This window comes from Elephas maximus, chromosome X, assembly GCF_024166365.1.
Source record: "Elephas maximus indicus isolate mEleMax1 chromosome X, mEleMax1 primary haplotype, whole genome shotgun sequence".
NCBI lineage: Eukaryota > Metazoa > Chordata > Mammalia > Proboscidea > Elephantidae > Elephas > Elephas maximus.
Genome location: NC_064846.1, coordinates 2,760,773 through 2,830,713, shown reverse-complemented (window position 1 = coordinate 2,830,713; position 69,941 = coordinate 2,760,773). Strand labels below are relative to the sequence as shown.

Here is a 69,941-nt window from a genome sequence, read left to right as displayed (position 1 = left end):
TGGGCGTCGTGGTTTTCACGTCCTGATGTGAGAGTGACCTGCCCGCCTCTGCAGGCCTTAGCCCCTCCCAGCACCCTCTGGGCCCACGCTACAGGAGTCGTTAACGCCTTGTCTGGGCTCTTCGGGGAATGCTCTGTCAGAAACTGTTTTTAGGACCCACATAGGCTTGGTCTGTGGGATTTGGACCACCTCCAGGCCCTTGGAGCCTTTTAGTGCTTCCGTTGTCGCCGACTGGGTTTAGAAGGTTATGCTGGGCAGAGACTAGGAGCCTTTCAGGTGCCCTCCCTAGCTGCATCTCCCCGAGGTGACCTCCGTGGGGGCCGTTGGTGTGCTTGGCAGCGGTCTTCCACCACAGTCAGCCGGGAACAAGGCACAGAGCGCTCTGGTGAGCACTTCCTGTGTGTGGGTCAGTCTGAAGGCGCTGTCTGCATTCCACCTAACACCATTACCACCCCTCCCCCGAATGAATGCATAAGGCCAGAGTCCTTTCTGAGGGCTCAAGCGGCCTGTGCTCCGGGAGGCAAGCAGGTTTGCAAGGTCTGTGCTCTGGGAATCTGTGACAGGCCAAGAGGCCTCCAGGACCCAGTGTGCTAAGGGGACCTGACCAGTGTCCTCCTACCTGCATCTGCCTTGGTTGGCGTGCCTCCAGTTCCGGAAGGATGCCGGTCTTCATCAGCTCTTTCTCACCTTGGGTTGGCCCTGTGGGTGACTCAGCTGGGCATCCTGACCCTGGCAACTTGTGTCAGCTCTAACCTCCAGCCAAGCCAGGCTCCTGCCAGGAAGAAAAGGACACCTGCTTCACCAGGGATTGGAGACCCCGGGTGGGTGTCATGGGGCACTGGGCGTGCTCAGCCCAAGGTGGCCCACCATCTCTGGCCTGCCTGTGGGGCTTGACCCACCAGACCCTTTTCCAGGGGTCCCCTTCCCTGATAGTTCCTCTGCCCTTGATCTTGACCCCAAAGATCCCCCACCCCAGCCTTTCCTTCCAAGGACTGAGGGCTATTTCCAGAAACTAGCTCATCTCCTGTCAGAGCCCACGATTGGGTCCTCGGAGCCTGTTCCCAGGAGGACGAAGCTCAGGCTTGGGTGTGTCCCGGCGATCTGGTCTCTTCATCTGCACTGGAGCAAGGGAGAAAGTCCGGCCCGTGGGCCGCAGTGTCCTGCGGCCTCCAGCTGTCTGTAATTTCCTTAATTACCTGTTTAGGCCTTGACTGCTTCCGATGCTTGGGGCTGGCTCAGGGATTAGAAGCTGGCAGGGCGGGCTGCGCGGTACCATGGACAGAGCTGATGAGGCTGGGAAAGCTGGGTCCCCATCTCAGCTCTCCCCCATCCCATGATGGAGGGATAGTTGGAGCCACTAGCCTGGCCTCTGAAAATGAGATGGTGCCTGAGATGTCTCTTTAGGTCTGCGGCAGCTCTAATTCCATCCAGGGCCTCCTGAACCTCAGCCCCAACTTCTCCTTTCAGGCTGGAGCCATGTTCCAGGGGCCGGCCACAGGTCCCCGGGCTCCCCTGCCGCACCTGAGAACACAGGCCCGGCCCCACTCTGTGCCGTGGCCTGAGCCTCACTGCCAGCCACCTCCTCTCTGGGACCTGGCACAGCTGCTTCAGTTGCCAGAATAAAGCATGAGGGAGTGCGGGGCCAGTGCAATACTGTGTGCCCAGGTGCGTGCACGCACATGTGTGTGGGCATGCATGTGTGGGCACGTGCATGTGTGCAAGTGTTTGTGTGCATGTGTACCTGCATGTGCACGAACATGTGTGCACACTTGTGTGTTCAGGAGTGTGCGCATGCCTATATGGGCGGGAGGGCGTGGGACACTCTGGCTCCCTGCTGCAATGCAGCGCTCCCCACAGCAGCTCGGCTGTAATTGGATAATTAGTGTCATTACGCTTCCTGCCGGCCGCTCCTTGCTCTCCTGCTCTCTCTTGCACGCTCCTTCTCCAGCTCGCGCCTTCTCTGGCAGCAAACAAATTGCTGTTCTCCATTTCTGAGTGTGGAGTCATGGCCCCAACGACACCTCAAGACCCCTTCCAGAAACAGGTTTCTCTGGGACCCAAGGTCACCAGGGCTGTGAGGGCCACCTGTGTGGGACAGTCGACTTCTCTCCAGAAACATCCCGTGGAGGGGCTGACCACAGGGCTGGGAGTGGTGTTGGGCCGGGCAGGCATGAAGAGAGGCTTTGGAGGGAGCTCAGGCCTATGCCACCCAAGTTCAAGGTGCCCAGCAGAGGCCGGGAGAGAGCCATGCTACCTCTGGGAGGGGAGGGGCAGGAGCCTGATCTTGGCGGAGAGGCTGCCCAGTGGACATGTGGCCTCCACTCCTTCTTGCTGCTGTCCTGCCTGTCCTGAGTTGGAGACAGAGGGCAGGATGGGTCCTCAGGCCCTGGAATGGACAGCATGACAGGTGCAGCCAGTGACAGAAGGACGTGGGGCTGGCTGGGTGGAGAGAACGAGGGGAGCCTTCTCCTGGGAGTCCTGGCGCAACCCTGAGGTTGGCATGGGAGGCATTACCTGGATGGGGTGGTCAGGATGGACCGAGCCTCCTCCCTCATGCTCCTGGAAGACACCTGCAGGCAGACACGCACCCTGCACATAGGTGGGGCCTTGTCCTCAGAGCTCACACTGTCTCGTGTAACCGTCACACCCACCCAACAGGGAGGAATGGGGACCCATTTCACAGATTAAATAAGAGAGATGCAGAGAGTGGCTCGTAGAGTTCGCTCGTGGTGATGGTGTCAGGATCCCCAGGCAGGCTGCTCTGACTCCCACACCTGCACTCCCAGGCTGTACAGGCACAAATTTCCCATCTCGTCGCTTTGCTGAACTCTTTCCATTGGTTCTAATCACATGTCCATTGCTGTTTTCAGCTTTTTCTGGACAGTTACTTGTATCCTTGGCAGAAGGGCAATGCAGAATGCTCTGGAGCCGGACCACCTGAGTTCACTTCTGCCTCTTTTCCTTGCTTGCTGTGTGACCTTGAGTAAGCTTCTTAACCTCTCTGTGCCTCATCTGCTTCTGCTATAATGGGATTATCAGCCAGTATCTCCTTCTCATGGTTATGTCTTCTCCTTTCTGCCTTGGCTAGAACTTCTAGGACAATGTCAAACGATACAGGTGAGAGGGAGCCCAGCTTCGGATCATCGCTTGCCCCAGAGAGCACACGAGAATGGGAATTTGGTAGATCATGGAAACTTATGGAAGGCCTCCTGACTCTTCCAAAACCAGGGCTGGATTTTGACACAGAGTGAAGCCTGAGGCATCATACCTGCTTTCTGAGGCTCATGTTCCTTTCTGTGTACATGTGACTTACTTAGGATATGGATTTGGCCACCTTAATAGAGGCCCAACGTAATAGTGGCTTAAACAAGACGGAAATTAACTTCTGTCTCACGTAAGTCTGGTATAATGATCATCAGGACCCAGGCTCCTTTGATTGTGTTGCTCTGTCATCCTCGACACAGGGATTCCACGTGCAAGACGGCACAAGAAAGCTGCTCCAGCTCCTGCCTTCACATCTGCATTCCAGACAGCAGAAAGGAGGAGAGGGACAGGGGAGAACATATGCCTTTCCTTTAAGGACACAACCAGAATTTGTCCATATCACTTTTGCTGTCACGCCATTGGCCAGAACTTTATCACATGGTCATACCTAGCTGCAAGGGAGTCAGAGGAAAGTCATCATTAGCTGGATGACGAGACAGCTAGTTGAAAATTAAAGTATGACATAGGAAGGGGAGAACGGAGATTAGGGAAGGTCTAGCAACAGTCGCCACAGCCCCCAATGGAGGAAGGACATGGATGCTGTGAGGGTGGGGTAGGGCACATAGGGAAGGGTCCACTGAGATTGCTGGTTCAAGTGCTGGTGTTTCCGGAAAGTGAAATCAATGTGGATGGAATTTTTTGGTTGATCCAGCAGGTGAAGGCAGTGAGACTCCTATGGTCACACTTGGGCCCAGTGTCGACCACCCTGCCCCAGAGCGCAATCACTGGCCGGGCTTGTTTGAACTGGAGGAATCTGCATGCTCCCCTGGAGACCCCAATGACAGGCAAATGTGCCCAACAAGCGTGAGGTTTCCAAAGCTGACTGGGATCAGATGCCCTGGTGGGGACTCGGTGGAGTCCTGAGCCCGCCCACCTCTCCTGAATCCGAAGCACCGTGCTTGCCCCAGGGCTCCAAAATTTTAAAGTGCCTGGTGGGTCAGGAGTGTGGGTCCGCAGGCCCACCCAGGTATCTATACTGCTGTCTTTCTCCGGATTCCAGAATCCTCCTGGGCTGGACTCTCTTTAGCATGGACTTTAAATGCCTAGAGTCTGGGCACCTCTGGCCTTCCTCTAGAGGTGGCTCTGTGCCCTTGTCATGGTCACAACGGGCCCCACCTAGGGGCTGCCCTGCAGTGACCAGGGACAGAGGGGGCTGGTGGCCTTGCATACGTTGGGGAAGGACGCAGGGCGGCGCGGCTACCCTTTTCTGTTGTCATTGTTTGTGCCAAAAGCTGTTCCCTGTGCGCTGTGCACCGGGTGTACCGGAAGGGGGGAGGGAGGATCGAGCAGTCTGGGTGGCCGGGGGACGCCTGTCTCTTTAAATCTGTTTCCTCGGGTTTTATTTCCTTCTTTTTTCCCATCCTCCTCCCTCCACTAGCACAAGTGGTAGAGCTGCTAAGGCCCAAGAGCTGCAGTGATGGTGCCTCTGAAATATTAATGAGGCTGCTCTCCGCCTCAGCTCCTTCGCCCCGGGCTCCCTTCTGCCCTCCCTGGCTGAATGCAGGCCTACTCCCTGGAGCCCTACTTCCCCCCTTGGGTGGTCGCCAAGGTGTGTCAGACGGGGGAGGGGGCGGGCCAGGGCCTGGCACTGGGGCGGGCAGGGACACAGTGGGGCAATAAACGGTTAATAGGTCTCCAAGGTGGACACCTACCGGCCACCAGCCACGGGCTTCTACCTGCCCTGGAACCAAAGCAGACCCAGAAGAGTGCAGGGCGGCTGTGGCCAGGAACCCCTGCCTCCCCCTGCCTCCCTCCACCTGCTCCCAACTGGACCCACTGCCTGGTCCCAGAACAGCCAGCCAGACCATGTCCCACCTTGTCGTCTGCAGGTGTCTGCTGGGCCCCACGGACCTGATACCTGGCACCAGGGGTTCAGCCTCTTTTTCTCCCTCTTGCTCCATCGTGTGATGCGGCCTGGCCTGTGTTTGAGTTGCCTGGGGGTGGAGAGAGGAAGGGGTTACTGGTATTTCAAGGAATCCCCATGTGAGTCATATTGCTGAGCCATGGGTCCTTTTGGAAAGTGAGCCTTTGCTTGATGGGTCTGTTGGGGAGATGCCAGTGGGTGGTTTGCCTCCAGGAGGGCTTCAGTGGAAGGCATGTGCTCAGGTGGGCCCCTCAAGTAGCTATCGCCTTGTCTCTGACCTGCCAGCAGATAGGAAATTGGCCGCGCTCTTGTTCTGCCTCCTTTGTGCCTTAGGCCCAGCGCTCTGGGCCCGGCTCTCGGGGCAGCCAGATCAAGGAAGACCCATGGCCACATGACCTGTACCCACTTTACAGAGAGGCCAGCTGAGGGCCCAGTGACGAGAACGACAGCAGGGCCACGACTTTGTGGCTTCTGCCTGGTGCTATGGGCTAGGCTTCGTCCACCCAAGGGGGCAGAGACCTGTGGGAACAATGTGCCCACACAGAGCCCAGCGCTGCAGCCTGCTAGTGGGTGGTGGCCATAGTTGGGCTCTGTTTCCAGAATGAACAGTGGGGCTGATACTCATGAGTCAGGAGGCAGCTGTGGGAAATCGTTTCCCCACCCATTGTCTCCTCCGTAAAGGCAAGGCAGGGCTGCCCCACGTAGAGCAGGGGCCAGAGAGGTCTCAGCCCCGGGCCTGCTAGGAGAGGGGAAGGGCTGTCTTTCCAGGCAGCCCAGGGCTGAGCTTCCCCCAGGTGGCTGGGACTCACCCCAGGATGGCAAAGGCAGGGACCTGGAATCATTGAACCTTCCTGAGCCCAAGCCTCAGTTTCCGCCTCTTTAAAATGGGGAGAAGGCGCCTCCTTGCCCTCAGAAGGGGTTTGTGATGACTTCTGAGAGAATCACGTCAAGCACATTCCTGTGGGGGTCCCAGCTCAAACCCAAGACATCCTGAGTGCAGTCCTGAGAGAGAGGGTGCCTGGGGATGGAGGTGACTTGCCTCCCTCAGGAAGCTCCTTGCTTCTTGTCAGGAGAGGCTGGAGGGGGTGGAGGGCCCAGTGTGTGGGGTTAATGCCAGGTGCTAGGAGAACCCTCCAATTAGAGGTGGCCGGAGGGGATGGTACTGGGGGAGCAGGCGCAGTGGGACGGAGAGATGCGTTCTATTTGGGCCTTGTGGGCCCAGGGTCTCCAGGACTCACTAGAGTGCAGGGTCGGAGGGGCAGTGTCCCTTAGCGCTTGCAGCAACCCCTGAGCGATCACAGCTTTTCTGTGGGGATCCCAGAGCTGACATGGGCACCGTGACTTGTTGAAAGTCATGCAGGAAGGGTGAGGTGGGGCAGGGAGTGCAACCCAGGTCTCTGCTCTTTCAACTCCACCATGCTGGCCAATTTGGCCAGAAGGTCCAAGCCGCCTCTGTGGAGGTTTTCAATTCAATTAAGCCAATTAAGGTCTGAAAGATGAAAGAGCACAGAAGTGGTACATTCCCTGTCCCTTTGGTGCTCACAGGCCGTTCTAGGCAGCCAGCCCAGGCCGGAAAACCCTGTCAGGCCTGCAGAACGGATAGACCCAGCCACTTCTGCTCTTGGCCATTTCAGTGATGGCTGCTGTCCTCATGCAGACTGGGAGTGAACATTGACATTGTGAGTGGTGGCTGCTGTCCTGATGCAGACCGAGGGTGAACATCAAACAGGCTTACAGAGAACTCAGGGAAACTCTATAGGGCAGCCAACGTTCATCCATAATGGACCTTGATTTAACTGATGGCTCCTGGCGGCCCTGTGGTCCATTGAGTGAATGGAGATAAAGCAGGTTAGCGAGAGCAGTCGTGACTTGATGCACCTCAGAGAAGTGGGCTGTGAGCATTCTTCCCCTGCACTCCCCAAAGCCCCATCCTCATGCTCTCTAGGACACCCTCCTGAGACTGAGCGTGCTTCCTGCGGGGGCCAGGACCCTGTTCTTCCATTCCTCCAGGCCCCCGGCCCCTCCAGGGCCGACCACCCAGTGAATTTCCTTTCCTGCTGACTTGGTAAGCACATGTGTCAAAGAGCTTAAGATCCAGTTCAGGGGAGAGTTCACATCCACAAAGCAGCGTGCAGTAGGGACGTATGGCAGAATTGTAGAGTTAGTTCCTTCTGGCGGGGGAATGGGCCAAGACTTTTAGAAAAGGTTTTACTTGAATTAGGACTGAAAGGATTCGTGGGAGGTCCACAGGTGGAGATGGGATGGAGGAGTGCTGGAGGAGGCACTGGGTATTTGGTCTGTTGGCAGGCCCAAGGCCACCTGTAGCCATCCTGCCCTGCCTCCCTTCAGCAGGCATTGCCTAAGCTGGCACCTACATGGACAAACCGGACCACATCCCTCCCTGCTAGCAGCCAGTGGTCTGGTGGAGTGGCAGGGGAGACAGCCTAAACCAGACAGCTACCCCCACGTGCTCCGTGCTCCATCCTGGGGGGGAGAGGCACATAGTGCCGTGGAGCTGGGGGTCAGTGAGTAGGCGAAAAAGTGCGCTGGCATAAGCAGAGGTCCCGGCGGGGGAAGGCCCCTGGGTGGGATGACGGTACAGGGTTGGGGAGACAAGGCTGTCTGGAGAGGCTGCTGTTCTTTCAACCTTTGCCACCTCACCTGTCTGAGCCTTGGTTTCCCTTGCTGTAAGGTAGGATTTACATGGCACTCCCAGAAGGAGCCCTGCCCTGTCTCACACCCTGAGCCCTTCACATCCACCAGGCCTCCCAATCCCAGCATCATCTCCAGGTCACCTGCCCTCACCAGGTCAAGCAGAGCGACTGCAGCTGCCGCTCGCTTATCTCCCGGCTTCTGCCCATGCCTCTCTACATGGGGAGGTTGTACCTGCCTCTGCCTGGAAGCTTTGCGCTGGTCCGTGGCACTCATGGCCCCACGGGGTCTGCAGCCCCCCAACCCCTGACCTCCTCTCCCGTCTCCTCCTTCACCTCGTTCCCGTCCTTTCTCCAGTGTAACTCTTCCTTGAGGCCTTCCCCGATGCCACCCGCCCCCCAATCTCAGCCAACACCTCCATCATTCTTTCATCTTTCACCACCGGGAATGGTCTGCTTGCTCGTTACCTGCCTCCCCAGCCAGACAGAGGCAGGGATGACAACGTAGGGTCAATGTTATGAGGTACCAAGACTTCCACCCAGCTCAGAGCCCCTCTCAGGGCTGTAAGCATGTGTTGGGAATGGCCCCAAAGCTCGGTCCCTGGAGTTGTTACTGTTGTTGCTCACAGTGGGACAAATCAGAGAAGTGGTTTGGTCAGCAATGGATGCTGGTAGAGCCCAGCCCATCGGCCCTGAGTGAAAGACAGGGGCTGTCCTAAGAGTAAAGGACATGGACTTGGGGACATCCATTTTAGCTGCCAGGAGGCCTTTTTGCCTTCCTTAGAACTCTGCATTATGATGCATTCAGAGAGGGTTCTAGATCAGAAATCTCCATCAGTGGCTAAGTTCTAGTCCCAGGAGGATCCCTGAGAGGCAAGTTACCAGGAGGGCTCTTTGCTGGTGTGAAGGCCAAGGCCACATGCCCTGAGACTACTTCAGTTCCAGGATGTCAGGGCTGGGCACACGGCCTTAGGGCTGGCTCCTACTTGTGAGCAGGCGAGGAAGGAGATGTGGTAGATGGGGCAGGAGAAGCTAGGAAGCACTGTGTACTGGAGGCTAAGGGAGGGGCGGGTCCTGCAGGCCCCAGTGACCAGCAACACCAAATACGGGGGAGGCCGCAGGAAGGGCAGCCTGGGTGTGAGCACTGCCCTGAGCGTGCTGCGGAAACAGTGAGTGGGGATGGAAACTTCCTGATGCAGAGGCGAGAAGGTGATGCAGCCTGGGAGTGGGCAAAGGAAACCCGAGCTCCTTATGCGTCGTCCTAGGCAGGGCAGAGGGTGTGGGCCAAGGTGCTGGGGGAGTCCCCAGTGACCTGTGGCTACTTCTGGCTTTCTCTTGTGCCCTCTCCTCGTCACCTCCCCTTCCATTCCCCTTCACCCCTCCCTCCCACCCTCTCTCCCTTCCTCTGGCCCTCCTCTCTTCCTTCTCTCCTTGCCCCCGGTCCACCCCAGGTCCCTTCAGGACAGTGGAGACACCCTGCGTGCTAAGCCGTGACCTGGAACCCAGCTGGCCCTGTCCATGGCTTGGCCTATTCCCCGGACCCCTGCGCAACCCTGGGCCTGAAACTGTTAGCCACTCAGGCCGTGCCAGAAGACTACCAGGCTCTGTAGCATGCTCACAGCAGCACAGACCAAATCATTATCAGGCAAGAGTGGGACAGCAAAGTGCTCGTGGTAGGCCATGGGAGGGGACAGATCATGGCCCAGATGGTCCACTCACAGCATGCTGGCTTCAGTGGATGTTCCCAGGTGGACTTTGCTGGCACTTAGAGCCTCCCACTTAGGCTGCTGCTGGCGGCAGCAGGGTCCCCACCAGAAGGTAGGGACCCTGGGGCAGCCTGGCCACATCCTTTTCCCCTCCTGGGTAGGCCCTCCCAGCCCTGGGGGCTCAGCGAGTAAGGACTTGGCTGAGCTTCAGTTTGCAGTTTTATCTCAACTGTACCCCTGGCTCCTTCTGGCCTCCTTCTCCCCAGGTGTCTGAGCTCGGGCCACTTCCCCGCTGGCCTTGGAAGGGTGCTGGGATTTGGGGGCTGCTTGTCCCTTGCCACAGCGAAGCCGAAGCTGTGCCTGCAAGAAGGCCTGACCTCCTTTCATCGCAGCCCGGACAAGCAGGATGGGCGACATGGCCAACAGCTCCATCGAGTTCTACCCCAAACCCCAGCAGCAGCGGGAGGCCCCCCATGCAGGTGGCTTTGGGTGCACGCTGGCCGAGCTGCGCTCCCTCATGGAGCTTCGAGGGGCCGAGGCCCTGCAGAAGGTCCAGGAAGCCTATGGGGACGTCAGTGGGCTCTGCAGAAGGCTGAAGACCTCCCCCACGGAGGGTAAGTCTGTTGGCAGACCCCCAGTTCAGGGGTAAGGGGCTCGGTGTGTCAGGGCCTGACCCATTGTCCGGCCTTCAGCGGAGCGACCTGGAAACATGCTTTAGCCCAAGGACAGGCCATGGTCAAGGGCTTGGCAGTGCTCCTGTGTGATCTAGAGGGTTCTTTGGAGAGCAGGCCCATGGGGACCCTGGCTGTCCCCACCTTGGCCACGAGGCCTGGTGCGCTCCTCCCAGCCTCTGACCGTGTCCCCTTGAGCTGGACTTTCTGCTCATCGGTGAGGAAGTTGTCCTTTGGGTAACCTGGGTCGTGCAAGAGGGCTCTAGGTGGCCTCTCTTCTCTTGGCCGTCATCTTGTGGAGCCTGGCCATGCCCCAAGTTCCCCATCCCCGAGGAGGGATTGGCTGCGAGGCCGGGACCACGCAGGAGCCAGGCCCAGCTGCAGGTCCAGGAGCTAGCGTCTTCTGGAAGCTCTGGTGGCTGCTGGGGCAAACCCAGCCCAGGGCCAGGCAGAGCCCCAGGCGGCGCCGATTGATCTCCTCTGCTCCCGCCTCAGTGCGGCACCTCTGTCCACTGGTGCTGTGTAAGTCTTGGCCGTCGTCCTTGCGTCCTCCGCTCCCTGGCACCCTTGTCCCATCCATCACCAAGACCTGCCCATTCTGGTTTATAAATAAATCTCTTGGATGCACTCCCGCCTGTCCATCTCCCACTGCCACCGGCGCAGCCTCTCCCCAGCCTCCCCACCCCCTCCTCGGCCCCCACTCAGATCCTTGAAAACACAAATGGGATCCTGTTACTCTCCTCAGCCCCAGCTGGATTCCAGAAAGCCCCCTCTGTCTGTGGGGTGGGGAGAGTGGAGAGGGCTGACCGGGGAGGAGGTGGGCTGTGGCCAAATAAGAGGTGAGGGGCCAGGTGACGGTGGCTGGCCGGGCCCAGAGTGCCGTGGTAGAGCAGCTTGGCTGGGGCACCCTGGTCTCCCCTGTTTCACACTGGAGCGAACCCACCGTGGCCCTGGGCCTCGCCTCGCCACGCGCGCCAGCTTGGGCAGTGGGGTGTCGGGCAGATGGCTTGGCACCGTGCCGCAGGATCTCTTCCTCCCTCCTCCTTCCTCTCCCCATCAGGATTTGGGGCCTCGGAGGAGGATGGGGTGGAGGGCCCTCTAGCACCAAGGGCTCTGACCTCTCCCAGATCAAAGGAGGCAGATGGCTTACACTGGCAGCTCTTTCCTCTGCCCGTCAGGCCTTGTTAAATACTGAAAATGTCAAGGCCCCCGGGAACCTGCCCGATTCCACCACATTGGCCCGGGCATGAGCCCACTGCCTGGGGAGGAGGCTGGCATGGAGAAGGGCAGGGGCCCAGGTGGGTGGCCTGGCCCCAACCGGCGGGTCACCTGGGTCTCCCTTGCCCCAGTGAAGGGAGCCAGGAGGCCTGCATCTGCATCCCAGAGAGCAGGCGGCACAAGGTCCACCCCCTTTCCATCCTCAGCTCAGGTGGTGACTCTCCCCATTCCCCTCAGGAAGGCATGGGGTCTTGCTGACTTGGCCCCCAGAGCTCTTACCCACTGGGACGCAGTGGCCTGAGCTGGTGGGAGGGGCCAGGTTAGCTGTGCCCCAGGCACACACCACCCCCTGGTAAGGTCAGCAATTGCAGGGTGCCCAGGAGGGAGGCCAGGCACAGGCCCATGTGGCAGGTGGGGAGGCTGGCACGAGTGCCTGGGGTATTGGGAGAGGGGGCTTGTCATCACCTGGCATTAAGCAGGGCAATTGACTGCCCTGTCGGCCTTTGGACAGGTCCAAAAGGACTCCGGAAGCCATCCTGAAAAAAGGCCCTCCCAGGTCAGAGAACTGGGCTTTAAGGCCAGCTCAGAGGCAGGCCCACTTGGGGACCTTGCCGGGCAGTCAGTGAAGGGAGGGGTGCATTAGCTGAGAGCTGACATGATGTGGCCCTAATCCAATTCCAATGGCATCTGGCCTCTGCTCTGGGCAAGCCGCCCATCTGTATCCATGCCAACCAGCCAGCCCCTGCCCCAGCACCCTGGAACCGGGCTGCCCTCAGGAGCCTGCTGGGCTGAGGAGAGCTGGAAATCAGAGGGTCTGTAGCTGCCTTCTGCTCCCATCAGTGAATGCTGCTTCAGGGGCTGTCGGGACCCCCGACCTGGCAGGAAGGCCAAGGCCACAGCCATAGCTCCGTCTAGGGCAAGGGAGGGGGAAGCGTTGCTGCTGCATCAAGGGCAAATCAAGGCTGAGGGAAAGGCTGATGGAGGCAGGGAAGGGCCGTGAGGGGCAGGGAGGGAGGCCTGGGCGAGGGACCAGAGACTTCTGGCAGCAAGCCCAACATGTGGGGTAGAGCAGGCAGAATGCCGGCTTAAGTAGAGCCGGGTACCTGCGGGCTCCAGATGCTGAGAGTGGGCCTGGATCCCAGGGAGGGTTAACCACCACAGGTCCTATCTCCTGCAGCCCTGTAATCCCATGCAGCAAGGTCCCAGTGCAGAGGGGTGCAGCCCTCACTGGGTCCCCGCCCTGCCAGGCCCCCGATCTGTGCCCTACTGTCCCCTGCCCCTGCCCCCACCTTCAGAAAGAGGCCTGCGGCCCCAGCAGAAACCCGAGCCGGCTGGCACCCAGCTTTCCTCACCGCTGCCGTCGGGAGAAGGGCAGGGACAGCTGCCGCCCTTCTGGGCAGGGAGGACATTGGGTGGATGTGCCAAGTCTGGGCCAGCCGTGGGCTTTTGGTCTCTTCATCCTGCAGAAGCTGCAGGCCTCCCGGCTCCCCCTGCCCAAACCCCGAAGCCCCCTGTCCCGCCCCGGCACATACCGCTGCCTCCTTCCTCCAGCTCCTTTTGGCAGCACTGTTGGCATATCTTTGTGTGCAGAGTCTTGTGTGCCTTCCCCAGCAGAGTGGGGCCACTCCGTGGGCAGGGACTTGTCCATTCTGCTGGTTCCTCTACTCTCCATGGGAGGCGTCAGGAGTGGGCACAGTATGCGGGTGGAAGCGGCCAGCCGTCGTCCGCCCACTAGGGGTCAGTGTGGGGCTGCACACTCAGGACCTGAAACCAGACAGATGAAGGAGGCCTGGTCGCAGCAGCACAGCACAGGGCCCAGACGGCCTGGGCTTGGAAAGAAGCCTGGGGAGGGGGAGACTAAGGGCGGGGCCAGGAGACGGTGGTCGTCCAGGCCTCTGCAGGTTGAGAATGAGGATTAGACCACTCAGACTTGGGAGGCCAAAGGCCTGGATGCTATTCCCAGCTGTGGAGCCTTAGGCAAGCTTTGGAAACTTCTGGGCCTTCATTGCCTCAGCCCGGAAATGGAGCTGTTCATGGTGCCTGCCCCATGGGGGCATGGGATTAAATGAGATACTGGGATGTGTGATCACCTCCCCAAGGGAGGCCAAGTAGCACCAGCTACTCTGGGAGAGGGCAGGGGCCAGTGTAGGAAGTGGGCTGGCCCAAGGATGAGAAGGGAGTGCCGGCTGCAGACTGCTGAGCCCTGGTGCACTGGTTCTGAACCGCTCTGTGGACCATGCCTTCAAAGGACCCTCACTAGCTCCCATCCAGGGCCCTTTTGGCGCAGCGGGAGAGGGGAGTGGCAGGGAGCAGGCCACTCCCTCCCAGCCCACAGCAGCTTGTCCAGGATGTGAAGGGCCTCCCACGTTCTAGAGCTGTCAGTCAGGCCCTGCATTGAGGGGCTTCTTCTCAAGCCGGCCTCCCTACCCTTCACCCTTCTTGTCCTCTGCCGGGACTGGGCCCCCCCACCTCTCATCCTCAGAGATGGCATGATGGGGGACATGATTGGATCAGGACAGGTGACTGATAGCCCTGAGGCAGGGGCCAAGTACAGGGGGTCAGGGGGTGTTCTTCCTAAGTTTGGCAGAGTGGCTTTGGGTGTCATTCGAGTTGCCATATAGATGTGGACCTACAAGACTGTGAGAGGCCACAGGGCCTGTGGGCGGGACAAGGACTCATGGCCACCTGCAGCTTTATTCCACCTCTGGAGATTCAGTGTCCCTTGGCTCTGGCCATGCCAGGCGCTCCTGCCCACCACCCCCCCCCCGCCCCTCCTTCCTGCCGGTGGAGCTAAGGCCCATGTTCAAAGGCTGTAGGTGACCCAGCCAGTTGGTGCAATCAGGAAGAGGGTCCAGCTGGCAATGGGAGTAGAGATGCGGCCAGGCAAAGGGGGCTGTGCCCTGAATCCAGATTTCGCCCTGCAGACCCGGGTTAGGCTGCAGTGACTAGGGTGGGCCCTCAGAAGAAGCCAGAGAATCCAAACATTCACAGCTAGAGAGATCCTTCTGGAACATGTGGCATGGCAGACAGAGAGGCTCATTCTAAGTGGGCCCTGGTTGGCGGCTTCTGCATCGGTTGAAGTCATGCTGATGTCACCCCTCCACACCCACAGCCCTGGCCTGGTGGCCACTTCACTCTGGTCTAAAGCCTCCTGGCCCCACACTCGTCCCCCCGCCAGTCTCCTATCCCTGGCCTGCCCCTAGGGGAGTGGTGGGCTGTCCTCTTGTGTTCCAAACCTCACTGGGTCATGTCTCCCCCAGGTTAGACATTGTCTCTGTCCTTCAAGCCCCCCTTTGGAGGTGGCCCTGGGTGGCCCAGGGGTTACCCAAGTAGATGCAGGAGGTGCAGACTGGGTTCCTGTCCCACAGCTGGGACCTGCCCTAGTCACCAGGTCCCCATGAATGCCATTTTCCCATCTGCACATCAGGACAGAGTGCTGTCCACTCCTCCCAGGACCAAGTCCACGGGGCATGCCTTTTGATGGTACCTGCTCTGTCCCAGGCAGCCAAGGTGCGTGCCACCCATGCCAGGCGTATGTGGTGCCACCTTCTCAAAGCTTGAAGTCCAGTGGTAGAGACAGGCAGTGACGGGGGTGGGGGACTCTGGGGGCCCAACACGTGCAGAGAGAGGGTGAGGGGAGCAGCTGGAGCCTGTGCCCATCCTCCCCTCCCTGGCCCACACAGGCCTGGCGGACAACACCACCGACCTTGAGAAGCGCAGGCAGATCTACGGGCAGAACTTCATCCCCCCCAAGCAGCCCAAGACCTTCCTGCAGCTGGTGTGGGAGGCCCTTCAGGACGTGACTCTCATCATCCTGGAGGTGGCCGCCATTGTCTCCCTGGGCCTCTCGTTCTACGCACCACCGGGAGAGGAGAGCGAGGGTGAGGAGCAGGGCTAGAGAGGTGACAAGGGGGACCTGGGCAGGAAGGGGCCGTGGACGGAGGGCAGGGCTTGAGGGGGTCCTATCTGTCCCTTGCTGCCCCTCTGCCCCATGCACAGCCTGCGGGAACGTCGTGGCCGGGGCCGAAGATGAGGGCGAGGCCGAGGCCGGCTGGATCGAGGGCGCCGCCATTCTGCTGTCGGTCATCTGCGTGGTGCTGGTCACGGCCTTCAATGACTGGAGCAAGGAGAAGCAGTTCCGAGGCCTGCAGAGCCGCATTGAGCAGGAGCAGAAATTCACAGTCATCCGGAATGGGCAGCTCCTGCAGGTGCCAGTGGCCGCGCTGGTGGTGGGAGACATCGCTCAAGTCAAGTACGGTGAGTGCGCCCATTGTCGCCTGCCCAGTGAGGATGCCTGGAGCACAGGAAGAGGGGCTGGGACCAGGCCGTGTGGGCTGAGGCTGAGCTAAGAGGGCATTTCAGATGCTCCCAGCTCCGGGAGGCCAGCTGTCCCCCGCCTTGGTCGAGGACTTCTCCAGGTACTGCAGGACGCTACTGCTGTCCCCACCCCCTGGGAGCTGGACAAAGCAGTTAGGTGGAGGTGGGTCCCCCGGGGAAGGAGGAGACAGAAGGAAGAGGGCCCCAGGTCCCATCCCTCGATCCATGACTGGGCTGGCCCCTGCCCTGGGGAGGCGGCAGAGGCAGGGTTCTGGAGGCAGTGGCTTCACGGGCCCATCACCCCTGCCTGGCCTCTAGGAGACCTGCTGCCTGCTGACGGCGTGCTCATCCAGGGCAACGACCTCAAGATTGATGAGAGCTCACTGACTGGAGAGTCTGACCACGTGCGCAAGTCGGCAGACAAAGACCCAATGCTGCTCTCAGGTGCGAAGGGCAGAGCATGGGCCATGACCCAGGGTGTGTCCTGCCTCCTGAGGCAACCCTCCCCAGGCCAGAGCAGGGGCATTGGAAGCAGGGTGCTGGGAAATGCAGCCTGAAACGGGACAGAAAGGCAGAGGCCTCAGGTGGGCTCTGGGAATAGCTTGCCTGGTGCCTTTGGGCAAGAATTTGCTCCTCTGGGGACCTCTGGGCCCTCTCCTGGCTGAGGGTGGCCAGCCTAGGCTTAGGCTTGACCCAGCCTCTGGGAGACTCCAGACACTGAGTACCCCCTTCTGAGATGTCGGGGGAAGAAACTGAGAGGCCCAGCAGCCCTCCTGCCAGCCAGCATGCCTCCTGCCATTGGGTGCAGATCACTGTCTCAGTTACTCTCTGCTGCTATACCAGGCACTCATGTCATGGAAGGTTCCGGAAGGATGGTGGTGACAGCTGTGGGGGTGAATTCCCAGACAGGCATCATCTTTACCTTGCTTGGAGCTGGCGGGGAGGAGGAGGAGAAGAAGGATAAGAAAGGTAAGCAGAAATTTACCCCATTTTCCTGTGCCCATGACTCTCCTGCCACATGCCCCCCCTTTCTCCTTCATCCGCCCACTGCTGGCCACCTTGGGGTTTGGGAGGCCACTCCCTCTTTTCTGGTTCCTCTTGGGTACCCCCTCTCCTGGGGTCTTTGCCCCAGAGCCAGCAGGGCCCCCTTAGGTTGCTCTTCCTCACCTCTTGTGGAGCTTCCCAGCTGAGGAAGGTGTTGGCCGGACTGGGGTGGGATCAGAGGGACCAGGGCCAGCCACCCCAGCTTGGGAGGATGCTGCTGGGGGCCTTGTACCCACCCTCAGGAGTGTTCAATTCCTATGACCTGAGGAGGCCGGCTCTGGGTAAAGTACTGAAGGTCCCATGCCCACAACAGCCAGGGAAATGGGGTCAATAAGCCAAGCCTTACCCAGAGATGGGGAGCTCCCAAGCAAGACCTGGCAGGCAGGGTCAAAGTGACAGGGCTCCCCAAAGGACAGCAGCAGCCTCCTCTGGGGCCAGAGGAAGCTGGGACAGGCAGGGCAGGGCATGTTGCTATGGTTGCGGACAGATGTCTTCTGAGAGCCCAGTTCCACAGCGGCCCCAGCCTTCCTGGCACTCGGCCACCCTGCCTCCTCCAGCCTCTGGTCTGAGCCCCAGGCATGACCTGTGTCCCCTCCAGTCCTCAGGACAGGGGCTTGAACGGAGAGGGATGAGACGGGAACATGGCCTGCTTTCCTGGGGCCTTTCTGGAACAAGAGCTTCTGTCATGGGAGGTCATGTCAGGGTGTGGATGGAGCAGGACCCAGTTCCTCTACCCCCAGCAGCCTGCTTTTTCCCGCCCACACTTCTGGGGGTGGGTGTGTAGGCAACGGTTCACAACACGGGCAGCATAAGTAGTCTTTGCAGGCGAGATTACAGTATCAGAGAGGAGAGCACTGGCTGGCATATAGAGAGCCAGTTGGCCTGCAGTGACTGGCCGCTGCAGCGCCTTCCCTGCGAGATCTCTCCAGGCAGGCCAGCCTGGATGGGGCAGGGGGTGGGAAAGACGGAGGGGAGAGGAGCCCAGAGGAAGTAGGGCGACTTGTCCTCTCCACCTTCACACAACACTGCCTTCCTCCCGGTGGTGGGCACATACTGATACTGGATTCGGCCTCCTGGGCATCTTTGAAGGAGTGTGACACTGTTATGTGTAGGCACACAGAAAGGAAGTGCGACCTCATGGAAAAGTCATAGGGGTGAGAAGCAAGAACAAACAAGCTTCGGGCTGCCCTCGGCCACCCCACCCACCCAGGGCCCAGCCCTGCCCTCGGAGCCTGTGTCCTTTCTGTGGCTCAGGCCTCCTTGCCCCACAGCTTGAGTGCGGGTATGTGCATCACCACAACGAGTGGGGGCTGGTGCTTTCTAGGTGCATGGCTACCCCCTGAGAGAAGCCACCTGGGCCCCCTAGAAGGACAAAGCAACTGCACATTTGGGGGGTGATCTGCTTCCTTCTGGAAGCCTGCAGCCAGGGGCCCTGGAGACAGCGAGACTCAGGGTGTGAGCTGTCGCCACCTCAGGCAGTCCTGACTGCTGGGGCGAGAGTACAGGCGTAATTGGCCTGCCCTCCTCTCCTCCCAGCAGCCCAGGGACAGGGAGACACACTTAGATCAGTGTAAGGAAGGACACAGTGTCCCCAGCCCTGGGCTGCCTCGCCCAGTAGGGAGCTCCATGCTGCTGGAGGAGGTGAGGGAGAAGCTGCATGAGCTGCTGTGCTCTAGAAGCTTCCTTGGGCACTGTCCTGGGGTAGCCTGGGTATGGACACCTCCCCTGCTCCCGGCAGGCCAGGCCTACTTCCCACAGGGAGCACCCTGGGGGTCCATGGGGCAGCAAGGGGAGTAGGCCCTGGTCCTTCTCTGGGCTGGCCTGGAGTCCCCACGCCTCTCCCTGGAAAAGGCCAGCTGGCCTTGCCTGAGACCCTCCACTGGCAACCAGATGGCTCCTTATCTAGCCCAGCTGGCAGCGGTCTCTGAGCAAGGATGGCTACCAGGGATCAGAACCCATCTGGGTAAACCCCTTTCTGTGGCTCTTGGGGATGCAGATGTCCCAGTTGGCTGAGGCCCTGCTCAAGGCCACCTAGCTGGCACAGATAGCTGATAGCTCTAGCTCCCAGTGGTGGCAGGCCTTCTGGAAACCTCCTGCTGCTGGCCACATGTACCCCACCAAACCCAGGGTCCACTCAGAGCCAGTTGGAGGGATTCACTGGAGGGCTCCAGGGAGCCCAGAGTGGGAGTGGGCACCCTGCCCTTGGAGGTGGTACAGGGCATTGGGAAGGCCCTGCCATAGGCAGTAGTCAAGGCCACCAGTGGTCAGGATCCCCAATTCTGGTTTTTTTTCCCCCCATCAGGCCACCCGGCCCTTGTGGTGACATTCAGGCCCTTCTCCTCCTCTTTCTCCCCACCCCTTTTCCATGTGGTCACTGGCTCCACCCTCTGTCCTCTGTGTGTGTGTGTGTGTGTGTGTGTGTGTGTGTGTGTGTGTGTATGCCAGGGTCATGTCGATGTTCTCAAGTCTCCGTGTCTGTCATTCCTCTTCCGTTGTAGGCAAGCAGCAGGATGGGGCGATGGAGAGTAGCCAAACTAAAGGTAATGCAGACCCGCCCTGCTGCTCAGGGTCGCAGAGGCCCAGCTGGAGCCGGGGGCGGGGGGGTGATTGGGGGCATGGGGGCGGAGTCACAGGGTGGGGAAAGGACAAAAATGTGAGGGCAGGTCCCATCATGGTGCGCTGTGCATCCCCAAGCCAGCAGAGGAGAGGGCACATCCATCTACAGACGCTGCCGGAAGCTCAGACTGGCCACCCATGCCATCGGCTTAGTGTGCACTTTCTCACTCCTGGTCCCAGCAAGGGTTGAAAGATGGCCCGTGAGTAGGCATTCTGGGCCTGGTTGGACCAGGTGGGGAAACTGAGGCTCAGAGAGGGCAACTCGCCCAAGGTCACACAGCTTATAATTAACCAGGGCCTCAGTCTGTCGTTTTCCAAGTCAGCTTTTTAACACTGAGCCTTTGAGCTGGAGTGGCCATCTGAGGGGCAGAGCCCCCACCCTTCTCTCAGGCCATTTCTGAGCACTGGGAAGGTCAGGGCCAGAGAGGGACAGTTGCAGGGACCCAGGGACCATGGCAGGCCTAAGTGGTCAGGCAAGTAAGCTGGCCTATGGAGGGTAGCGGGTGGGGAGGCCATTTCAGGCAGGGGCAGCCCTGTGGCGGGAGCCCTGGGTTGGGAGAGGGCTGGAGCACAAGCTAGACGGCTGTGGCCCAGCAGGCCACGGCCCTGACTGCGAGCTGAGGATGGTGGGAAGGAGCCAATGGTGTAGGGAAGGAGCAGTTTAGAGTCTGTCCGTTGGCTCCGACGCAGATTCCCAGGCCTTTAGGAGACCAGTGTGGTAGGGAGGACAGACGCAGAGATGAGACCAGGAACACCAAGAGCCAGCCGGATGGGGTCGATGAGTGGTGAGGAGTAGGAAGAGTCCCAGGGACCCCCCTGGGGCACTCCTGGCTTGGGTACCCCTCCTGGAGGAGGGAAAGAGGAAGCAGGTGGGGGTGGAAATGAATAATTCCGTCAGGACACATGGGGTTGAGGGGCCTGGGGTCCACGCAGAGACCACAGTAGGCTGGGGAGTGTGTGAGGCTGGAGCTCGACAGGCCTGAGCTGGGACGGAGACATGGAGGTGACGAGGCAGAGAGGAGGTGCTGGATGGACAGAAGGAGGAGGAGAAGAAGGTGGAGTCCACTGTGAGGCTGGCCCAACAGCAGCCCATTCTCCTGGCAGCAGCCACCTGTAGTAGGAAGGGGGTTCAGGAGACCATCCCCTGGTGAGCTGGAGCCTGATGGGTGGGGTGCCCAGGCGGGAGGAGAGTGCACCCAGGCTCCTGCCTCCCTGAGGGGCACAGTTGGGGGGATGCATCAGTTCAAGGTTCTGCGGCGCATGGGGGGTAGAGAATGCTCCCTGGGCCACAGGCCCCAGCTCTCAGGACTGGCTGGCCACCCTGTGCTGTATGCCCAAGTGACTTGTGCTGTGTTTGTCCTTTCATCCCCTGTGGCACCTGGGACAGTGCTGGAGCCTGCCCGCCCCTCTGGGGTTCAGGGCTGACCAGGACAGAGAAGGGAGGCAGAGAATCGGCCTGTGAACCCCATTGCGGTGCCGTCTGTCTCTCCCTGTGAAAGCCCTTTGTAGCCCCTTTGCCGTCTGCCGCAGTCTTAATCTGGGCTGCGGGCTTCCTCTGTGCGCAGCCAAGAAGCAGGACGGGGCCGTTGCCATGGAGATGCAGCCCCTAAAGAGTGCAGAGGGTGGGGAGATGGAGGAGCGGGAGAAGAAGAAAGCCAATGTGCCCAAGAAGGAGAAGTCGGTCCTCCAGGGGAAGCTCACAAAGCTGGCCGTGCAGATCGGGAAAGCGGGTAAGGGTGGCCTGGTGGCTAATGGAGGTGGGTGGGCAGGATGATGTGAGGGGCCCGGTGGAGGTGCGCTGGGCGGGGGGGTCGTTGAGGGCAGGCTGTGTGGGACAGACAGTACCTCGTCTAAGGTCACATACAGACCTGTCACCCGCCAGGGTCCCCACCTGAGCCTCCTGCCTGGGCTTCGGTGGCGCTGGTTCCGGCATCATTCTCCTCGCCTTCTCTCCTCCCCTCCTCCTCTCTCCCTTCCTTGCAGGGCTGGTGATGTCTGCCATCACTGTGATCATCCTGGTCCTCTACTTTGTCATCGAAACCTTTGTAGTCGACGGCCGGGTGTGGCTGGCTGAGTGCACGCCGGTCTACGTGCAGTACTTCGTGAAGTTCTTCATCATCGGGGTCACTGTGCTGGTCGTGGCCGTCCCAGAGGGCCTGCCTCTTGCTGTCACCATCTCCTTAGCTTACTCCGTCAAGGTAATAAAGGCACTAACCACAATAGCCGTTAAGAATCCCTTGAGGTGATGGAACAATCTGGAACCAGATAGTGGTGATGGCAGCCCAACATGGTGAATGTCATTCATGTTGCTGAATTGTGATGTAAAAAATGTTGAAATGGCAAACCTTTTTGTTGTATATGTATTTATCTAACCACAATAAAAAAGAACCAGTAGCCAAAATTTTCCTAAATAAAGACAAATGTACACATTTAAGAAGTAACACGAACATCAAGCAGGGTTAGTATAAAGAAAGCCACGCTTCGGTAGATCAGAGTTAGAATGCTAACCAACAAAGGAAAAAGAGAATCTTTAAAGTCGCTGAGAGTAACACAGCGTAGCCAAGGGAGTAACGATTTGAATGGCAGCTGTGTTCTCGTCAGAAGCCACAGAGGCCGGAAAACACAGAACGACATCTTTATAGTGCTGGAAGAAAAACAGCAACAAAGATCCAGCACAAATGTTTTGAAAGAACGAAAGCAAAGTCAAGACCTTCTCAGATAGAACTGTTTTGAATTTGAATGCCTGGCCTTTAAGTGAGCTAATTTCAGGACTGTACAAAGCTAATTGTTTATTCTATTAAGGCATGATTATATTATTTTTAAAAAGACGCACGCACCCTTTAAAACTGGTTAGTCTCACTTAGGTCACATCCCAAATATATTGTCTCAAACTTTAAAATAAAACAAAAGAATCCCTTGCTCCCATCGCACAGAGAGCAGGCAAATTGCACGGCAGTTAGTCCTGTGACTTGGATGAGGGGGTGCAGAGTCAGGAAGGGTTGGAGCAGGAGCCCCGAGGGTGGCTCAGCCACCTGACCCCTCAGGCCAGCACCCCGCAGGCAGTACGGTTTCCCCACCGAGCTTCCTGGGCACTCTGCTCCCTCTGGAGAAGGTGCTGCTGGACGGAACTTTTTAGGCTTGGCCTTGGCAGGATGATAGGTGTGGCAGGAGGATGGAGGGGCCACGAGGTGGCGGCTGCTGGTGCTGCTTGCAGAGGCTGAGGTGGGGAGGACGCGGTGGAGGAGGGCAATGGGCGGAGCGTGGGGGAGCCTCGGGGCCAGCAGGGAGCCCAAGGCGGGGGTGTGCAGGCAGAGGGCTGGGGGAGGGACTGCCCTGGTGGCTTGGATTCTTCACGTCTTGCAGGCATGCACCCTGGCTTTTGGCTACCTCGCACCAAGTGCCTTGCAGCATTGCCAGGTCAGCCTGGCAGGTGGGTGGGTGTGTGGCCATCAACTCTGCTCCAGGCTGGCAATGCCCAGTGTGGAGCTGGTCGAGCAGAGCAGAGGGTTTGAGAAGGTTCGCATGGACACTCTTGGTCATGCCCATCCCCACTAAGCTGAGGACCACACGGGCTGTGGCTACCCAGGCTCCCATCTGTGCCTCTCACAGAAAATGATGAAGGACAACAACCTGGTGCGCCACCTGGATGCCTGTGAGACCATGGGCAATGCCACAGCCATCTGCTCCGACAAGACGGGCACACTCACCACCAACCGCATGACCGTGGTCCAGTCCTACCTGGGGGACACCCACTACAAGGAGGTCCCAGCCCCCAGCGCCCTCACCCCCAAGATCCTCGACCTCTTGGTCCATGCCATCTCCATCAACAGTGCCTACACCACCAAAATACTAGTGAGCTGCCAGCGCACGGGTGGGCGGGCCACGGGTGGGCTAGGGGTTTCCTGTGCTCTCTTAAGTGCCTTTCACTAGACCTCGGATGGTCCGGGGGGCGCTGACAGGGAATGATGGGAAAGCTGCCCGCCAGAGGGTGGCTTTGCAGCTGGGGCACAGCCATCCAGGCCACACAGGAGATCCACCTCTGCTCTCTGCCACCTACACCCTAAGTGACCTGGTGGTGGTGGCTGGGCTTGGTACCAGGGCCCCAGGGAGAGTGGGGAGGATGGATGTGGGCCCCTGATGCCATGGGTACTCTCTTGGCCTTGCAGCCTCCAGAGAAGGAAGGTGCCCTTCCACGCCAAGTGGGCAATAAAACGGAGTGTGCTCTCCTGGGCTTTGTCCTGGACCTCAAGCGGGACTTCCAGACAGTGCGAGAGCAGATTCCAGAAGATAAGCTTTACAAAGTGTACACCTTCAACTCAGTCCGAAAGTCCATGAGCACAGTCATCTGCATGCCCGACGGTGGCTTCCGCCTCTTCAGCAAGGGGGCCTCAGAGATTCTCCTCAAAAAGTGAGTGAGAAGCTGGGTAGGAGATTAGGGGGCCTTAGGGCTGGGGGTGGGGTTTCTTTTTGGGCCGATGGAAATGTTCTGGAATTCTATAGTGGTGATACCCGTGCAAATCTGCGAATACACTGAAAACCATTGAATTATACATTTCAAAGGGGTGAAATGTATATTACGTGAATTGTATCTCAATACAGCTGTTAACCTCCACGTGCCTGTCAGTTTGTCGTACTGTGGGGGCTTGCGTGTTGCTGTGATGCTGGAAGCTATGCCACCGGTATTCAGATACCAGCAGGGTCACCCATGGAGGACAGGTTTCAGCTGAGCTTCCAGACTAAGACAGACTAGGAAGAAGGACCCGGCAGTCTACTTCTGAAAAGCATTGGCCAGTGAAAACCTTATGAATAGCAGCGGAACATTGTCTGATATAGTCCTGGAAGATGAGCCCCCCAGGTTGGAACGCCCTCAAAAGATGACTGGGGAAGAGCTGCCTCCTCAAAGTAGAGCCGACCTGAATGACGTGGATGGAGTAAAGCTTTCGGGACCTTCATTTGCTGATGTGGCATGACTCGAAATGAGAAGAAACAGCTGCAAACATCCATTAATAATCGGAACCTGGAATGTACTAAGTATGAATTTAGGAAAATTGGAAATTGTCAAAAATGAAATGGAACACATAAACATCGATATCCTAGGCATTAGTGAGCTGAAATGGACTGGTATTGGCCATTTTGATTCAGACAATCATATAGTCTACTATGGTGGGAATGACAACTCGAAGAGGAATGGCGTTGCATTCATCGTCAAAAAGAATGTTTCAAGATCTATCCTGAAGTACAACGCTGTCAGTAATAGGATAATATCCATACGGCTACAAGGAAGACCAGTTAATACGACTATTATTCAAATTTACACACCAACCACTAGAGCCAAAGATGAAGAAATAGATTTGTCATCAGCTGCTGCAGCCTGAAATTGATCGAACATGCAATCAGGATGCATTGATAATTACTGGTGATTTTAACGCGAAAGTTGGAAACAAAGAAGGATCGGTAGTTGAAAATACGGCCTCGGTGATACAAACAATGCCGGAGATCGAATGATAGAATTTTGCAAGACCGACGACTTCTTCATTGCAAATACCTTCTTTCACCAACATAAACAGCAAGCAACTATACACATGGACCTCGCCAGATGGAGCACACAGAAATCAAATTGACTACATCTGTGGAAGGAGATGATGGAAAAGTTCAATATCATCAGTCAGAACAAGGCCAGGGGCTGACTGTGGAGCAGACCATCAACTGCTCATACGCAAGTTCAAGCTGAAACTGAAGAAAATCAGAACAAGTCCACGAGAGCCAAAATATGACCTTGAGTATATCCCACCTGAATTTAGAGACCATCTCAAGAACAGATTTGACGCATTGAACACTAGTGACCGCAGACCAGACGAGTTGTGGAATGACATCAAGGACATCATCCATGAAGAAAGCAAGAGGTCACTGAAAAGACGGGAAAGAAAGAAAAGACCAAGATGGATGTCAGAGGAGACTCTGAAACTTGCTCTTGAGTGTTGAGCTGCTAAAGCAAAAGGAAGAATTGATGAAGTAAAAGAACTGAACAGAAGGTTCCAAAGGGCCTCTCGAGAAGACAAAGTATTATAATGACATGTGCAAAGAGCTGGAAATGGAAAACCAAAAGGGAAGAACATGCTTGGCGTTTCTCAAGCTGAAAGAACTAAAGAAAAAATTCAAGCCTCGAGTTGCAATAGTGAAGGATTCCATGGGGAAGATATTAAACGACACAGGAAGCATCAAAAGAAGATGGAAGGAATACACAGAGTCATTCTACCAAAAAGAATTAGTTGATATTCAAACATTTCCAGAGGTGGCATATGATCCGGAACCGATGGCACCGAAGGAAGAAGTCCAAGCTGCTCTGAAGGCTTTGGCAAAAAACAAGGCTCCAGGAATTCATGGAATACAAATTGAGATGTTTCAACAAACAGATGCAGCGCTGGAGGTGTTCACTCGTCTATGCCAAGAAATATGGAAGACAGCTTCCTGGCCAACTGAACGGAAGAGATCCATGTTTATGCCTATTCCCAAGAAAGGTGATCCAACCAAATGTGGAAATTATAGAACAATATCATTAATATCACACGCAAGCAAAATTTTGCTGAAGATCATTCAAAACGGCTACAGCAGTATATTGACAGGGAACTGCCAGAAATTCAGGCCGGTTTCAGAAGAGGACGTGGAACCGGGGATATCATTGCTGATGTCAGATGGCTCCTGGCTGAAAGCAGAGAACACCAGAAGGATGTTTAAAAAAAACCTGTGTTTTATTGACTGTGCAAAAGCATTCGACTGTGTGGATCATAACAAATTATGGATAACATTGCGAAGAATGGGAATTCCAGAGCACTTAATTGTGCTCATGAGGAACCTTTACATAGATCAAGAGGCAGTTGTTCGGACAGAACAAGGGGATACTGATTGGTTTAAAGTCAGGAAAGGTGTGCGTCAGGGTTGTATTCTTGCACCATGCGTACTTAATCTGTATGCTGAACAAATAATACGAGAAGCCGGACTATATGAAGAAGAACGGGGCATCAGGATTGGAGGAAGACTCATTAACAACCTGCGTTATGCTGATGACACAACCTTGTTTGCTGAAAGTGAAGAGGCCTTGAAGCACTTACTGATGAGGATCAAAGACCACAGCCTTCAGTATTGGCTGCACCTCAACATAAAGAAAACAAAAATCCTCACAACTGGACCAATGAGCAACATCGTGATAAACGGAGAAAAGATTGAAGTTGTCAAGGATTTCATTTTCCTTGGATCCACAATCAACAGCCATGGAAGCAGCAGTCAAGAAATCAAAAGACGCATTGCATTGGGTAAATCTGCTGCAAAGGACCTCTTCAAAGTGTTGGACAGCAAAGATGTCACCCTGAAGACTAAGGTGTGCCTGACCCAAGCCATGGTGTTTTCAATCGCATCATATGCATGTGAAAGCTGGGCAATGAATAAGGAAGACTGAAGAAGAGTTGACGCCTTTGAATTGTGGTGTTGGCGAAGAATATTGAAAGAACAACCAAATCTGTCTTGGGAGAAGTGCGGCCAGAATGCTCCTTAGAGGCAAGGAGGGCAAGACTGCGTCTTACGTACTTTGGACATGTTGTCAAGAGGGATCGGTCCCTGGAGAAGGACATCACGCTTGGCAGAGTACAGGGTCAGCGGAAAAGAGGAAGACCCTCAACGAGGTGGATTGACACAGTGACTGCAACAATGAGCTCAAGTATAACAACGATTGTAAGGATGGCTCAGGACTGGGCAGTGTTTCGTTCTGTTGTGCATAGGGTCGCTATGAGTCAGAACCAACTCGACGGCACCTAACAACAACAACAGATGTTAAAAATGAGTTGGAGGTGGCCACACAGCACACCTCCAAGTCCCCCGCTCTGCCAATCTCCTCTCGGGCCTGCTCAGCCCCCACCTGCCCTCCCCTGGCTCCTTATACACCCCAGAGCCACCTTGTAAGACAAGAATCTTCTCATGCCATCCCCTGCTCGTTGCCGGCCTTCTGAGGGCCTCTAGGCTCACCCTGCCCTCTGCTCTTATCCGACAGGGCAACCACGGTGCACCCCCACCTGGCTCTGCCTTGGCTCCTGCTTATCACTACCCACCCAGAACGCTGTCCCGCCCAATTCTGCCTTGGTACAGCCTCCTCAACCTGGCACAAAGGCCACCTCTCCCCCATTTGAATCCTGCCAGCCTTCCTGGTCCCTTCTGGGAAAAGCTTCTGGAAGCTTCCAGGGTTGTCAGAGTTCATACTGAGGTTGCTGCCCTCCTTCCTGTGGCTCCGTTGTCTATCACATCCACACTACCCACTTAGAGCTCACTGCCAGTGGCAGTAAGTTTTTGCCAGTGTTCCATGACTTTGCCCAAAACCCAGAGAAGTGAAACTGATTTACCACACCAGCCATCAGGTCCGTGGTATAGTCTGCCTCCCACCCAGGTCTCTGGGTCCACACCAGGGACCCTCCGTCCTTGGGCGAGATCCCCTGTGGCCTTGGGGGTCTGCCTGAGCTGACTGCTCTGCCCCCAGCTCCCTCTTTGTTTTACCAGGGCTGTCTCCTGTTCCCTGCCTTAGGTGTTCCAACATCTTAAATAGCAACGGTGAACTCCGCAGCTTCCGTCCGCGGGACCGGGATGAGATGGTGAAGAAGATCATTGAGCCGATGGCCTGCGATGGCCTCCGCACCATCTGCATTGCCTACCGCGACTTCTCCGCGGGCCAGGAGCCTGAATGGGACAACGAGAACGAGGTCGTGGGCGACCTCACCTGCATCGCTGTGGTGGGCATCGAGGACCCTGTGCGGCCGGAGGTAGGCACGCCCTCCTCTCTGAGTTGCCCTTGGAAGCTGGGCACCGAGAGGTAGGGAGAGAGCTCCAGTGAGAAGGAGAAGCCCAGCAAGGACTGAATGGTGGATGAGCCGCCTCCCGGTCTTCCCGGGACACAGCTGAGCAGAGGTGCCTGTAGGAAGAGTAGAGGGAAGGGGTGCTGGCACGGTTAGGCAGGGCCACCCTGGGAACACCCAGGTCAGAACTTGCCCGTTAGGAGCCAGCAGTTTGGCTTGCTGGGGCTGCGTGAAGCTGAGAGCGCCTGTTTGGAGTGTTCCACAGACCCAGAAAGGCAACGTTCCCAGACTCTCAAGGCCCTGGACCAAAGCCATCTCTGCACGCCAGCCACCAGCCTGCCTTCCCCTCCCACCTCGGCCGCTAATGCGGCAGGACAGAGGAGGGAGCCTGTTTGGCCTCATGCTGCTCAGAGAGCCGGCCAAGGAGCCCTGCAGGCTCCCCCAGTTCTCAGAAACACAACAGCGGCGCCCGCCTTCTGCTCCAAGTCACTCATTTACAGAAGCCCAAATGAGGCCAGGCTGGGGGAAGGGTGGAGGAACCTTCTGGAACTGCCACACATAGGTGTGGGGAGGCCTGGCCCTTCTCTTAGTCAAGGTCAAGACTCCTGCTGCAGCCCACCCTGCCCTGGGTTCTCAGAAGTGGGATATTATTGTTTGTGTAAGTTTTCATTTGAGAGAGTTTCTAACATAGGCAGCAGCCAAGAGAACAAAGTCATGAAGGCTTAGTGTCCGGGTTCGTGTGGAAGCTCAGAGTGGGGAGAAGCCATGAATGGCCCCCAAGGCAGACTGCTTGTCTGTCACAGAGGCAGGGAGAGGGACTGCGCGTTCTCCACCCAGAACTGGCCTTGGCGGAGGGGCCCAAGGACAGCTCTTTTGTGGCTTGAGAGTAGCCTCACAGAGTGCAGGCTGGGGAGGCAAGTCCAGACTGGCCGAGGAGGGCACAGGGCAGGCTCAGCTGAGTGCTGGTGCTGCCAGCTGACTGGCGGGGAGGGTGGACAGACCCTGGGACACCTGCCGGGATTCGTGGAGGCAGGGAATGGCTGCGGCCAGAGGATTGCCAGGGTGCTCTGCATGTCAGCGCTGGGGGAGCAGGCAGGATGGGGCTGGCTGGCAGCAACACCAGTAAAAAAGGACTCGGACAGTTTAGGTTCCACGAGGGAGGCTGCCTTGGGAGGAGGCAGGAGCTCTGGCCCCGGAGCAGTGCAGGCAGAAACTAGTGCCCCCGGCTGCGGGGCGTGGGGCCTTTTTGCTGCTGCAAACCAGCGAGCGGCCGCTGCTCTTTGTGGTCACTTGGTGGCAGCAGAGGGCTGCCTTCCACACGCTTTGGGGCCAGGAGGGAAGTTGTCATCCTTGAGCTCAGGATCTCATTAGCCTATATTCCAAGATCCCAAAAGACAGGCAATGTCCCTCAGCTGGGAGCCAGGAGACATTACTGGGGGGCACGGGGTACAAGCCCCTTCACTGAGATGGACTCTTCCCACGACTTGCCCTTTGGGCCACTTTGCAGTATGTGATGCAGGGATCACTGAGTCACTGTCACAGCCTGAGTGGGGCCCCTGTCTTCTCTCTCTCTCCCTGGCTGAGGTTGCACACCCTCCTAGACTTCAGACCTGGCTCTGCCCCTGATCACCTTCCCTGGGTGCTCTCGGGGTTGGGGGGCTCCCAGCCTCTACCTCCCCTCCGCCCTGGCACCCACTCCTCCTCCTGGCCTGGGAGGCCCAGCTCAGGGGCCTCCTCCTGGCCCTCACAGGCCTAGGCCCGACCTCCTTGCTCATCTTCCACCCTTGAACCGCTCCTGCCCCCCCTTCTCCCCACCCCACCCCCCGTTCAATGGCCCTAGCTCAGGGGCATCATCCGCCCACTCTCTCTGGCTGCCGTCCCCCTGCAGTCTCTGGAACCATTGTCTCCCCTGTGCGCGGGTGCTGCGCCCTCTTTCTTTTCTTCCAGGACCTAATATTATATTTGGAAATAAAGAGCCATGCTTTGTGCCCAAAACAACATTCCATTTCCCCTAGCAAGCAATGAGAACCCCTCAGCGTGTAAAAGATCCAGCCTCAGAAAGAGTTATTCCTTAAAAAGCTGGAGCCCTGACACCCACTTCCCCATCTCCGGTAGGTCCCTGAAGCTATCCGCAAGTGCCAGCGTGCTGGCATCACCGTGCGCATGGTGACCGGGGACAACATCAACACTGCCCGGGCCATTGCGGTCAAGTGCGGCATCATCCAGCCTGGGGAGGACTTCCTGTGCCTGGAGGGAAAGGAGTTCAACCGGCGGATCCGCAACGAGAAGGGCGAGGTAGTCCCCGCTCCTGCCGGCTCCGCCGCTGGGCCCATCCACATCATGCTTCCGCTGGGGAAGAGTTCAAGCCCTAGCGCAGACTGAGAGTTAAGAGACAAGCATGGTTGAGGATTCTCTGGGGAAGGCCAAGGGGATAGCACGTGTTCCAAGCCATCCCTGGTCCCCTTCGTGGTCGGGGTAGGGCTCTGCGTCCTTGGTTATGCAGGCCAAGTCTATGTAGAGCCGGGCCGGCAGCCTCTTGGCTGGCTGTGTTGTTACTGGGGGGCTGCAGGACCTCTGCCCACCTCGGTCCAGGGTTCTGGCTGTTTCTTCATCCTACTGGGCCCTGCCCTTCCCCATCTTACCCTGCTTCAGCCCTCCTCATCAGCCTGGTGTGCCACCTGAGCTCGGCAGCTTCTATGTGCTCCCCTCCCCCAGATAGAACAGGAGCGGCTGGACAAGGTGTGGCCCAAGTTGAGGGTTCTCGCCCGCTCTTCTCCCACCGACAAGCACACTCTGGTCAAAGGTAAACGAGCTTGCTACACCCCACACACTCACCCTACCCATTCCCATTCCCAAGGTGGGAACTAGGGTCCCCAGCTCTAGACCAGCGCTGGTAGACATACTGAGCCTCAGTTTCCCCATGGGCAAAGTGAAGATAATGATGGAGACGCACTTAGTGGGCTGCCTTGTGGAGCCCCCCTCTGCTTTTAGCAGAGGACTTCAGAAGTCTCTTGTTCCAGCCGGATTCTGTGTTAACGGGACACATGGCCAGTCTGGTCACCTTCTCAGCTCCTCACTCCCTCTCCGGGACAGTGGAATTGGGGTGATCCTAAGCAGGCCCGGCACCGTCAGTGTTTGGGGGACCTAGAGGAGCTGGCAGAGCTCGATGTGAAGATACCCAAGCTGCCCATCCCCTTGATATAGAAGACGGGAAACTGAGGTCCAGGAGAGGGGTCTATTTATCCAAGTCACAGAGTGACACCAAGGTGTACGAGGCATCTGGGGAGCTCCCCCTGGGCCCCTCCCTTCTACCAAATCACAGCATCTTTATCACCTTCTACCCCTGCACAGCAGGCCCCACAGGGCAATGGGCTGGATGGAAGGAAGAAGATGGGGGTCTGCCTGGTTAAGTCACAGGGACCTGATCCCGCAGATGACAGGGAGCCACTGAAGGTCAGGGGTGGTAGGCACAGCAGCCCCCAAGCTGGGTGATGCTGGGCTGTGGTGACAGGTGGTGCCAGCCCCGCCTTGTCCCACCCCGTGTTCCAGGGATTATCGACAGCATGACCGGGGAGCAGAGGCAGGTGGTGGCTGTGACCGGAGATGGCACCAACGACGGGCCAGCTCTCAAGAAGGCTGACGTGGGCTTCGCTATGGTAGGCCTTCATTGCCAGCCCCTCCTTGGCATGCTACAGCAGGGTGGCCGTTGGGTCTTCCTGCCATTAACTTTGTGCCAGAAGGTGGGAGCCGGTGTTGGAGCAGGTAGTAGAAGGTTAGAAGGTTCTTTCCCTCACATCCTGTCACTCAGGCCTCCATGAGTCCTGCCCATCAGGGGACACACATGTGACTTGTTTAAAGGCATTTGGCGTGATGACATCCGAGGTGACAGTGGGCCCAGCCACATCACCCGGGGGAGGGAATGGGGGCACAGAAGTATGTCAGTCATAGTGCCTGCCTGCCATTGCTCCTCTTCCCATTCACCTAAAGAAACCCTTCGTCTAAGCAGGACTCCTGGCCCCAAATCTGATTAGTGGCATCCCTAAATATCAAGTGAGTCAATTCTCCCATTGCCATGTGGCTCCTCTCTGGCCCTAACCACCAGAGCTAGGGAGGGAGCTCAGCCCTCCAGACTATCCAAGGCTACCCAAGACCTCAGACACAGCCACGAGTTTTAGGGGTTCCCAAGCCACCCACACTTCTGGCCAACTGACTACAAATTTGGGGTTACCACTACCCCTCGCGACACCAGCTACAAGCTCAGGGGCCATGAGGAACCTGCACTTTGGATCTACAAATTCATGGTTCCCACTACCCACTTGGGTTTGGTACTTTACTAGGAAGACTCACAGAACTCAGGAAAGCACTATGCTCAGGATGATAGCTTTATTGTAAAGGATACAAATCAGGACTAACATAAAGAAGAGATACATAGGGTGAGGCCTGGGAGGGTCCCCAAAGCAGAGCTCCTGAGTCCCCAGAGATGCTTTACCATCCCAGCATTGATTCTGTCACCAACCAGAAAGTACATGGGAGCTTCCATGTCCAAGGATTTTTTGGGGGCCTCATTAATGGATTCATCACCCACGTGGTTGAACTCAGCCTCCGGGCCCTACAGAGGGCAGGTGAGGGGTAGCTGCATTAAAGTCACCAAAGGATCAGATGATGCAGTCTCCTCCAGACACAGTTTTGGCCTTGCTTCACCAAAGGCCTCCACCCACCCAGGGCTGGTGGGAGCTCCTAAAGGAGAAAGCCTCTTTAAGGCACTAATATGGGGCAGAAAGCTGCCTGGTGCCACGTCACAGGGGCTGGGTCTTAGAAGTGCGTCAGTTGAAGTGCACTTGGCCATGTCCTCAGCTCCTTCTGTATCTTATGAGCAAAGCCTCTCTTGCCATGACGTGAGACAACTTGCCATTCATTGTACATCAAGGGATAAAGACAAGGGCTGTTCCCAGCTGGGGAGAGCTTGGTTTGGAAGGGGAGAGTGGAGGCAGCCCCCAGTGGGTCATCGAGGAGGGCTAGGAAGGGGACCCCACGGACACTGTGTGTGTGTGTGCACCCCAGGGCATCGCAGGGACAGATGTGGCCAAGGAGGCCTCTGACATCATCCTGACAGACGACAACTTCACCAGCATTGTCAAGGCAGTGATGTGGGGCCGTAACGTCTATGACAGCATCTCCAAGTTCCTGCAGTTCCAGTTGACGGTTAACGTGGTAGCAGTGATTGTGGCCTTCACAGGGGCCTGCATTACTCAGGTGGGCACCAGGGCCTCTCCTACCCACAAGGCCTGGGGCTGACAGGTATGCATGGGTTCCATCGATTTGAGGCCCAGGACAGAGACTAAGCTGAGGGAAGCCCACACCTGACAGGTGGTGGCACAAGCCAAAGGGCTCAGGCTGAGAACCAGGTCATGAGAGCTTTTTTTTTTTTCCGCTGCATTTTTTTTTACTGCGATGAAATTCACATACCAAAAATGTCACCATTTTAGAGCGTATAATTCAGCAGCGGTTAGTATTCAGTGTTGTGCAAACACCACTGCTATCTAGTTCCAGATCACTGCCATCACCCCAAAAGCAGTCACCCCCCATTCTCCCTCACCCCAGCCCCCAATAAACTCTAATCTCCTTTCTGACTCTATGCATTTGCCTATTCGCCATACATAAGTAAGACCATATAACGTTTTGTCTTTACTCCGGTATTCATCCATGTCATGGCATATATCACCACTTCATTATTTTTTTATGGCTGAATAATATTCCATTGTACATATTGCCACATCTCCTTTATCCAGTCATCTGTTGATGGATGCTTGGATTGTTTCCACCTTTTGGCTCTTGTGAATAATCCTGCAATGAACGCTGGTGTGCAAGTATCTGCTTTGGTCCCTTCTCTCAAGTCTCTTGGGTCTATACCTCGGAGTGGAATTGCTGGGTCATGTAGGAATTCTATGTTCATCTTTTTGAGGAACCACCTCCCCATTTCTCTTCCATTAAAGTGTGTCAGGTTTTTTGTTTTGTTTTTTATTGTGCTTTAGGTGAAAGTTTACAGCTCAAGTTAACTTCTCGTACAAAAATTTTTATACATATTGTTATGGGACCCTAGTTGCAATCCTTGTAATGTGACAGCACACTCCCCCTTTCCACCCCGGGTTTCCCATGTCCATTCAACCAGCTCCTATCCCTTTCTGCCTTCTCATCCCGCCTCTGGACAGGAGCTGCTCATTCAGTCTCGTGTATCTACTTGAACTAAGAAGCACAGTCTTCACGAGTATTATTTTATGTTTTATAGTCCAGTCTAATCTTTGTCTGAAGAGTTGGCTTCGGGAATGGTTCTACTTCTGAGTTAACAGAGAGTCCAGGGACCATGTCCTCAGGTGTTCCTCCAGTCCCAGTCAAACCATTAAGTCTGGTCTTTTCACGTGAATTTGAGTTCTGCACCACGCTTTTCTCCTGCTCTGCCGGGGACTCTCTGTTATGTTTCCCATCAGGGCAGTCATTGGTGGTACCGGGCACCATCTAGCTCTTCTGGTCTCATGCTGATGGAGTCTCTGGTTTATGTGGTCCTTTCTGTCTCTTGGGCCCATAATTACCTTGTGTCCTTGGTGTTCTTCATTCTCCTTTGATCCAGGTGGGTTAAGACCAATTCATGCATCTTAGATGGCTGCTTGCTAGCACTTAAGGCCCCAGACGCCACTCTCCAAAGTGGGATACGGGACATTTTCTTAATGAACTTTGTTATGCCAATTGACCTAAATGTTCCCCGAAACCATGGTTCCCAGACCCCTGCCGCTGCTACTCTGTTCCTCGAAGTGTTTCGTTGTGTTCAGGAAACATCTTAGCTTTCAGTTTAGTCCAGTTGTGCTGGCTTCCCCTGTATTGTGTGTTGTCTTTCCCTTCACTTAAGATAATTCTTATCTACTATCTAGTTAGTGAATTCTCGTCTTCCTCCCTCCCTACACTCGTAACCATGAAAGAATATTTTCTTCTATGTTTAAACCTTTTCTTGAGTTCTTATATTAGTGGTCTCATACAATATTTGTCCTTTTGCAATGGACTAATTTCACTCAGCGTAATGCCTTCCAGATTGCTCCATGTTATGAAATGTTTCTCAGATTCATCACTGTTCTTTATCGATGCGTAGTATTCCATTGTGTGTATGTACCAAAATTTGTTTATCCATTCGCCCGTTGATGGACACCTTGGTTGTTTTCATCTTTTTGCTGTTGTGAACATGCTGCCATGAGCATGGGTGTGCATATATCTATTCGTGTTAGGGCTTTTATTTCTCTAGGATATATGCCAAGGAGTGAGATCACTGGATCTTATGTTAGTTCTATTTCTAGCTTTTTAACGAAGTGCCAAATCCATTTCCAAACTGGTTATATCATTTTACATTCTCAGCAGCAGTGTATCCCCCACGTGTCTGTCAGTTTGTCATAATCTGGGGGCTTGTGTGTTGCTGTGGTGCTGGAAGCTATGCCACCGGTATTCAGATACCGGCAGGGTCACCCATGGAGGACAGGTTTCAGCTGAGCTTCCAGACTAAGACAGACTAGGAAGAAGGACCCGGCAGTCTACTTCTGAAAAGCATTGGCCAGTGAAAACCTTATGAATAGCAGCGGAACATTGTCTGATATGGTGCTGGAAGATGAGCCCCCCAGGTTGGAAGGCACTCAAAAGATGACTGGGGAAGAGCTGCCTCCTCAAAGTAGAGTCGACCTTAATGACGTGGTTGGAGTAAAGCTTTCGGGACCTTCATTTCCTGATGCGGCACGACTCAAAATGAGAAGAAACAGCTGCCAACGTCCAGTAATAATCAGAATGTGGAATGTAGAAAGTATGAATCTAGGAAAATTGGAAATCTTTGAAAATGAAATGGAACGTATAAACATCGATATCCTAGGCATTAATTTAGTGAGCTGAAATGAACTGGTTTTGGCCATTTTGAATCGGACAATCATATAGTCTACTATGCTGGGAATGAGAACTTGAAGAGGAATGGTGTTGCATTCATCATCAAAAAGAACATTTCATGATCTATCCTGAAGAACAATGCTGTCAGTGATAGGATAATATCCATACACCTACAAGGAAGACCAGTTAATGCAACTATTATTCAAATTTGCACACCAACCACTAAGGCCAAAGATAAAGAAATAGAAGATTTTTATCAGCTGCTGCAGTCTGAAATTAATCAAACATGCTATCAAGATGCGTTGATACTTACTGGTGATTGAAATGTGAAAATTGGAAACAAAGAAGAAGGATCGGTAGTTGGAAAATACGGCCTTGGTGACAGAAACAATGCCAGAGATCGAGTGATAGAATTTTGCAAGACCAACGACTTCTTCGTTGCAAATACCTCCTTTTATCAATATAAACAGCGACTATACACACGGACCTCACCAGATGGAACACACAGAAATCAAACTAACTACATCTGTGGAAAGAGATGATGGAAAAGCTCAATACCATCAGTCAGCACAAGGCCAGGGGCCGACTGTGGAACAGACCGTCAATTGCTCCTATGCAAGTTCAAGCTGAAACTGAAGAAAATCAGAGCAAGTCCACGAGAGCCAAAATATGACCTTGAGTATATCCCACCTGAAATTAGAGACCATCTGAAGAATAGATTTGATGTATTGAACAGTGGTGACCGAAGACCAGGCGAGTTCTGGAATGACATCAAGGACATTATCACATGAAGAAAGCAAGAGATGATTGAAAAGACAGGAAAAAAAAAAGACAAAATGGATGTCAGAGGAGACGCCGAAACTTGCTAACGAAAGTCGAGCGGCTTAAGCAAAAGGAAGAAATGATGAAGGAAAAGAGCTGAACAGAAGATTTCAAAGGGCAGCTCCAGAAGACATAGTACCATAACGACATATGCAAAGAGCTGGAGATAGAAAACCAAAAGGGAAGAACACGCTCAGCGTTTCTCAAGCTGAAAGAACTGAAGAAAAAAAATCAAGCCTCAAGTTGCAATAGTGAAGGATTCTATGGAGAAAATATTAAACGACACAGGAAGCATCAAAAGAAGATGGAAGGAATACACAGAGTCGTTAGACCAAAAAGAGTTAGTCGATGTTCAAACATTTCAAGAGGTAGCATATGATCAGGAACCGATGGTACTAAAAGAAGAAGTCCAAGCTGCTCTGAAGGCATTGGCAAAAAACAAGGCTCCAGGAATTGACGGAGTATCAATTGAGATGTTTCAACAAACAGATGCAGCACTGGAGGTGCTCACTCGTCTATGCCAAGAAATGTGGAAGACAGCTTCCTGGCCAGCTGACTGGAAGAGATCCATATTTATGCCTATTCCCAAGAAAGGTGATCCAACCGAATGTGGAAGTTATAAAACAATATCTTTAATATCACACGCAAGCAAAATTTTGCTGAAGATCATTCAAAAACAGCTGCAGCAGTATATCGACAGGAGACTGCCAGAAATTCAGGCCGGTTTCAGAATAGGATGTGGAACCAGGGATATCATTGCTGACGTCAGATGGATCCTGGCTGAAAGCAGAGAATACCAGAAGGATGGTTACCTGCGTTTTATTGATTATACAAAGGCATTCGACTGTGTGGATCGTAACAAATTAGGAATAACATTGCGAAGAATGGGAATTCCAGAACACTTACTTGTGCTCATGGGGAAACTTTACATAGACCAAGAGGCAGTTGTTCGGACAGAACAAGGGGATACTGATTGGCTTAAAGTCAGGAAAAGTGTGCGTCAAGGTTGTATCCTTTCGCCATACCTATTCAATCTGTATGCTGAGCAAATAATCCGAGAAGTTGGACTATATGAAGAAGAATGGGGAATCCATCTTGGAGGAAGATTCATTAACAACCTGCATTATGCAGATGACACAACCTTGCTTGCTGAAAGTGAAGAGGACTTGAAGCACTTGCTGATGAAGATCAGAGACCACAGCCTTCAGTATGGATTGCATCTCAACATAAAGAAAACAAAAATCCTCACAACTGGACCAGTGATCAACATCATGATAAACAGAGAAAAGGCTGAAGTTGTCAAGGATTTCATTTTACTTGGATCCACAATCAACAGCCCTGGAAGCAGCAGTCAAGAAATCAAAAGACGCGTTAAAAAAAAACCCCATGCTGTCGAGTTGATTCCGACTCATAGCGATCCTATGGGACAGAGTAGAACTGCCCCATAGAGTTTCCAAGGAGCGCCTGGGGGATTTGAACTGCCGACCCTTTGGATGGCAGCTGTAGCACATAACCACCACCAGGGTTTCCCAAAAGACGCGTTGCATTGGGTAAATCTGCTGCAAAGGACCTCTTTAAAGTGTTGAACAGCAAAGATGTCACCTTAAAGACTAAGGTGCGCCTGTCCCAAGCCATGGTATTTTTAATCACATCATATGCATGTGAAAGCTGGACAATGAGTAAGGAAGATCAAAGAAGAATTGACACCTTTGAATTGTGCTGTTGGCGAAGAATATTGAATATTACCACGGACTGCCAAAAGAACGAATAAATCTGTCTTGGAAGAAGTGCAACCAGAATGCTCCTTAGAAGCAAGGATGGTGAGACTGTGTCTTACATACTTTAGACATGTTGTCAGGAGGGATCAGTCCCTGGAGAAGGACATCATACAGAGTCAGCGGGAAAGAGGAAGAGCCTCAATGAGGTGGGTTGACACAGTTGCTGCAACAATGAGCTTGAGCATAACAACGATTGTAAGGATGGCGCAGGACCGGGCAGTGTTTCGTTCTGTTCTGCATGGGGTCGCTATGAGTCGAAACTGACTCAACGGCACCTAACCACAACAAACAACAGCAGCAGTGTATAAGTGTTCCAGTCTCTCCACAATCTCTCCAACATTTATTATTATTATTATTTTTTTGGATTAATGCCAGCCTTGTTGGAGCAAGATGGAATCTCGCTGTAGTGTTGATTTGCATTTCTCTAATGGCTTTTGATCCTGAGCGTTTCCTCATGTATCTGGTAGCCACCTGAATGTATTCCTTGGTGAAGTGCCTGTTCATATCCTTTGCTCATTTTTTAATTGTGTTATTTGTCTTTTTGTACTTGAGTTTTTACAGTATCATGTAGATTTTAGAGATCGGGCGCTGATTGGAAATGTCAGCTAAAAACTTTTTCCCAGTCTGTAGGTAGTCTTTTTACTCTTTCGGTGAAGTCTTTGGATGAGCATAGGTGTTTGATTTTTAGGAGCTCCCAGTTATCTAGGTTCTCTTCTACATTGTTAGTAATGTTTCGTATACTGTTTACGCCATGTATTAGGGCTCCTCGTGTTGTCCCTATTTTTTCTTCCACGATCTTTATCGTTTTAGATTTTATGTTTAGGTTTTTGATCCATTTTGAGTTAGTTTTTGTGCATGGTGTGAGGTATGGGTCTTGTTTCATTTTTTTTTTGCAGATGGATATCCAGTTATGCCAGCACCATCTGTTAAAGATACTGTCTTTTCCTCATTTAACAGACTTTGGGCCTTTGTCAAGTATCAACTGCTCATATGTGGATGGATTTATGTCTGGATTCTCAATTCTGTTCCCTTGGTCTATGTATCTGTTGTTGTACAAGTACCAGTACTGTGGCGGTATAATAGGCTCTAAAATCAGGTAGAGTAAGGCCTCCCACTTTGTTCTTCTTTTTCAGTAATGCCTTATTTATCCAGGGCCTCTTTCCCTTCCATATGAAGTTGGTGATTTGTTTCTCCATCTCATTAAAGAATGTCGTCGGAATTTGGATCAGAATTGCATTAAATGTATAGATCACTTTTGGTAGAATAGACATTTTTTTAATGTTAAGTCTTCCTGTCCAGGAGCAAGGTATGTTTTTCCACTTATGTAGGTCTCATTTGGTTTCTTGCAGAAGTGTATCGTAGTTTTCTTTGTATAAGTCTTTTACATCTCTGTTAAGATTTACTCCTAAGTATTTTATACTCTTCGGGGCTACTGTAAATGGCATCGATTTGGTGATTTCCTCTTCGATGTTCTTTTTGTTGGTGTAGAGGAATCCAAGTGATTTTTGTACGTTTATCTTGTTTCCTGAGACTCTGCCGAACTCTTCTGTTAGTTTCAGTAGTTTTCTGGAGGATTCCTTAGGGTTTTCTGTGTATAAGATCATGTCGTCTGCCAATAGAGATACTTTTACTTCCTCCTTGCCAATCTGGATGCCCTTTATTTCTTTTTCTAACCTAATTTCTCTGGCTAGGACCTTCAGCACAGTGTTGAGTAAGAGTGGTGATAAAGGCCATTCTTCCCTGGTTCCCGATCTCAAGGGGAATGCTTTCAGTCTCTCTCCATTTAGGATGATGTTGGCTGCTGGCTTTGTACAGATGCCCTTTATAATGTTTAGGAATTTCTCTTCTATTCCTATTTTGCTAAGAGTTTTTATCATGAATGGGTGTTGGACTTCATCAAATGCCTTTTTTGCGTCAGTTGATAAGATCATGTGATTCTTGTCTTTTGTTTTTTTTTTATGTGGTGGATTACATTGATTGTTTTTCTAATGTTGAACCATCCCTGCATACCTGGTATGAATCGTACTTGGTCGTGCTGAATTATTTTTTTTTTGATGTGTTGTTGAATTCTATTGGCTAGAATTCTGTTGAGGATTTTCCAGTCTAAGTTCATGAGGGATATAGGTCTGTAGTTTTCTTCTTTTGTGGTGTCTTTACCTGGTTTGGGTATCAGGGAGATGGTGGCTTCTAGAATCAGTTCGGGAGTATTCCATCCTTTTCTGTGTTCTGAAATACCTTTAGTAGTAGTGGAGTTAACTCTTTCCTGAAAGTTTGGTAGAATTCGCCAGTGAAGCTGTCAGGGCCAGGGCTTTTTTGTTGTTGTTGGGAGTTTTTAAATTTCCTCTTCAATCTCTTGTTACGGGTTTATTTAGTTGTTCTACCTCTGTTTGTGTTACTTTAGGTAGGTTAGTGTGTTTCTAGGAATTCATCCATTTCCTCTAGGTCTTCAAATTTGTTAGAGTACAATTTTTCGTGGTAATCTGATAAAAATTGAGTCTTTTAATCTCAGCTGGGTCTGTTATGATATTGTCCGTTTCATTTCTTATTCAGGTTATTTGCTTCCTCTCCCGTTTCTCTATTGTCATTTTGGCCAATGGCTTATTGATTTTGTTGATCTTTTCAAAGAACCAGCTTTTGGTCTTGTTAACTGTCAGTTGTTTTCCTGTTCTGTATTTCATTTAACTCTGCTCTAATTTTTATTATTTGCTTTCTTCTGGTGCCTGTGGGCTTCTTTTGCCGCTCTCTTTCTTTTTGTTCGAGATGTAGGGTTAATGTTTTGATTTTGGCCCTTTCTTCTGTGTCAGTTTGTTTTGCTAGCAGTTAATTTAGTTGCTGATCTACTTGATCCTTTCAAGGCTTATTTTTTTTTAATTGAAGTAAAATTTATATAACAGATGTTTCTCCATTTTAATCATCTTAAAGTGGAAAATTTAGTGACTTTTAGTGCATTGACCATGCTGTACAAGCGCCAAACTAAAGCCCCGGACTCGTTAGTGGTCAGTCCCCATTCCCCCCTTCCCCATCCCCAGCTTTCTGTCTCTGTGGCTTTGCCTGTTCTGGGCATTTCTTATAAAGGGAATCATAGAAAGTGTGGATTTTTGTGTCTGGATTCAAGGAGGGTGATTTTAACCAATAAATCAGAGGAGATGAGGAGAAGGAAGGTCAGGTTCAGAGTCCTTGCCTGTCCTTCTGTTAGTCCATCTGTCAGACTGTTTCCCAGTGTCGGGTAACTAACTGGGGTTTCTAACCTTCCGCTAACAGTTTGAACCTCACCACTTAGATTGCTAGCCCCAGGTGAGAGAAGACCCGAGATGGGGCACTGTTTTTTCTTTCTTTCTTATTATTGTTATTGTGAAATTAACATAAATTCACTGCCCCCTTCTTAGGCTGGTTCTCTAGAGAAGCAAAACTAGTGAAGCATATGTGTATGTATATAGAGAGAGAAAGCGAGAGAGAAATTTATCTCAAGGAAATGGCTCATGTGCTCGTAGAGGCCATGAAGTCCCAAGTCCATGGGTCAGGCATCAGGCTGAAGGCAGTTCCTGACTCACGTAGATGCAGGGGCTGACGAGCCGAAGATCAGCAGGTCAGATGGCAGGCTGCTGGCTCACAGGCTGCGGAGGCCAACAAATCCCAAGATTGACAGGCAATACAGCAGGCTCAAGTCCCCAGAACCAGAGGTCAGATGATGACGAAGAAGATGCAGAATCCAGAGCAAGTGAGTGAGCTTTGCCAGACTCCCATATATATATATTGGATGCAAGCCATACCCTCAAGGAAACTCCCCTTACAACTGATTAGCTGATCACATCAGATCACGTCATGGAGGGTAACTACATCATTACATAACTGCCAGACTACATCATTACATAACTGACAAACCACTAAGAATCATGGCGCAGCCAAGTTTACACATAACTTTAACCATCACACCCCCTAAGCTTCTCATCTAACCTTTGGAGTTGCTATTGTCAATTTGATCACATATAAAAATGATCACATATAGGTAATTCTTTAAAAGAGCATAACGCTCAAGGCAGACATTCTTTAAAGATGACTTCAGGGAATAGTTTTGGTTTAAGGTTTTAGGATTAAAGATTACCTCAGGGCAACAGTCTCAGGGGTCAGCCAGCCTCAGTAGCTCCAGGAAGTCTGGATTCAATGAGAATTTGAAATTCTATACCACATTTTCCCCCTTTTGATCAGAATTCTTTCATAGTAATGGTAGCTGGGCACCATCCATTTCTTCTGGTCTCATGGCAAAGGGGGCAGTTGTTCATGTAGGCAATTAGATATGCATTCCAGTTCCTCCTCTGATTCCTGACTCTTTCCTCCTCTGCTGCACCATAGAATAAAGGCCAATTGTTGCACCTTGGATGGGTGCTCACAAGCTTTTAAGACCCCAGGCACTACACAATGAACTAAGAGGTAGAACAGAAACACTAAAAACATTATTAGGCCAGTTGATTGGAATATTCCATGAAACCTTGACCCTAAACCTCCAAAGCAAGAAAACACATCCCATGAGGTGTTTGATTGTATATAACCAGCATCAACAGCTACTCTTTTTGTTGTTGCTGTAAAAATATATATAACACAACATTTGCTAATTCAGTCTTATCGGGTATACAACTTAGTGATATCAATCGTGTTGTGCAGCCACTACGCTTAAAAAAACGCTTAATCGGTGCCAAGTTTCCCATCACCATAAACAGAAACTCACTGCTACCCAAACAATGGTCCCCCTTTCCCCCTCCCTCCTGTCCCTGGGTAATCACTAATAACCTCTGTCTATAGCTTTGCCTGTTCTTGTCATTACATATAGATGAGATCATACAATATTTGTCCTTTTGTATCTGACTTCATTTAGCATAATGTTTTCAAAGGTCATCCATATTGTGGCACGTATCAGGGCTTCATTTCCCTTTAGGGCTGAATAGTATTCCATTGTATGTATGTACCACATTTTGTTTACCCACTCATCTCTTGATGGACATTTAGACAGTTTCCGTCTTTTGGTTATTGTGAATAGTGCTGTAATGACCATTGGTGTACATATGTTTGTTTGAGTCACTGCTTTTAAGTCCCTTGGGTGTGTGTGTATCTAGGAGTGGGATGGCTGGGTCATATGGTAGTCCTATTTTTTTTTTTTTTTGAGGAATTGCCACACTGTTTTCCACAATGGCTGTACATTACCATTTTGCATTCCCACCTCCAATAGACAAGGGTTCCAATTTCCCCACATCCTCACCAACATTTGTTATTTTCCTTTTTTTTAAATTAATCTTAGCCATCCTAGTGGGAGTGAAGTGGTATCTCATTATGGTTTTGATTTGCATCTCTCTGATGGCTAAAGATGTTGAGCATCTTTTCATGTGTTTGTTGGCCATTCGAATATCCTCACTGGTGAAATGTCTATTCAAGTTCTTTGCCCATGTTTTGACTGGATTCTTTGTCTTTTGTTGCTGACTTGTACAAGTTTTATATATTTTTTGGCTATTAGACCCTTATCAGGTATATAGAAGACCCAGTGCCGTCGAGTCGATTCCGACCCATAGCAACATATAGCTCCTGAAATTTTTCTCCCAATCTGTATGTTGTCTTTTCACTTCTTTGATAAGGTCCTTTGATGAACGAAAGTATTTAATTTTTATGAGGCCCCATTTATCTATTTTGTCTTTTGCTGTTCGTGCTTTTGTTACCGTATCAGGTACTCTCTTGTTAAAAACTAGGCCCAACAGTCATGCCCCTATATTTTCTTCTAAGAATTTTATGGTTTTAGTTTTCACATTTAGGTCCTTGATCCATTTCAAATTGGTTTTTGTGTATGGTGTGAGGCACGGATCCTGACTCATTCTTCTGCATGTGGAAATCCAATTTTCCCAGCACCACTTATTGAAAAGACTCTTCCTTCCCCATTGAATGGACTTAGCACCCTTGTCAAAAATCGGTTGACCATAGATGTGTGGGTTTATTTCTGGACTCTCAATTCCATTCCATTGGTCTATGTGTCTGTTATTACACCAGTATCAAGCTGTCTTGATTACTGTGGTTGTATAGTATGTTTTGAAATGAGTAAGTGTGAGTCCTCCTACTTCGTTCTTCTTCAAAATCATTTTAGCTATTCAGGGCCTCTTGCCAATCTATATAAAAGTGAGGATTGGATTTTCCATAACTATAAAGAAAGCTGTTGGAATTTTGATTGAGATTGTGTTGAATCTATAGATCACTTTGGGCAGTACTGATATCTTAACAATATTAAGCCTTCCAATCCATGAACATGAAATGTCTTCTCATCTGTTTAAGGCTTCTTTAATCTCTTTCAGCAGTGCTTTATGATTTTCATTGTATAAGTCTTTTACATCCCTGGTTAAATTTATCCCTAAGTATTTTATTCTCTTAGATGTTATTGTAAATGGAATTGTTTTCTTAATTTCCTTTTCAGATTTCTCATAGCTGGTGTATAGAAACCCAACTGATTTTTCTGTGTTGAGCTTGTACCTTGCAACTTTGATAAATCCCTCTATTAGCTCTAGAAGCTTTCTTGTGGACTCTTTGGGATTTTCTATATACAGGATTGTGTGAGAGGGATCACATTTAAAGGCAGGAATCTGAAAGCCCAGAGAAAGAGCCCTGTGGCACAAATCGTTAAGCACATGACTACTAGCCAAAGGGTTGGCAGTTTGAACCCACTCAAAGGTGCCTCAGAAGACGGGCCTGGCAATCTGCTTCTGAAATGTCACAGCCTTGAAAACTATATGGAGCAGTTCTACTCTGCATACACGGGGACTGCATGAGTCGGAATTGACTCAATGGCAACTAAAAACAACCACCACCTAAAGAAAGATGGAGAAGGTCATGTTTTAATGTGAACTTCAGATTTGTTGCACTTATTACAGTTTTGTGTTAATGCAAAACTAGTGAGGTTGACCACAAACTGAGTTTCTCCCCAGGAGTCCAGGGGGCTGTTGGGCACCAGGCTGGCCCCACGGGAGGGGTAACTGCCTCATCTCCACAGGACTCTCCTCTCAAAGCCGTGCAGATGTTGTGGGTGAACTTGATCATGGACACATTTGCCTCTCTGGCCCTGGCAACGGAGCCACCCACTGAGTCATTGCTCCTGCGGAAGCCATACGGCCGGGACAAGCCCCTGATCTCACGCACCATGATGAAGAACATCCTGGGCCATGCAGTCTACCAGCTCACCATCATCTTCACCCTGCTCTTTGTCGGTAGGCACCCAGGGCCCAGTGGCTCCATGTTTGTCTGCTATTCTGTAGAGCCACCAGCATGTTTCATCAGCCACCCAGACCTAGATCCTGCAGGCAGGCAGCGGTAGTCCCAGTCCACCCATCGTTCAGCCATCCACCCAGTTACCCCATGGCTGTTTCTTTAGCTGACTCTGAGCAGGGTGCTCTGTTGGAAGTTGTGGGAGGAGGGAGAGACAAGAGGGAGGACGAGCAGGAGAGGAAGGGGAAGAGGGAAACAGGAGGGGGGAAGGAGGGAGAGAGGCGGGGGAGGAGGGAGAAAGGAGGGAAAGGGGAGGAGGAGGAACAGGAGGGGGAGGAGGGAGAGAGGAGGGAAAGTAGTAGGAGAGGAAGGGGGAGGAAGAGGGAGATAGGGAACAGGGAGGGGAAAGAGGAGGAGAGAGAGAAGAAGGGGGAGAAAGAGGGAGAGGGGAGAGAGAGTGGGAGAGGAAGGAAAGGGAAGAGGAGGAGGGAGACGCTGAAGAGGAGGGACAGGGAGAGAAGGGGGAAGAGGGTCGTGATGGTGATTGCAGCATCTGTTCAGGGTTGAGGCGAGAGGGGTTGGGCCATCAGAGCAAAGAAGAGAGCCTGAAGCAAGGCCTGGGGGTGGCCACAGTGTCCGGAAGAAGGAAGGGAGGCAAGGGCATCAGAGGGCCTGTGGACTGACCACCCCAGCTGCCAGGAGAACACCCACAATCCAAGCCATCACCTCCCTCCTTCCTGACACTGATTTCTTGGGAGCAGAAGCCTTCAATCACTGTCCTTTGGGCTGAGTCCTAGGAGCAGGGCAGAGGAGGGGTTGGGCCCACCCCGCACTCTGCGCCTACTCTGTAGCCACCCCCATATCAACCCAGTGCACAAGTGGGCAGAGATCCTGAGATGCACAGTACGTCTGAGGAAAACAAGCATCGGTTAAGAACGTTCCCTCAGCATCTTCATTCTTACCTCAGAGTTACAGTGCCAGCCCCCCTTGGTCCAGCCCCCATTCCCAGCTTGTTTTTCTCATGAGGCATGGGCTGAGATGGCCATGAGGGGGCATAACGATCCCCTGCACTCCACTGGGTCGGGGGCACCCTATGGCTTGGAGGCTGTGCACGGAACCCCTGACGCGGACCCCCGGTGCTGCCCGGGCGACGTTGGCTGCTCAAGGCCTCTCCTCTCTCACGCACCTTGCTGGCTTTCAGGGGAGCTCTTCTTTGACATCGACAGCGGGAGGAATGCACCCCTGCACTCGCCGCCTTCTGAGCACTACACCATCATTTTCAACACCTTCGTCATGATGCAGCTCTTCAATGAGATCAATGCCCGCAAGATCCACGGGGAGAGGAACGTCTTCGACGGCATCTTCAGCAACCCCATCTTCTGCACCATTGTCTTGGGCACCTTTGGAATCCAGGTAGGAGGGCAGCTCCAGGCCAGGCCTCCCCACCCACCCCACACCCAGCAGCAGAGGTGGGCACGGAGGAGTAGAGCAGTGGGTTCCTGATCCTAGCTTCCCTGTCTCCATTCACAGAACCGGTTCCCCCCTCCTGATTTTCCAGCGCCTGTTGGCACTTCTTGCAACCCCCCTGCCCTCTCTGCTTCACCTTTGAAGCACCCCTTGACTTGCCCTGGTTGACCTGTTGGGTTCGAGAAGGGTGTAGTGATCAGCAATCAGAATGGACTCTTCTCACAGATTCCGAAATTGACCTTGCCCAGCTCCCTTCAGCTCTGCTGTTCCCATTTCTAGCACTTGACTCCTTGGCATGAAAAAGGCATGAGGCCAGTGTAATTCCAGAAGGTTCTTTAGGAGATGGCTTCTGCCCCAGTGCTGAACACTGATCTCTGCAAGGGCACCATAATTCCAGAAGGCTCTTTAGAAGATGCCCTCTTCCCCCAGTGTTGACATGCTGGCCTTCAGGAGGAAGATAAGACAAGGGTTGTCATCGGGGTCCCTGAGTCAGTGGAGGTGGGGTCAGCCAAGTGAGGATGCAGTCTGGTCAGCATCCTGGGCCTTGTTGTCAGCCCATCTGTGAAGTCTTCTTTAGGCACTTCTGAGGAAGAAATGAAGGGAAGGGGCTCAGAGAAAGGAAAGCCAGGCCCACTTCCAGGCCTAGGACAGGAGTGGGATGGCTGGACTCTCAGGGGGCTGGGCTGCCTCCAAAGGCAAGGCGGGCCCTGAGAGCTAGAGGAAGGGGATGAGGCGGCCCTACTAGAAGAGAGCTCAGGCATGGGCCAGCACAGAGACTGCTTGGCATGGGGCAGGTAGTGTGCTTGAGGTGGGCCAAGGGAGCTTCAGGCCTGCAGGACAAGCCCTACACCTGCCCACCCATCTGGAGCCTGCTGCTGGACCCGCTTCTGCCCATCCTTGTTCTGCAGATTGTCATCGTTCAGTTTGGTGGGAAACCCTTCAGCTGCTCCCCCCTGTCCACGGAACAGTGGCTCTGGTGCCTGTTTGTTGGTTTTGGGGAGCTGGTCTGGGGACAGGTGAGTATCTGCCTTGATGGTTTTCTCAGCCCTACTCTGTTCCTCAGACAGCATCAGTGACGGGTATGGAGCATAGGGTCATGGGACACCCAGGGCCTCCAGCCCTGCCCCTGGGAAAGGAAAGCACATGGGCATGTGCCGTGCAGCTCAGGTGGGTGGCCTTGTAGGCCTTTGACATACCACGACCAGGTTAATGCCACATGCAACAGCATCAGCAGAGGGAATGCAAAGGACCATGGCAGGGATGTCACAGAGCCCAGGAAAACCACTTGCTGCCCCTCTTTCCATGATAAACCAAAAAACCAAACCTGTTGCTATCAAGTCAATTCTGACTCATAGTGACCCTATAGGACAGAGTAGAACTGCCCCATAGTTTCCAAGGAGCAGCTGGTGGATTCGAACTGCTGACCTTTTGGTTAGCAGCCAAATGCTTAACCACTGTGCCACCAGGGCTCTACCTCCCCATGATAGGAGCAGAAAATTGCCCCTTAAAGCTGGGTGACTTGGGAAATCCCCAAATGTTTGAAATTAAACAACACACTGCTAAATACTCCATGGCTCAAAGAGAAAGTCTCAAGGGAAATTAGGAAATTTTTTGAGCTGATGGAAAATGCAAGTACGATACATCAAGATCTGGGAGTACAGCTAAAGTCACACTTGGAGGTAAATTTATAGCCTTAAGTGATTATGTTAGGAAAGAATATACTGGTGGCTATAAATTTCCCAGAACACAATGGCTTAGCCAGGCCAGGCCATGTTCACACAAAAAGCTTCTGAAAGTATTTCTCTAGAGTTCTAGAACATTGGCACAGGAGGTTAAGTCCAGGATCCACTTTGCTCTGGGTGTCTTGATCTGTGAGTGTCCCCCTGAGCCAGCCACAGGGGCTACAAGGATGACCCACCTACTTCCTCCACCTTATTTTCAAAATTTTTTTTCCCTCCGCCTCTGCCTCTCAGCCCCCGCAGCCAGAACTGGGACCTTGAGTCCCCTCACGCTACGCAAGCCAGACTCTAACTACAACCCCAGTTATACCAGCTGCCTCCCCTACCTTGTCAGGCTCCAGGCCACCAACCTTCCAGCCCTGCCCATCACAGCAGCCCCTCAGGCCTCTCCTCCTGCCTGTGGCAGCCCCAGCCCCTCAGTGTTGCACAAGCTGTAGCTGGCCTCACAGTAGGTCTCTGGGGGCCATCATTCAGTCCTTTGAGCTTTCTCCTTTTTCAAATCACAAAAATAAAACATGTTCAAGCCAACAAAAAGAATCAAATATAGGGACTAGAGTGACAGCCAGTGCTGCAGAGTCATCTCTTCTGGCCTACACAGACAGGCATGTGCATCGGAGCTGGATGAGATGCGGAAATCCGTTTTCCTCAGCCACTATCACACTGTGCATCTTGCTCCAGAACTCCAGTGTCCCTCCCCTTCCCTTTTTGTGGCTCTTCCCTAGTGTCCTTCCTAACAGCACTTCCCCATTTCCTGGTTCTCTCTTCCACTGTTGCAGAGCCACATGTCTCCCACGCCCTCTGTACCCAAGATGACACCCTGGCCCCTCTCTCCTGCATGTGCCCAGTCCCCTCTCCGTGCCTCCTCCCTGAGCCCTCCCACCCCAGCCCCCATCCTTCCCCAGGCCAGGTCACCGGCAAACCCCCTACTGCCTGCCTGCCAAGCCAAGGAGCACCCTCTCTTTGGCAGCCAGTGGCCGCTGCAGCGTCTTCCTGGGCGAGGGGGGTGGATCCCCTGGCCTCATCTGCTTCCCCATCTCTCTGCTCTGCTCCAGGGCTGGGGGTTCTGCTGGCCCCCAAAGGCAGTTGTCCCAGCCTGCTTCTCTCTCAGCACCTGACAACTTGGTGGCTCAGCAGTAGCCCAGCAGGCATTCTCTCCCACCCTCAAGCTTTGCCAGGGCTGGTCCCTTCTTGCCTCAAGGGCCACCAGCTCCCTGCCCCCTCTTTCTTCTCTGACCTCAAGCCTCAGCCCCGTCCTACCCCCTCATGCCTGGGCTGAGCCACCCTCACCTCGGGTCCCTGTCCTCAGGCTTCCAGATGCCAGGCTCGCTCCCAATGCCTTGCCTTTGCACGTACCCGTCTCTGTTCCCACTGCCCTGTTGATCTGGGAAGTTTGGACTCATCCTTTCCAGCCAGTTCAATGTCACCTCCTCTAAGAGGTGGCTCTGGGCTCTGCCACCAGCATAGGCACTTATCGCTACTCTACTAGCTCTCTGTTCATCTGGCTGTGGCAGCATCTTTCCCATCCATCCCTCTGTCCCCAGGGCGGGCTGTGAGCCTTACCACCTCGGGGCCAGAGTCTGGCCCAAGGGGCTCGGTGTTCACCACGATTTCTGGCGCAGTTTGCACCCAAGTGCAATGCCTCGATGTAGCAGGTACAGACTGGGCAGGTGAGAAGCACCTTACCAAGTCCTGGGCTTCTGGGTCCCACCCCAAGGGCCTCGAGTCTGGCAGCCACCAGAGAGCAGCCCAACCACCAAGTCCTCTCTCGACCGCACCCCCCAGCTCCTAGACTTCCGTTTGGCACCCAAGCTCAGCATCCCTTTCAAAGTGGAATTAAGTCAGACCCTCCACTCCACCCAGGCAGGTGCCCCTAGCCCCAGTCTGAACTGAGCACTGTCGGGTTTGCACTTGGGGGAACCCGAGTCCCCTCTAGGCCTTCATACCTGAGGATAGCGTGGGAGGTAAATGGGAAGACATGATGATACACAGAAAAGCCTGAGGGGTCGGGCCCTTGTGCTGAGGGGACCTGAGGAGAGGGAGGACGGCCTCAGGTACCTGGAATCCAGCCACAGGTGCAGAGGGCCCCACCCAGGCCTCAGCAGATCAGCTCATCACCCCATGGCCATCAGCCGACACCATGCCCAGTTCCTCCGGGCTGGCCTTGGTTTCCTGCCTTGACTTAAACATGAAAAGGACCCTCTAGAGGAAAAATGCCGGCATCTCCCTTTTTTTTTTCCTCCAGGGAGCATAATTTGGCACCAGGCAAACACAACCCAGGGTTCAACCTCAGGGCCCGACAGGGGTGTCCATCCCCAAGACTGACCTCAGCGATCAGGGCTTTGGGAAACGAGGGTCTGAGATGCCTGGAGGGGTGGGGACTGATGCCACCGGCAGCAGCCAGGTCAAAAGGAATCCTAGGAACATAAGCCGGAGGCTCATGGAGCTGGGTGGGGCTGAGAGCACAGGAAGTTCTGAGCCAGAAAGGACTAGATGCCAAGGGCCAAGGTCTGCACTAATGCCACCTCTGCTTCCTGCCGCACGGCTATGGTCCCCAGGTCATCGCCACCATCCCCACCAGCCAACTCAAGTGCCTGAAGGAGGCAGGGCATGGGCCTGGGAAGGATGAGATGACTGACGAGGAGCTGGCCGAGGGGGAGGAGGAGATTGACCACGCCGAGCGGGAGCTCCGTAGGGGCCAAATCCTTTGGTTCCGAGGCCTCAACCGGATCCAGACACAGGTAAGTCACCGATTCACTTGGCGACGTGACTTCTCAGCCTAGAGAGGGGAGACGGAGAGAGAGGAGCCGAGAAGAGGCAAGAGAGCCAGAGGACCCTTTGGTCTTGCTGCCACCATCACAAAAGCAGTTGCTATTTCCCCTTTTGCAAATCCCAGACAGGCCCACAGGTGGTGTGACGCTGAGATGCCCACTCCACCCCCTAGCCACCTCCCTCGCCCCAGGTGTAGGTGTCAGCTAGGGTGTGTGCTGGTGACTAGCTGGGCCTCAGAGGCTGTCCACATAGCTGCCAGCCTCACCCTATGTAGTGGGAACTGCCGAAGACCTGTGAACATGACACCCATTCGACTGGCCTTTGGTGGGCTCACCATTAATTGGGTTATACTGTGAATTCCATGGAAAGACTTCATTTGCAAAGTTTTTCCTTCCTGTTTAACCCAAAGCTCCAGATGTTAGGGCTGTTGGAGGCCAAGGCGGTCAGCCAAAGTCCTGTGTAGTGGGCAGGAGGTGCTCTGCCCTCTCTCTGCCCCAGCTCTCCCCTGCCAACTTTCTTTCCAGAGTATTCCACACTCACTCGCTCTCACAGTCACTCCGATCCCATTGCAGCTCATCTCTGTCCCCCAGGGCCCAGAAACAGTTCTTGCCAAGGTCCTCCAAGGCTTCCTTCCAGCTCCCGCCAGGCCCTGATGCTGCTTCCCACCCCGCCTTCCGTGCTTTCCCTGGGGGCTTCCCCGTCTCTGTGCCTGCCTCTCCTTGCCCCCGCCTTCAGCTCAGACCTATGGAAGGCCTGCCACTCCCCTTGCTGCCTCCTTGAAGAAGACCCCTTCTCCCATCCCCAGACGGCTGCTGGCAACCCTCACTCATCCCCTCGTCATCCTGCAAGGTCCCTGCCACTCGGCCAGGAGCGCTTCGGCCTCACTTGTCAATCAGCCCTCCAGCACCAGCTTCACACCTGCCCCCAGATGCCCCACAGGACTCACACTGCAGGGCCCCTAGCCCGCCCCCAGAGATTGGGACTGATTAGGTCAGTAAGGCAGCCCCCTGGGGTCCCTGGGGCTTCTCCAGGTGAGAGCGAGCCAGGGGCCAGGTCTGGCTCACCCACCATGGCATCCTTAGCATCTGCCCCTCCTGGCCAGGGAAGAATGTCTGAGCCCGTGAGTTTGAGCAGCAGTCATTTAGTTCTGGTGTGGATCGGACCCAGGCCCCAGGGGCAGGCTAGGGGTGCGGCACAGGGGTTCTTCTTGTTTCCGGCAGTGAAAAACCACATCACGTATTAGAAGGCAGTGCTCACATCTCCCTTTCAGGCCCTCCTGGCCACTCAACTGTGTCTTCTACAAGACAGTGCCTGAGAGCCCTGCCCTGGCCCGCACGGCTCTGGTCTGTGGTGTCCCTGCTACTCAGAGCCCAGATTTGGCCCCTGCAGGGTAGGGAGGGCAGAGGGCAGTAGGATCTTTCCGCTCTGGTTGGCCTGTCTCACTCTTATTGATGGAGCCTAAGGCAGTGTCAGCTTTACCAGCAGCCCAGACAGCTGTCCTGGGGCAGGGGACACACTGGCCACCTGGGTCTCTTTGTCTTTTGTGGGCTCTAGGGCCTGCCACTGCAGCCTGACTGGTAGAACTGGGTCCCATCAGTCAGAGCTAGGAGCCCTGGGCCACTCCCTGCTTTACCCACGAGGGAACCAGGGCCCAGAGAGGAGGGACCCACCCCAGGTCACACAGCAAAGGCTGGCCAGGTCCAGTCTCCCCCATCCCACAGCCTGAGACAGGCCTGAGCACTAAGCACTGCCTGTCTTTGCAATAAACGCACTTTAATTCCTCCCAGGAACCCTGCCGTCTGACCTTGTCACCTCGAATTCACCATGCTTCTCGGGAATGCTGAATCAGTCCCATTATTTTAGCTCCTCAGCTTTCATGCCCCAAGGGAGTCATGTTCTAGGTAGCCATTCCCCACATTTCCGAACTTTGCAAATGACAAAATTTCTCCCCCGCCAAATTTGGTGGCCAACATAACTTCTTATGCTGTTAAGTAAAGACATTTCTTAAACAGTTGTCTACTCTTGCCATCATTTCATACTGTTAATGTACGAGATGGTTAGGGTACGATTTTGGAATAAAAGATAGTCCTTCAAACTGAGTACACGGAGCTTTTCAAAGAACTCATGACACTGTCTTTACTTTTCGAATTCCACGATAAGCCAGAGTGACACTCCATCGGCGACTGGGCCTTGTTCCTGGTCTGGAACCTGGGTGTCCTCAGGGCAGTGACAAGTGTGCTATGTTGGTCTGATACTGTTATTCTGCGCCCCAGGAGCTGGTCAGTGCCATCAGGACACAGCCAGGAGCCAGGTGAGGCAGATGCAAATGAGAGCTGGGAAAGGTGTCTTTCCCATCCCCATAGCCTTGCCTCAAGATAAATCCCCTCTTGAAGGAGACCTGTTCCCATAAACCTAGAAACATCTCCTAAATTAGGGGAGCAAACGGGCCCCCAAAGAGACTGCGACACAAAGACATCGACTAGTCTTCCCTCAGTGCATGGACACACTGGGCACAGTGCAGGTCATGGGAACCCTCAGATGCATTGTTTTTACCCCTGCTCATGGGTCTCAGTCTGCGGCCCTGAGTCTCCACTTCTCCTGGGCTGGCTGTGCTGGGTAGGAGGGAGACTTGGCAAGTTGAATAGAGCGACAAGCAGTCCTTCCTGCAGCTCTGGGAGACAAGGATTGAGACGATGTCCATCTTCATTTTGTTTGGGAGGGAGTATGAACACCCAAGTTGCCTTCTTCCAAGAAGACCACTGAGGGCTGGGGTGGAGAAGGGCCCCTCTCAATGGGCCAAGTGGAGGCTTCAGGGTCCAGAAAAGGGACATTCACTTTGCTGCTCATGTCATCCAATCGTTGCGTGGCAGTTTCCAGAAGTCGGATCCACCCTCCAAGGCCAAAGATCTGCCCCCACTGAGGCCGTTCCCAAAAGTGGCCTCCCCATGAGGGGACATTTGATGTGGCCACTTGGTCACGATTCCTTGGATCCCACTGCCTGGGTCTGATCTGCCCCCAGACCCCAGTCTGATGAGAAAGAAGCTCCAATTCCAGTCAGGTGGTCTCAGAAAACACAAAGACCCTTGGTTAGGTGGGATCTCAGGGATTTCATAACCAAAGCTCTACAACAGTCTCATTTTCCGCGGACCCACATCCCTTTCAGCTGAAAGTTGAAAGGGAGGAGAACAAAGAAAAAGCAGTGCTTGCTTCCAGAACTTCCTGGGGGTTTGTGGGAAGGCATTCAGAGAAGACAGGGCAGATGCTTCTGGATAACTCCTCCTCTTTTAAAGCCATTTTCCGATGAGCTGTTCTCGGGGTGCCCCATACCCAGTTCTTTGGCTGAGCTGAAAGAGCAAGAGGGAGGGCCCTAGCGTTCCACGGAGCAGGGCAGGCCGACTAGTGAATGAGATTTCTGCTGCTTCGAAAACTTAAGAAACTAGAACGGTGTGTGTTGAGGGGCCAAGGAAGGGCCCCTGTCCCCCGTGCCACTGAAAGCCACTGCCACAGGGCCTCGTTTCTAATAGGTGTGTGTCGTGTCCCTCAGGTGTGTTGGGGCAGAAAAAAGGTTGAGAGCTGCTGAACTAGGATAACAAAGTATTGGGCCAGACACAGGTATTTTCTGACGAGTGCCTTGTCCCAAGCAATATCGTGAATGCAAATGACTCTTTCTAAAACGTTTGCAGTGTGTTCCTGAGTTTTAACCCCCCACCCCACCTTATGACCAGTAATCATTTGCTCAGCAAACCCTCATTCCACCTGCCCCATCCAAAGCCACGCCAGCGGGCAGCGTGCGAGGAAGCTTTGCTGTCACGATATGTGCCCAGGGTGGCCCCTCCACTCCCAGCCCCGCCCCTGCTGCAGTTGCCGGATAACAGTGCAAGCCAAACTTTATCTCGTTTTCTCTCCCACAGATGGAGGTAGTGAGTACCTTCAAGAGAAGCGCTTCATTTCAGGGTGCCCTGCGCCGGCGGTCTTCAGTCCTCAGCCAGCTCCATGACGTAACCAATCTTTCTACCCCTACTCACGTAATTCTCTCTGCTGCCAATCCCACCAGTGCTGCTGGGAGTGAGTCTTGAGTTCCCTTTTCTCTCATAAATGGCATCTCGGGGGAAGAAAAGACCTCCCCCTCTTTCTTCTCTCTTTTCCAGTCTTGCATCCGCTCACCGTGCCTTTCCCGTTCTTTCTTTACTCCCTGTTCGGCCCCTCCCGTGCAGACGGTGTGTGCTCCAAAGCCATATTCTCTTATGAAATGTATTGACTCCATGGCACTCCTGGATCTTCCGTTCTTTTCTTTGTTTGGTTTTTTGGTTTTGCTTTAGTGCTCCTCTGTCATTGGTTTTCCTTTATTGAACTGGTCTGCCTTGGCCGAGGGGTCTTCACGAACTGGGGCTGCTCTGGGGGGTCTAGCTCCAGGTCGGGGGCTGGGTGGTGTTCTGGGGGACAGCATCAGGGCAGCACACAGGCTCAGGGCACCCTGCCCAGGACTGGAAGGGCAGACAGGTGCCTTTTCTGCATCGTTTGCCATGGATGAACTCCCCCCCCTCAACCCACTCAGGGACTAAAGCTGCAGCTCCCAGCATTCTCTTTGAGGTGGTTTCCAAAGGTTCAGCAGGAGGCAAAAGAGACAGGGCCCTGGCCCTGAGCCGACCCCAGAGGTTAGAGGTTTTCCAGAATTGGCCTCTGGGGCTGGGCAGATGAGGAGGAGCGCTCCTCATGCCTGTATATTCCGGAAGCACCTTGCTCCTTCCAAACAGGTGTCAGAATTGGAAGCTCATAACACCATCTGGTCCACTTTCTCTCCTTTAGAGAAGCTGGGAGAACTCAATTCCTTTCCGTGTTTCAATCACAATTGCCCATCGTTTTGGCAATGTTTTCCAGAGAACCCAGGGTTTGTCCTAAATAGGTAGGAACTTCCATAATGGCTCACATTTTTTCAAAAAGGCCAAGGTAAAGCCACTAGAGTGTTGAACCCGCCTCCCGCATGGTTATGCCAATGGGAGAGAACATGGGGGAATAAATCTGACCCTCCCCCAACACTGGGCCACCTGCTTTTCATAATAAATGCAAGAGATCTCAAAACCAAAAAGTAAACCTTCCAGTATGAACCCAGAGCCCTGGCCGGAACGGTTCAATGCTACCTTCTTCCGCAGCTGCCCTCACATCTATGAGCACTTCGCTACCATGCAGACGGGGAGCTTTAACGACACCTTTCTCCCCACCGCAGAAGCTTGGATTTGCTTTTTTCTTTCTTTTTTATTTTTTTCTTTTGTTTCTTTTTTAATTTTTTTTTTAGGAACTGGTGAGAGGCCCCCAGTGGGGGGCACCCTCCTCTGGGTTGAGCAGCCGTGTCACGTGGGTCCTCAGTCACTGCCCTTTAAGTCAGGGGTGTGGGCTGCATCGGTCTCCTGTGCCACCTCGTCCCCTTCACACCACCTCCCCAAGCCCCAGGCTGCTTACTCACTGAGGCACCCGCCAACCCTGCCACTCGAAAGGGCCCACTCCTCCCCACCCGCCAACCCCGCCACGTGGAAGGGACCACTCCTCCCAACCCGCCTGCCCCACCATGGGGAAGGGCCACTCTTCCCCACCCGCCAACCCCACCACGCAGAAGGGCCCACTCCACCCCACCCACCTGCCGCACCACGTGGAAGGGCCCACTCCTCTCCACCCGCCAACCCGCCACACGGAAGGGCCCACTCCTCCCCACTCACCAACCCCACCACAAGGAAGGGACCACTCCTCCCCAGAGATCAGTGGGAGGCTTTGACCCCATCAGCTAAGGACAGAAACAGTCGCGGCCACCCGGCCAACTTCCTTCCCAGGACCGAGGGGCCGCCGTCCTCGTCCCCTCCACCTTGACTCCCTCCACATGTTTTCTTTTCCATCGTGCTGTGTGCTTCCTGTCTGTCTGTCTGTTCACCTGCCTGTCTGTGCACAGCAGGCCCTGTCCCACCCTGGGCCTAGAGCCTGCACCTTCAGGGTTCTCCTCCAGCCCCTCTGCATCCACTGGCCCTCCCTTGGATGGCCTGCTGCCTCTCCCCCACTTGCTTCCTCCCTGGGGGTGGCCTCTCTCCCCCTCTCCCCCTCTCCTCCCAGCACCCCCTCCTGTGCCATCTGTCCCCCTCCTTCCCACCACCAGCTGCCCACGGGGAGCCCAGCGGTGACTGGTAAGTATGGTGGAAGAGATGCCACCCCTCCCCCCCTCATGAGCCATCTCAGTGGGGACTGAACTGTTGCTGGCCAGGGCCCTTTGGGCAAGCAGCACTTGCTGCAGGACGAGGGGGGACCAGGCTGGGAATGCCGAGTGCACTTCTCAGAGGACACTGGTGTGAGGCCCAGGGAGTCCCGTGCCCACTGACCAAAGCGGGCAGCATCACAGAAATGATTCCACCTTGGAGAAATATTTAGGAGGGTGGCTATGGGCCTGGCTGTGGGCCTGGTTCGCCGCCCCCCCCCGCCCCCACCAAGGCAGCCCGAGCCGCGCATCCAAACACCCAAAGATTGATCTAGAGCCCAGAACCCACCCCTGCTCTGAGTTCCAATGACCTCTAGGAATCATGAGCCCAGCACCCTCGTCTTACAAACCAGGGGAAAGCGGGTGCCCATAAGAGCCAGGACGTGCTCAGGCCCCATAGGCAGCCAGACCTGGCAGAGTGGCGACTAGCTCCCAGGCCCTCACCCTCTCCTTGGAATTTTCCAGTGGATGATGGCTGCTCAGAAGGAAGGCAGGGTGAAGGCCACAATGGGGCTCCCGGCCTAGACAAAAGGTCTTCTGATCATAGGCTGCCCCAACTAGGCTGGAATATTCCTTAAGAGGTTTCCGAAGGAAAATTCACAATTTCTTACGCAGGGAATTTTCTGCTACCCACTCCAAGATGGCTCCCAGGGCTTCTTGTTCAAACAGGGAGAAAAATGACTTCCACCGTGTGCTCCTTTCTGGGGGGCTTAGAAAGAACCTCCAGTGAGAAGGTCACATGGGAGGTGGGGTGAGGAAAGTGATGGCCAGAGTGGTAGGTGACATGTGTGAGGACAAAAGGAGGGAAGGCATGACGCAGGCCGGGCCTTCCTCTGACCCAAGCCGCACTCACAAAGAGCCAGGATGACAAGGACGGGCTGGGGACACCCACACCCACACATATGCTTGCTGCATCTGGACTCAGGAGTCCCTGGCTGGGGGCCTCTGCAGAGAACCCAGCTGTCACAGAGTGGAGTCCCACCACTGTCAGGCTGCAGCAGTGGCTGGCACTCAGCCTCCCCACTTCTCTTTTCCAGCTCAGCCCTACTGAGTCTTGGCAAGATGAGAAAGCCGGGCCACTGCCACCTCTGTGCTCCTTCAGCCTTCTCCTGCCCTCCTGGTCTTGTGACCACCCGCCATCATGCCATTTCATTTCATGTGACCCTGGCTGTGGCCTTGAGGCTGGCCTCTCTGAGTGGCTCAGAAAGGAGCGTTGGCTAATAATCGCTTTAAGTCTTGGAAATTAGGGAGCTGTGAGATCCTATCCATTGTTGGCGCATCAACTGCCCCCCTTTCCGCCCAGCCATACGCTCACGCTGATGCTGTGCAAAGCTCGTGTAAAGGTCCCCGCTCTGCCCAGGCTGAGGCATCGTTCTCTCCACTTTACTGACAAGCACGAGCCAGGGGATGGCTGCTCCTTTACAACACGCCAGGGTCCCAGCATCACCGAGGCCCATCTGGGGCCTCCTGTGTCTCTTTTCCTTCAGAGGCCAGCCCAGTGACACAGACACACCAGCTCCACCCCAGCCACTCATCCAAAGTCTCTTGCCCACTAGTCTACCGCAGCCCCACAGGCCTCTGTACTTGAACGTTTCCTGTCACAGGCCAGCAGAGGGGGGGGGGGCAGGGGCTGAGTTACGTGGCCAGGAGGGCCATGGCTTTCCTTGACGTGAAGACATGTTCATAGGTGGCGCTCATACACACTGGGTGGCAACTTCCATCATGAAGGCAGCCCCCCTCCCCACAGTGGAAGGAGTTTTGCAAAGCCAATACTCTCTGACTTTCTGGAGTTTGCTCCATTCTCAGGAGGGTTGTTGACTTACAGCCAAGTCTCCCCATGCGTGCTTCTGGACTAGTGGATTGGACAGAAAGCATGCTACCAACAGTGGCAGCCCCTCCGATGGGGCCCTACTCTGTCCCCTAAGCTTTCTGGAAGGTACCACAGGCCCCATCGTGGGGACCAACCTTCCGGGAAGTTCTGATGCACAGGCCAGACCACAGCCTAGGGCAGAACCCAGGCCCCCTGCTCCAAGCCAGTCCCCATTAGGGGACAGAGAGCTTGCAAGGCCAGCTCAAGACACACACTCTGCCCGGCTAGGTGAGAACCAAGGGCCCAGGTGGGGCTTTTGCCGTACGCCCCTTCAGTCCCACCACTGAAAGCCTTGGGCCTTGCCTCGCTTGGACTGGCTCAGCCATTGCTGTCAGGAGCCCAAGACAGGGTGTGTAGTCCAGAGCTCATGTTCCTGAACACAGAATGGGGAGGCAGTTTTCTCAAAACTCGCCAGCCATTCGCCTTTTGGCTTGCCGACACGAACAAAGCTGCGTCTATTTCCTGGATGGAAGGACCAGCTCTGGAGTTGGCATCGTCATGCATCCTAATCAGGTCCTGTGGTTAGGGAAAGGAACCTTCCCCTGGCTGTCCTGCTCCTTCAACTGTGGCTGTGTTCCACCACCCAGGGCAGGAGACCTAAGCCATCTTTTCTTCACATACTCGGCTCCAGGAGCTTTGCTCCTCTTTCCCCTCAATGACAACAACAGATCACATTGCCAGAGACTCTTGAAAACGCCCTTTGTCATGGCTTTCAAGCCGTGATTAGACCTCACACCACCAAGTATGCCCCTGGAAGCCCAGAGGGCCTGGCCAGCAGGACCCACAGCTCTCAGAGGACAGAGGGCTGCCAGGGACCCTGCCTCCTGAGAAAAGTTCTGGACTCAGTAGTTGGTGGAGTCTGGACATCAGTCAAGCGTGTAGGAGCATGGAGGAAGCAGTGGAAAGGCCAAAAAGGAAGCATTCCAAGCTGAGTGGTGGGGGTTGAGACGTGAGCAGAGAGGTAGAGAGAGTGGACGACCCCCTCTCCTCTGGCAGGCCTGCTTGTTATACAGATGATGGCCGCACTAGGCAGTTAGCAGTCACCTCTGCCTCAGGAAGCAGGAGGGCTACACGAGAAGGTAGCAGGCAGTTCTATTGTTGCTATTGTCATCATTGTTCAGAAGCATTTTCCTTTTTTCTTCTTCCCTTTCCCTTTATTTTGACTGGGGTGGGTGCTCCCTGTGTCCTTTGCTTGTGTCCCTGCTTCCACATCCCTTCTTCTCCACTGCTACCGCCACCACCACCACCACCACCTGCATTGCAAACTTGAGCGATTGAAGGCCCAAGCAGGGAGATGGCTCCATAAGACCCAAACGGGGCACTCTGGCTGTCAGCTGGGCCCACCCCTTTGCTGGAGCTACAACCATCCATCAATAGCATAGTCACAGGCCGAGGCCAACTGCGGCACCCCTCTGCTCTGGTTTAGTGTGGCTGGGGTGGGTCCTTACCGCTCTGCAGTGCCACTGCCCTATCCCCATCTGGATCTGTCCACAATCATGAAGCTCATGATTCATAACTCTTCATCCATGTGGGGGAGGGGCAGGCAAGGGCTGAGATGTGAGCTAAGTGCAGGCAGTCTTGAGGCTCTGAAGAAGGTCAAGCAGAGGGGCAGAGATGGGAGCAGCTCTTTTGGATAAAGGTGGTCGGGACAAGCTTCTCTGAGCCACGTTCTGAACTGAGGAGGAAAAGCCAGCCACGAGGCTGTCTGGGGAAAGAACAGTCAAGGCAGGGCAAGGAGCAGGTGGAATGGCCTCAGGGGTTATAGGAAGACGGTATAGGGATGCCGGCAAGGGTGACGTCAAGTTGGGCCTTGTAACCCATAGGTGTGGCGCTGCCCACTGAGCCCCTGCTGGGTACAGGCAGGCGCTGTGCTGGGCATCGGGACATCAGTCAGATGGGGCTCATGGCCTGGTGGAAGGACACCAACAAGAGAAGGGTGCGTGGGAGGGGGGGAACGTTAGAAGGGGAGAGAATGAAGCTGGAGAGGGTGCAAGGGTGTGTGGGAGATGGGTGCTGTGCTGAGAGGAGGGGCATGAGGCACCCTGGGGAACAGAAGGAACAGGCAGCACAAAGGCACTGAGGCAGGAGCATCCCTGGCGTGCCTTGGGAGACAGGAGAGGGAGATAAGAGGCCAAGGTGGGCCCCCTGCAAAAGGATCTCGGGCTGCCTTGCGGGGTCAGACTGTGGGGCGGGTTCAGGATGTCAGTGGAAGGCAACTAGCTCGGCGGGCTTTGCGGGGGGTGGAGGGATATTAAGGGTGAGACCCCATGAGACACCCAGGTGGGGGGTTAGAGAGGCAGGTGGTTGCCTGGGCCTGATGGTGGAAATGGGGGACTTGTTTGTAGACAGATGGTATTGAAGGCCACGGGTGGGTGCAAGCACCCAGGAAATGCGTGAAGATAGAGGGAGAAGAACAGAGGCCCAAAGACTGAGCCTGAGGCCCTTGGGCATCAGGAGATGGGGAGGGGAAAGCTCCATCACAGGAGCTGAGCAGGAGCCACAGTGAGGAAAGAGAGGATGGGGAGACAGGTGTCAGGGTAATGAGGATAGGGGCAGTGAGCACTGGCTAGGTGGAGGTGGCTGAGGAGCCATCCAGGGAGGACAGAGCAGGGAACAGTGGACTTGGCAATGAGGAGGACCTAGGGCCCTGGAGCAGAGCTTCCCGATAGGGGGTGGGCAAAGGCCAGATGGGGCGGCTTCAAAAAAATAGGAGGACGGGGTGTGGAGATAAAGAGTACAGACACATCTGTGCACAGGGCAGAGAAGCGGGGCTACAGCCACAGGAAAACACGTGACCAAGAGGGCAACAGACAGCATAGACCCACGAGAGGAGAGAATCTCATGGCCATGTCTGTCAGTGGGTGGAGGAGTGGAAGCTGCCCGTTCGGGAGAGCCCAGCATGCTGGACAGCAAGGAGGAGACAGAGGGTGCGTCACGGAGACCAGAGGCGGGACATGTGGTGGCTCCCCATGGGGACTTTTTGGTCTCACTTAGAGGGAAATGGAAGCTACTGAAGAGTCCTCCTCCCCCCAAGCCCTGCCTGAACCTTCTCCAGATACCTTGGCCATCACCCTAGGACTCAGCATTCCATTCCTTTTATTCCGTAAATTAGCACACAGAAAAATGGACTTCTCACGGATGGGTCTCTCTGAAAGGCTTGTGGGTTTCCATGATAATCACCGGTAATTGGAAGGCAAAAGTTGGGAACAAAGAAGAAGGATCAGTAGTTGGAAAATACGGCCTTGGTGGTAAAAACAATGCCAGAGATCAAATAATAGAATTTTGCAAGACCAGCGACATCTTCATTGCAAATACCTTCTTTCACCAACATAAACGGCAACTAAACTCATGGACCTCGCCAGATGGAACACACAGAAATCAAATTGACAACATCTGTGGAAGGAGACGATGGAAAAGTTCAATATCATCAGTCAGAACAAGGCCAGGGGCCAACCGTGGGACAGACCATCAATTGCTCATATGCAAGTTCAAGCTGAAACTGAAGAAAATCAGAACAAGTCCACGAGAGCCAAAATATGACCTTGAGCATATCCCACCTGAATTTAGAGACCATCTCAAGAATAGATTTGACGCATTGAACACTAGTGACCGCAGACCAGACGAGTTGTGGAAGGACATCATCCATGATGAAAGCAAGAGGTCATTAAAAGTACAAGAAAGAAAGAGAAGACCAAAATGGATGTCAGAGGAGACTCTGAAACTTGCTCTTGAACGTCGAGTATCTAAAGCAAATGGAAGAAATGATAAAGTAAAAGAGCTGAACAGAAAGGTGGCTCCAGAAGACAAAGTAAAGGATTATAATAACATGTGCAAAGACCTGGAGTTAAAAGAGAGGAACTCCCTCGGCATTTCTCAGTCTGAAAGAAGTGAAGAAAAAATCCAGACGTCAAGTTGCGATATTGTAGGATTCTATGGGCGAAATATTGAGCGACTCAAGAAGCATCAAAAGAAGATAGAAGGAACATACAGAGTCCAAGCTGCACTGAAGTCATCAGCGAAAACGAGGCTCCAGGAATTGACAGAATATCAATTGAGATGTTTCAACAAACAGATGCAACGCTGGAAGCGCTCACTCATCTATGCCAAGAAATTTGGAAAACAACTGCCTGGCCAACTGACTGGAAGAGATCCATGTTTGTGTCCATTCCAAAGAAAGGTGATCGATCCAACGGAATGCGGAAATTATTGAACAATATCATTAATATCACACGCAGGTAAAATTTTGCTGAAGATCATTTAAAAGCGGCTGCAGCAAGTACATCAACAGGGAACTGCCAGAAGTTCAAGCCAGATTCAGAAGAGGACGTGGAATGAGGGGGTATCATTACTGATATCAGATGCATCTTGGCTGAAGGCAGAGAATACCAGAAAGATGTTTACCTGTGTTTTATTGATTTTGCAAAGGCATTCGCCTGTGTGGATCATAACAAATTATGGTAACACAAATAAGAACACTTAACTGTGCTCCTGAGGAACCTATATGTAGACTAAGAGGCAGTCCTTTGAACAGAAAAAGAGGATACTGCATGGTTTAAAGTCAGGAAAGGTGTGCGTCAGGGTTGTATCCTTTGACCGTACCTATTCAATCTGTATACTGAACAAATAATCTGAGAAGCTGGACTATATGAAGAAGAAGGTGGCATCAGGATTGGAGGAAGACTCATTAACAACCTGTGTTACGCAGATGACACAACCTTGCTTGCTGAAAGTGAAGAGGACTTGAAGCACTTACTGATGAAGATCAAAGACCACAGCCTTCAGTATGGACTGCACCTTTTTTTTTTTTTTTATAAGAAAACAAAAATCCTCACAACTGGACCAATGAGCAACATCATAATAAATGGAGAAAAGTTTGAGGTTGTTAAGGATTTCATTTTACTTGGATCCACAATCAACAGCCATGGAAGCAGCAGTCAAGAAATCAAAAGACACATTGCATTGGGTAAATCTGCTGCAAAGGACCTCTTTAAAGTGTTGAAGAGCAAAGATGTCACCTTGAAGACTAAGGTGCGCCTGACCCAAGCCATGGTATTTTCAATCGCATCATATGCATGTGAAAGCTAGACAATGAATAAGGAAGACTGAAGAAGAACTAATGCCTTCAGACTGTGGTGTTGTTGAAGACTATTGATTATACTATGGGCTGCCAAATGAACGAACAAATCTGTCTTAGAAAGAGTACAAGCAGAACACTTCTTGGAGGCAAGGATGGCGAGACTGCATCTTACATACTTTGGACATGTTGTCAGGAGGGATCAGTCCCTGGAGAAGGACATCACGCTTGGCAGAGTACAAGGTCAGCAGGAAAGAGGAAGACCCTCAACGAGGTGGATTGACACAGTGGCTGCAACAATGGGCTCAAGCATAGCAACGATTGTAAGGATGGCGCAGGACCGGGCAGTGTTTCGTTCTGTTGTGCACAGGGTCGCTACGAGTTGGAACTGACTCGACGGCACCTAACAACAACAACATATGCATGCAAAAGCTGGACAATGAATAAGGAAGAAAAAAGAAGAATTGGTGCCTTTGAATTGTGGTGTTGGCAAAGAATCCTGAATATATACCATAGACTGCCAAAAGAACGAACAAATCCGTCTTGGAAGGAGTGCAGCCAGAATGGTCCTTAGAAGCGAGGATGGCGTGACTTCATTTCGAGTACTTTGGACATGTTCTCAGGAGGGACCAGTCCCTGGAGAAGGTCATCATGCTTGGCAAACCAAGGACATCATGCTTGGTCAGCAAAAAAGAGGAAGACCCTCAATGAGGTGTATTGACGCATTAGCTGCAACAATGGGCTCAAGAACAACAACAATTGTGAAGATGGCACAGGACCAGGCAGTGCTTTGTTCTGTTGTACATAGGGTTCCTATGAGTCAGAATTGACTCAACGGCATGAACCAGTGTCCCAGGCATAAGCTGCACCCTGTAGCACTGGTAAGACCATTAGGATGCCATTTTGTAACAGCCCAAGATTTGAAGGCAGGCCAGCTAGAACTTGGAAGACAGCCAAGTAAGCACCAGCTGGGCTGGACTTGGGGCCTGACCCACGGGTTAGAACCCCAAAGAGCAGACTGTGTGGTGGGTGGCCCTTTTGCCCCTCTTGTGGTTTGACCGTTCATTCGTGTGGTTGACAAGAGTTTGTGGGGAGACTAATATGTGCCAGGCTGTGGAGCTGGCCAGAGGTGTGAGGAGACTTAAGCTTAGGCCTGAGCAGAGGCCTGGCCTAGTCATGTGACCTGGTACCAAAGGAGGTGACCAGCTCAGTGAGGGGATGGGGCGTGGCCAAGATCACAAGGTGCAGTGCTGGCACACGGTTCCAGCAAAAGTCCCCAGAGCCCTGGAAGTACCAGACAGTCTTTCTCCTTCCTGTGCTTCCTCAGCAGATGGCTGGGCGGCTTCCACACCGCCCTGTGCCCATAAGAGGCTCAATTTATGAGGCCACAGCTGAGTCGGCTGCAGAAAGTGGACTCTGTCTCTTTTCATTAAAAGTATAAAACAAGATCAACTTCTCAATTTCTGTGTTACCCCCATTTTAGAAGCCAATTTGGCAGGATAGAGGCTTTAGTGAGAGTATTTGACCGTCTGCAATGTGGCTTTATGAAGCACATAGGATATGGAGCTAGGAAATTCTGATTTTATGGCAGTGCTGTGGTCACTTTTTGCACTCAAAAATCGTGAGGTTTGCCTTGCTTACACTGATTTAGGACAGCTGTGCTTGGCCACCCTGAGTTGGCAGAGGGCCCAGATGCTGGCAGGTTAGCGGACTCATTTGTCAACAGGGTAATTCATTGTCTAAACTACGGGCTGGTCAGCTTTTTCTGTAAAGGACGAGGTAGCAAATATTCTCAGCTTTGCGGGTCACACGGTCTCTATCGAGACCGCTCAGCCCTGCCATGGAAGCAGCCATGGACAACACTTAAGTGAATAGGCGTGGCTGTGTGTCAATAAAATTTTATTAACAAATACAGGCCAGGCAGGATTTAGCCCTTGGGCCATAGTTTGCGGACACCTGGTCTAAACCAAGACCACCAAATCCTTGGACATGGAAATGACCTCAGAGCTCGTATCGTGCCCTCTGATCGAATTTATCGACAGGAGCCTCAGGCCACACAAAGCCACTGCTCTGCATCCTGGAGGGCAGGACAGCTGACCGGCCTAGAGGTCAAAACTTGGCGCCAGCCGGCACTGTGGCTGAGGTCTGCCCCTGGACTTCCGAAGCAGGAGGATGCCCGGGCTGGGGGCCGAGGAGGGAGCAGTGAGAGGCAGCAGCTCCGTGGCTTGTAAAGGATGGGACTTGAGTGCGTGTGTCAGCAGACGGGGTTAGGGAGACACAGTCAGGACCTGGACTTGCTGAGGCTGACATGCCTGCGTGCCTGGAAGGGAGAGGGTGCCCCGCGGAGGGGTGGGTGTGCAGGCCCTGCGTGGCGGGTGCTTCCTGGACACCGTCTCTGAGGGCAGGGCTGGTGCGGGGAAGGGACGGCACGATGGGCCAGGGATAGAGGGGCTGTAGGAGAGTGAGGAATACCTTGTCTCAGCAGGAACAGGCTTGGTGGCTGCAAATCCAAAGTGGGGCCACGTTTGGTCTCAGATGCTTCTGACCCCCCAAGGTAGAGTCCCCTGGTGGTCCACTGTGTTGAGTGCCCTTTAGGGGGACTAAGACAAAAGCACAGAGTGGCCACCAGATTGAGCAGCAGGAAGGCTGATGATGAGGCCTGGGGCACGGGGGCAAGGTCCCAGGAAGAGCCAGGGAGGCCGTCCAAGAAAGAATGGCAAAGAGCCCCATCTACTAGGAGCTTGTCCACCCTCTAGCAGTCTCCCTCTTACAAATCACCTGTCTTTTACACTAAATTGGATTTCCGATTTGGAAGAGACCCCAGGGGCCAGCTGCCTGCCCTCCATCCAGGGCCGGGAGAGGGGAGGGAGCAGTGAGAGTCCAGCTGCCCAGGCCAGCACAGAGAAAGCCCCTTCATGAGAGCCAGTTGACAGGAGGGCAAATCCCAAACCAGGACGCCCTCCCCCCAAGCCAGGCCTGCAGGCAAAGCCACCCCATTCCATCCGCCACTCCAGTGGATGCGCACTTAGAGTGTGATCACCATGCCATCGATGTGGACCACTTGGGCAGCTGCCCCCCACTAATTCTGTCCTTCCTTTCCTTCCTCCTCTCCCCTCCCCCTTGGGACCTCCTGCCCTTCCTTCCTCGTGTCCCAGATCCGGGTGGTGAAAGCCTTCCGTAGCTCGCTCTACGAGGGCCTGGAGAAGCCAGACTCTAAGGCCTCCGTCCATAACTTCATGACTACGCCCGAGTTCCTGATCAATGACTACACCCACAACATCCCGCTCATCGATGACACGGATGTAGATGAGAACGAGGAGCGCCTGCGCGCCCCCCCACCCCAGTCCCCCAACAAGAACAACAACGCCATAGACAGCGGCGTCTACCTGGCCACGACCGCCAGCAAGTCAGCTACCTCTTCCAGGCCCGGAAGCCCCCTCCACAGCGTGGAGACGTCGCTCTAACGGAACTCCTCTCTTTTGCTGCACACATGCGCGTGCACAGACACACATACACACTCTCAGACTCTCAGACTCACCCACACTCACAGATGTAAAACACCCCAGACGGCGGAAGACTTTTCTTGCACATCATTTGCAAGAAGCCACATCCATTCACTAAGGGTGCAGCCCGCCACCGGCGTCTTTATCCAGGACCCCAGGAAGAAGAGGGAGGAACTGAGAGGGTGAAGATCTCTGTTCCCCACCTGTTTTTCTAGCGATGCGATGCTTTTATTTTTAAACAAACACTACAGTTCCGTTCCACCATCCATTTGCCATCGGGGATGTGCACTGGGGCCGGGCGCTGGCTGGGGTTTGTGGGAGCAACTGAATCAACGTGTTCGTCCACAAAAGAGGCGAGCACTCTGGCTGGGAAGGCTGTCCCGGTCCCCACACCGCTTCCTTTCCTGCCCTGTCAGCCCAGCAGATGGCCCACCCAAGGGAGTCTGTGCAAACGTACCTGCACCACAAAGCAAGTACCCCGGGATAAACCGTCCACATCAACAGTATGCGTGCGTGCGTGTGCGTGCGTGTGCGGAAATATATATATATATATAAAATATATAAATATATATATATATATGACAAGATGCTTATTTAAAGACTAAGGAACTATTTATTGGCATGCTATGTCCATTCCTTTTATCGGGCATTTTCATTTTGAAATTTCATTATTTATTTTAGCAGGGGGTCCTGGTGGTGCAGTGGTTACAGCACTCGGCTGCAAACCAAAAGGTCAGCAGTTCGAACCCAGCCACTCTTCAGGAGAAAGAAGTGGCAGTCTGCTTCTGTAAAGATTGCAGCCTTGGAAACCAGATGGGGCAGTTCTACTCTGTCCTCTAGGGTCTCTATGAGTCAGAATCAACTCTGCGGCAGTGGGTTTGGTTTGGGTTTTATTGTAGCAGGTGTTCTTTTTTTTTTTTTTTTTTTTCAGGAAACTGGACTGCAAGTATATCTTTTGGCACCAAATCCCATCTGCCCCTTGTAACCCCCAGCCCTTCGTCCTCTCCCCCTGGCCCATTGCCACCTCTCCCCCTGACCCATTACCACCTCTCCCTCCCAGCACAGTTCTGGAGGTTGTCCTCTTTGGGATTCCTGAGAGGGATGTGGTGGGAGGAGGGGCATCAACGAAGGAGGTCAGGGAGTGGTTAGGAAAGGAACCTTTGCACTTTGAGACCCCTGCCGATAGAGAAAAGCACATTTCAATAGAGTTTTTTATTAAGAAGATAAAAGCCAGAGCCGTGCTCCGTGCTCCGAGTGTACCCTCTCACGGGTGGGTGTGGAAGCTTGGTTTGCAAAGTCACGCCTCCAATTCCAGATCCCTCATTCTGGCTGCTGGCCTTTGCAGGTCCACACCCCCC

At 53.5% G+C, this 69,941-nt stretch overlaps 1 protein-coding gene across 5 annotated transcripts; it reads left to right on the top strand.

Moving 5' to 3' along the window:
* The first annotated feature begins 9,811 nt into the window (after positions 1 to 9,811).
* Positions 9,812 to 69,042, top strand: ATP2B3 (ATPase plasma membrane Ca2+ transporting 3). Of its 5 annotated transcripts, none has more exons than XM_049872679.1 (21): positions 9,812 to 10,099; positions 15,058 to 15,255; positions 15,374 to 15,631; positions 16,010 to 16,135; positions 16,535 to 16,687; positions 19,234 to 19,275; positions 20,917 to 21,081; positions 21,335 to 21,549; positions 22,961 to 23,203; positions 23,518 to 23,759; positions 27,918 to 28,152; positions 30,301 to 30,480; positions 30,901 to 30,988; positions 31,735 to 31,841; positions 33,247 to 33,438; positions 45,715 to 45,928; positions 47,128 to 47,339; positions 48,302 to 48,409; positions 51,688 to 51,870; positions 55,813 to 55,899; positions 68,236 to 69,042. In XM_049872679.1, exons 1-21 carry the CDS (start codon positions 9,892 to 9,894, stop codon positions 68,542 to 68,544), a joined length of 3,765 nt encoding a protein of 1,254 aa, XP_049728636.1. In that variant the 5' UTR covers positions 9,812 to 9,891; the 3' UTR covers positions 68,545 to 69,042. The 5 variants fall into 5 exon arrangements, with proteins under 5 accessions (XP_049728636.1, XP_049728635.1, XP_049728637.1 ...); XM_049872678.1 differs by having other exon boundaries at positions 9,815 to 10,099; positions 16,535 to 16,660; positions 55,813 to 55,926; XM_049872676.1 differs by lacking the exon at positions 68,236 to 69,042 and having other exon boundaries at positions 9,819 to 10,099; positions 16,535 to 16,660; positions 55,813 to 56,127.
* Positions 69,043 to 69,941: the final 899 nt, after the last annotated feature.

Coding starts and splice junctions, on each gene's coding strand:
- ATP2B3 (XM_049872679.1), top strand. CDS start 9,892: ATGGGCGACATGGCCAACAGCTCCATCGAGTTCTACCCCAAACCCCAG. Junction 10,100..15,057: donor GAAGACCTCCCCCACGGAGG/GTAAGTCTGTTG, acceptor TGGCCCACACAG/GCCTGGCGGACAACACCACC. Junction 55,900..68,235: donor TCCTCAGCCAGCTCCATGAC/GTAACCAATCTT, acceptor CTCGTGTCCCAG/ATCCGGGTGGTGAAAGCCTT.